Genomic DNA, 72,089 nt, shown 5'->3' with positions numbered 1-72,089 from the left:
TATTGAAGATATGGGTAGTACAAGAGTAGATCTACCACGAGATCAAAGAGGCTAAACCCTAGAAGCTAGCCTATGGTATGATTGTCATTTTTCCTATGGACAAAAACCCTCCGGTTTATATAGACACCGGAGAGGGCTAGGGTTACATAGAGTCGATTACAATGGTAGGAGATCTACATATACGTATTGCCAATCTTGCCTTCCACGCCAAGGAAAGTCCCATCCGGACATGGGATGGAGTCTTCAATCTTGTATCTTCATAGTCTAGGAGTCCGGCCAACGGTGATAGTCCGGCCATCCGGACACCCCCTAATCCAGGACTCCCTCAGGCCCCCCAACCAAGTTGCATGCATGCATGAGAATTTCAAGAGCATTACATAAGCATTTCATGAGCATTTGCATGTGCATATAGATAGGATCGCATCCTGCATCTTTCTCATCTGCATGAAGCTGCGGGTTCCTACCCTGAGCTTGTCTTCTACAAGGAGTTGGGAAGATGGACCAGCACTATGATCCCCGACAAGCCAAACAGATAAGTTCTGCCTCTTGTCCATAAGTGCTCTGTAAGCTGAAACTTGTTCATAAAAAAAACCCGTCGCTCTTTGAAGCTTAGGTGCTCCCACTTTTCACTCGAACGTTGCTTTAGCCTGGGTGGTCACAATGGCCTTTGGTGAAAAATAGTTGGTGGGGGCTGGTCCCTTTATTTTTTGCCCGGTAGACTCCGGTCCCCGGCAATAAAATAAAAAGGGTACAGGCAGGATAGCCTACCAAGGAACACTCATTTATTTAAACTAAAGAGGTATCCCACCTCTTCATGGACGTACACATGCATGATACGTCTCCAACGTATCTATAATTTTTGATTGTTCCATGCTATTATATTACCCGTTTTGGATGTTTATGGGCTTTACTTTACACATTTATATCATTTTTGTGACTAACCTACTAACCGGAGGCCCAACCCGTATTGCTGTTTTTTTGCCTATTTCAGTATTTCGAAGAAAAGGAATATCAAACGGAGTCCAAATGCAATGAAACCTTCGGGAGTGTGATTTTTGGAACGAACGTGACCCAGAGGACTTGGAGTGCAAGTCAAGAAGCAGCCGAGGCGGCCACGAGGGTGAAGGGCGCACCCACCCATGTAGGGCACGCCCCCTATCTCGTGGGCCCCTCGGGCGGCCACCGACCTACTTCTTCCTCCTATATATACCCACGTACCCCGAGAACATTAGAACAAGCCACGAAAACCTAGTTCCACCGCCGTAACCTTCTATATCCGCGAGATCCCATCTTGGAGCCTTCACCGGCGCTCCGCCGGAGGGGGAATCAACCATGGAGGGCTTCTACATCAACACCATAGCCCCTCCGATGAGTTGTGAGTAGTTTACAACAGAACTTCGGGTCCATAGTTTTTAGCTAGATGGCTTCTTCTCTCTTTGTGGATCTCAATACCATGTTCTCCTCGATCTTCTTGGAGATCTATTTGATGTAACTCTTTTTGCGGTGTGTTTGTCGAGATCCGATGAATTGTGGGTTTATGTTCAAGTTTATCTATGAGAAATATTTGAATCTCCTCTGAATTCTTTTATGTATGATTGAGTTATCTTTGCAAGTCTCTTCGAATTATCAGTTTGGTTTGTCCTACTAGATTGATATTTCTTGCAATGGGAGAAGTGCTTAGCTTTGGGTTCAATCTTGCGGTGTCCTTTCCCAGCGACAGCAGGGGCAGCAAGGCACATATTGTATTGTTGCCATTGAGGATAAAAATATGGGGTTTATATCATATTGCATGAGTTTATCCCTCTACATCATGTCATCTTTCTTAATGCGTTACTCTGTTCTTATGAACTTAATACTCTAGATGCATGCTGGATAGCGGTAGATGTGTGGAGTAATAGTAGTAGATGCAGGCAGGAGTCGGTCTACTTGTCGCGGACGTGATGCCTATATACATGATCATGCCTAAATAATCTCATAATTATTCTCTTTTCTATCAATTGCTCGAGAGTAATTTGTTTACCCATCGTAATAATTATGCTATCTTGAGAGAAGCCACTAGTGAAACCTATGGCCGCCCGGGTCTATCTTTTATCATCTAAGCTTTGAATGTACTTTTATTTGCATCTTTACTTTTCCAATCTATATTATAAAATACCAAAAATATATTTATCTTATCATACTATCTCTATCAGATCTCACTTTCGCAAGTGGCCGTGAAGCGATTGACAACCCCTTTATTGTGTTGGTTGCGAGTTCTTTGTTTGTTTGTGTAGGTGCGTGGGAATTTTGAGGATCCTCCTACTGGATTTATACCTTGGTTCTCAAAAACTGAGGGAAATACTTACGCTACTATTGTTGCATCACCCTTTCCTCTTCAAGGAAAACCAACGCAAGCTCAAGACGTAGCAAGAAGGATTTCTGGCACTGTTGCCGAGGAGGTCTTCCCTCAAGTCAAGACATACCAAGTACCCATCATAAACTCATCTCTCTCGCATTTATATTATTTTCCATTTGCCTCTCGTTTTCCTCTCCCCCACTTCACCCTTGCCGTTTTATTCGCCCTCTCTTTCCCAATCTCCTCTCTTTCGCTTGCCCTCTTCTTCTTCCTTGCTTTTGTTTGCCGTTAGGTCTGAAATTGGGGAGATTATCATCGATATGGACAATAATGATAACATGGAAAATTCCGATGCTCTTGCTGAAGAACCCCCTATCTTGCATACTAAAAAGTTTCGAATCGGTAGTGGAAACATTATTGGAAAAGGTGTTATTCAAGATTTCTTTACTTGTGTTGGTGCTTTACCTTCTATGGGTGGTTCTATTCTTCATAGAACTAGTAGTCTTGCGGATGCTGTCGCTATGCTTGTAGTTGAGCTTGAAAGACAATTTATGCATATGCATCCTTGCATACAAAGAATTTTTCTAGAATTTTCTAATTTTGAGCATTCTTCTGTTAAGCGCGCTGTTACCATCTTTTTGGCTCATGAGTTTAGATTTATAATAAGAGAGGTCAAAGAAATCTTTGCGCACTATAGGGTGGACGCCGGTCGTCCTCCCATAGAAGTGATCCTCTTTGATCAAGAGGAAATTAGGCGTTTTCAATCTTTGGACTATGTTGCTTTTAATGAAAACCTTAGAAAAAAGGTTCCTACCAATGTCCTAGTTGATAGAATTTCCAAACTTAATAATGATTTTGCTCTTCGAAACAATGAGCTAGGATACTCTCTTGAGTATAGGCTCACGAAATTCTGCCAAAAAATGCTTATAATGATGAATTACTTGTGCAAAATGAAGGGCCAATGGACGAACCCATTCCTCCCGTGATCGATCTTGGGGACTTTTGTCCCATTAAATTTATACCTTTTGATTACTTTTGCTTGCCTCAAAGAAAACTTGCTGCTGAACGTAGAGAATATGAGATGAGGTTTCAAGATCTATCTTATTATTATGGCACTACTTAGATCTATCCTCGCTTTTATGCCTAGCTAGGGGCGTTAAACGATAGCGCTAGTTGGGAGGCAACCCAACTTTATTTGTGTTTTTTATTTTTGTTCCTATTTAGTAATAAATTTTGCATCTAGCTTCTGTTTAGATGCGTTTTATGTTTTAATTAGTGTTTGTACCAAGTAGAACCTATAGGATAACCTATGGTGATAGTTAATTTGATTCTGCTGAAAAACAGAAACTTTGCATGCAAGAAATTAGTTTTGTTAAATCACAGAAACGTGCTTTTATGTTGAATCTTTCTGCTGTCGATCAATAGACAAATTTTCCAGGACTTCCTATTTTGGTAGGATTTTTCGAGTTCCAGGAGTATTCGTGTGTTACAGATTGCTACAGACTGTTCTGTTTTTGACAGATTCTGTTTTTTGTGTGTTGTTTGCTTATTTTGATGCATCTATGGCTAGTATTAAGTGGTATTAACCATAGAGAACTTGGAATACAGTAGTTTTAACACCAGTATAAATAAAGAATGATTTCATTACAGTACCTTATGTGGTGATTTTGCTTTCTTTCACTAACGGAGCTTATGAGATTTCCTGTTGAGTTTTGTGTTGTGAAGTTTTCAAGTTTTGGGTAAAGATTTGATGGACTATGGAATAGGTAGTGGCAAGAGCCTAAGCTTGGGGATGCCCATGGAACCCCAAGATATTCAAGAATAGCCAAAAGCCTAAGCTTGGGTATGCCCCCGGAAGGCATCCCCTCTTTCGTCTTCGTTCATTGGTAACTTTACTTGGAGCTATATTTTTATTCGCCACATGATATGTGTTTTTCTTGGAGCGTCGTGTATGATATTAGTTTTTGCTTTTTAGTTTACCACAATCATCTTTGCTTTACACACGTTTTGGGAGAAGCCCACTTGATCAGAATTTATTAGAATACTCTATGTGCTTCACTTATATCTTTTGAGCTTGATAGTTTTTGCTCTAGTGCTTCACTTATATCTTTTAGAGCACAACGGTGGCTTAATTTTGAAGAAATTGTTGATCTCTCATGCTTCACTTATATTATTTTGAGAGTCTCTTAGAACATCATGGTATTTGCTATGGTTATAAAATTCATCCTAGAATGGTAGGCATCCAAGTTGGGTATAATAAAAACTATCATAGAAAGTGAATTGGATGCTATGATCAATTTGATACTTGATAATTGTTTTGAGATATGGAGGTAGTGATATTAAAGTCATTCTAGTTGGGTGATTATGAATTTAAAGAATGCTTGTGTTGAAGTTTGTGATTGCCGTAGCATGCACGTATGGTGAACCGCTTTGTGATGAAGTTTGAGCACAATTTTATTTATTGATTGTCTTCCTTATGAGTGGCGTTCGGGGACGAGCGATGGTCTTTTCCTATGAATCTATCCCCCTAGGAGCATGCGCGTAATACTTTGTGTTTGATGACTTGTAGCTTTTTACAATAAGTATATGAGTTCTTTTGACTAATGTTGAGTCGATGGATTATACGCACTCTCACCCTTCCACCATTGCTAGCCTCTCTTCTGCCGCGCAACTTTTGCTGGTACCATACACCCACCATATACCTTCCTCAAAACAGCCACCATACCTACCTCTTATGGCATTTCTATAGCCATTCCGAGATATATTGCCATGCAACTTTCTACCATTCCGTTTATATGACACGCATCATCATTGTCATATTGCTCTTTGCATGATCATGTAGTTGACATCGTATTTCGGGCAAGTCCACCTTCATAATTTTCATACATGTCGCTCTTGATTCATTGCATATCCCGGTACACCGCTGGAGGCATTCATAGAGAGTCATATCCTGTTCTAAGTATTGAGTTGTAATCTTGAGTTGTAAGTAAATAAAAGTGTGACGATCTTCATTATTAGAGCATTGTCCCAGTGAGAAAAGGATGATGGAGACTATGATTCCCCCACAAGTCGGGATGAGACTTCGGACTAAAGAAAGGCCAAAAAAATGCCCAAACGAAAGAAAAGAAGAAGAAAAAAAGAAAATATATATATTTATATATATATGAGAGAAAATGAGAGAAGGGACAATGCTACTATCCTTTTTACCACACTTGTGCTTCAAAGTAGCACCATGATCTTCATGATAGAGAGTCTCCTATGTTGTCACTTTCATATACTAGTGGGAATTTTTCATTATAGAACTTGGCTTGTATATTCCGATGATGGGCTTCCTCAAAATTCCCTAGGTCTTCGTGAGCAAGCGAGTTGGATGCACACCCACTTAGTTTCTTTTGTTGAGCTTTCATACATTTATAGCTCTAGTGCATCCGTTGCATGGCAGTCCCTACTCACTCACATTGATATCTATTAATGGGCATCTCCATAGCCCGTTGATACGCCTAGTTGATGTGAGACTATCTTCTCCTTTCTTGTCTTCTCCACAACCACCATTCTATTCCACATATAGTGCTATGTCCATGGCTCACGCTCATGTATTGCGTGAAAGTTGAAAAAGTTTGAGATTGCTAAAGTACTCCCTCCGTTTTTATTTAGTTCACATATTAGCTTTGGTCAAAGTCAAGCTTTACAAACTTTGACCAAGTTTATAAACAAAAATATTAAGATATACAATAACAAATCAACAACATTAGATTTATTGTTGAATGTACTTTCACATCATATATATTTATTATGATAAATGTCTATATTGTTTTTTACAAACTTGGTCAAACTTTACAAAGTTTGACTTCAGTCAACTCTAATATGCAAAGTAAATAAAAATGGAGGGAGTATGAAACAATTGCTTGGCTTGTCATCGGGGTTGTGCATTATTAAATACTTTGTGTGCTGAAGATAGAGCAACAGCCAGACTATATGATTTTGTAGGGATAACTTTATTTAGCCATGTTATTTTGAGAAGACATGATTGCCTTGATTAGTATGCTTGAAGTATTACTATTTCTTATGTCAATATGAACTTTTATTTTGAATCATTTGGATCTGAACATTCATGCCACAATAAAGAAAATTACATTGAGAATTATGCTAGGTAGCATTCCACATAAAAAATTCTGGTTTTATCATTTACCTACTTGAGGACGAGCAGGAATTAAGCTTGGGGCTGCTTGATACGTCTCCAACGTATCTATAATTTTTGATTGTTCCATGCTATTATATTACTCGTTTTGGATGTTTATGGGCTTTACTTTACACATTTATATCATTTTTGGGACTAACCTACTGTTGGAAATATGCCCTAGAGGCAATAGTAAAAGGATTATTATTATATTTCCTTGTTCTTGATAATTGTCTTTTATTCATGCTATAACTGTATTATCCGAAAATCGTAATACAGGTGTGAATACATAGACCACAATATGTCCCTAGTAAGCCTCTAGTTGACTAGCTCGTTGGTCAACAGATAGTCATGGTTTCCTGACTATGGACATTAGATGTCGTTGATAACGGGATCACATCATTAGGAGAATGATGTGATGGACAAGACCCAACCATAAGCATAGCACAAGATCGTGTAGTTCGTTTTGCTAGAGCTTTTCCAATGTCAAGTATCTCTTCCTTAGACCATGAGATCGTGTAACTCCCGGATACCATAGGAGTGCTTTGGGTGTACCAAACGTCACAACGTAACTGGGTGACTATAAAGGTGCACTACAGGTATCTCCGAAAGTTTCTGTTTGGTTGACACGGATCGAGACTGGGATTTGTCACTCCGTATGACGGAGAGGTATCTTTGGGCCCACTCGGTAATGCATCATCATAATGAGCTCAAAGTGACCAAGTGTTTGGTCACGGGATCATGCATTACGGTACGAGTAAAGTGACTTGCCGGTAACGAGACTGAACGAGGTATTGGGATACCGACGATCGAGTCTCGGGCTTGTAACATACCGATTGACAAAGGGAATAGTATACGGGGTTGCTTGAATCCTCGACATCGTGGTTCATCCGATGACATCATCGAGGAGCATGTGGGCGCCAACATGGGTATCCAGATCCCGCTGTTGGTTATTGACCGGAGATTCGTCTCGGTCATGGCTGTGTGTCTCCCGAACCCGTAGGGTCTACACACTTAAGGTTCGGTGACGCTAGGGTTATTAGGAAGACTTGTATGTGATTACCGAATGTTGTTCGGAGTCCCGGATGAGATCCCGGACGTCACGAGGAGTTCCGGAAGGGTCCGGAGGTAAAGATTTATATATGGGAAGTTGTCATGCGGACACCGGAAAGTTTCGGGGGCATATCGGTATTGTACCGGGGCCACCGGAAGGGTTCCGGGGGTCCACCGGGAGGGGCCAGCCCTCTTAGTGGGCCACATGGGCCGCGTGGGGGCAGGGAACCAGCCCCTAGAGGGCTGGGCGCCCCCCCCCTTGGGCCCATGCGCCTAGGGTTGGGGGGAACCCTAGAGGGGGTGCCCCCCTTTGCTAGGAGGGCAAGTCCCCCCTCCCTGGCCGCCACCCCCCTCTAGATCCCATCTAGAGGGGCCGGCCCCCCTTGCCCCTTCCCCTATAAATAGAGGGGTGAGGGGAGGGCTGCAACACACAACCAAGGCGCAGCCCCTCCCCTCTCCAACACCTCTCCTCCTCTGTCACGAGCTTGGCGAAGCCCTGCCGGAGTACTGCTTCTCCACCAACACCACGCCGTCGTGCTGCCGTTGGAGCTGTCTTCCTCAACCTCTCCTTCCTCCTTGCTGGATCAAGATGGAGGAGACGTCGTCCGTACCGTACGTGTGTTGAACGCGGAGGTGCTATCCGTTCGGCACTTGGTCATCGGTGATCTGAATCACGTCGAGTACGACTCCATCATCACCCTTCCCTTGAACGCTTCCGCACGTGATCTACAAGTGGTATGTAGATGCAAACTCACTCCCTTGACTCGTTGCTTAGATGAACTCATAGATGGATCTTGGTGAAACCGTAGGAAAATTTTTAATTTTCTGCAACGTTACCCAACAGTGGCATCATGAGCTAGGTCTATGCGTAGTTCTCTATTGCACGAGTAGAACACAATTTTGTTGTGGGCGTAGATCTTGTCAACTTGCTTGCCGCTACTAGTCTTATCTCGCTTCAGCGGTATTGTGGGATGAAGTGGCCCGGACCAACCTTACACGTACGCTTACGTGAGACCGGTTCCACCGACTGACATGCACTAGTTGCATAAGGTGGTTGGCGGGTGTCTGTCTCTCCCACTTTAGTTGGAGCGGATTCGATGAAAAGGGTCCTTATGAAGGGTAAATAGAAGTTGACAAAATCACGTTGTGGTTATTCGTAGGTAAGAAAATATTCTTGCTAGAACCCAATTGCAGCCACGTAAAAGATGCAACAACAATTAGAGGACGTCTAACTTGTTTTTGCAGCAATTGTCATGTGATGTGATATGGCCAGAAGTTGTGATGAATGATGAATGATATATTGTGATGTATGAGATCATGTTCTTGTAATAGGAATCATGACTTGCATGTCGATGAGTATGACAACCGGCAGGGGCCATAGGAGTTGTCTTTATTTTTGTATGACCTGCGTGTCATTGATGAACGCCATGTAAATTACTTTACTTTATTGCTAAATGTGTTAGCCATAGAAGTAGAAGTAGTCGTTGGCGTGACAACTTCATGAAGACACGATGATGGAGATCATGATTATGGAGATCATGGTGTCATGCTGGTGACAAGATGATCATGGAGCCCCGAAGATGGAGATCAATGGAGCTATATGATATTGGCCATATCATGTCACTTCTATATGATTGCATGTGATGTTTATTATGTTTATGCATCTTGTTTACTTAGAACGACGGTAGTAAATAAGATGATCCCTTACAACAATTTCAAGAAGTGTTCCCCCCTAACTGTGCACCATTGCTAAAGTTCGTCGTTTCGAAGCACCACGTGATGATCGGGTGTGGTAGATCCTTGCGTTCACATACAACGGGTGTAAGACAGTTTTACACATGCAAAACACTTAGGGTTAACTTGACGAGCCTAGCATGTACAGACATGGCCTCGGAACACGTAGACCGAAAGGTCGAACACGAGTCGTATGGAAGATACGATCAACATGAAGATGTTCACCGACGATGACTAGTCCGTCTCACGTGATGATCGGGCACGGCCTAGTCGACTCGGATCGTGTAACACTTAGATGACTAGAGGGATGTCTAATCTGAGTGGGAGTTCATTACAATAATTTGATTAAGATGAACTTAATTATCATGAACTTAGTCTAAAACCTTTGCAAATATGTCTTGTAGATCAAATGGCCAACGCTCATGTCAACATGAACTTCAACGCGTTCCTAGAGAAAACCAAGCTGAAAGATGATGGCAGCAACTATACGGACTGGGTCCGGAACCTGAGGATCATCCTCATAGCTGCCAGGAAACAATATGTCCTAGAAGGACCGCTAGGTGACGCTCCCGTCCCAAAGAACCAAGACATTATGAATGCTTGGCAGTCTCGCGCTGATGATTACTCCCTCGTTCAGTGCGGCATGCTTTACAGCTTAGAGCCGAGGCTCCAAAAGCGTTTTGAGCAACACGGAGCATATGAGATGTTCGAGGAGCTAAAACTAGTTTTCCAAGCTCATGCCCGGGTCGAGAGATATGAAGTCTCCGACAAGTTCTATAGTTGTAAGATGGAGGAAAATAGTTCTGTCAGTGAGCATATACTCAAAATGTCTGGGTTGCACAACCGCCTGTCCCAGCTGAACATTAACCTCCCGGATGAGGCGGTCATTGACAGAATCCTTCAGTCGCTCCCACCCAGCTACAAGAGCTTTGTGATGAACTACAATATGCAGGGGATGGTGAAGACCATTCCTGAAGTATTTTCAATGCTGAAGTCAGCAGAGGTTGAGATCAAGAAAGAACATCAAGTGTTGATGGTCAATAAGACCACTAAGTTCAAGAAGGGCAAGGGCAAAAAGAACTTCAAGAAGGACGGCAAAGATGTTGCCGTGCCCGGTAAGCCAGTTGTCGGGAAGAAGTCAAAGAATGGACCCAAGCCTGAAACTGAGTGCTTTTATTGCAAGGGGAAGGGTCACTGGAAACGAAACTGCCCCAAATACTTAGCAGACAAGAAGGCTGGCAACACTAAAGGTATATTTGATATACATGTAATTGATGTGTACCTTACCAGTACTCGTAGTAACTCCTGGGTATTCGATACCGGTGCCGTTGCTCACATTTGTAACTCACAGCAGGAGCTGCGGAATAAGCGGAGACTGGCGAAGGACGAGGTGACGATGCGCGTCGGGAATGGTTCCAAGGTTGATGTGATCGCCGTCGGCACGCTACCTCTACATTTACCTACGGGATTAGTTATGAACCTCAATAATTGTTATTTAGTGCCAAGTTTGAGCATGAACATTGTATCTGGATCTCGTTTAATACGAGATGGCTACTCATTTAAATCCGAGAATAATGGTTGTTCTATTTATATGAGAGATATGTTTTATGGTCATGCCCCGATGGTCAATGGTTTATTCTTGATGAATCTCGAACGTAATGTTACACATATTCATAGCGTGAATACCAAAAGATGTAAAGTTGATAACGATAGTCCCACATACTTGTGGCACTGCCGCCTTGGTCACATTGGTGTCAAGCGCATGAAGAAGCTCCATGCTGATGGACTTTTAGAGTCTCTCGATTATGAATCATTTGACACATGCGAACGATGCCTCATGGGCAAAATGACCAAGACCCCATTCTCCGGAACAATGGAGCGAGCAACCAACTTGTTAGAAATCATACATACCGATGTGTGCGGTCCAATGAGCGTTGAGGGTCGTGGAGGATATCGTTATGTTCTCACTCTCACTGATGACCTGAGTAGATATGGGTATGTCTACTTAATGAAACACAAGTCTGAGACCTTTGAAAAGTTCAAGGAATTTCAGAATGAGGTAGAGAATCAACGTGACCGAAAGATAAAATTCCTATGATCAGATCGTGGAGGAGAATACTTAAGTCACGAATTTGGTACACACTTAAGGAAATGTGGAATCGTTTCACAACTCACGCCGCCTGGAACACCTCAGCGTAACGGTGTGTCCGAACGTCGTAATCGCACTCTATTGGATATGGTGCGATCTATGATGTCTCTTACCGATTTACCGCTATCATTTTGGGGATACGCTCTAGAGACAGCTACATTCACTTTAAACAGGGCACCGTCTAAATCCGTTGAGACGACACCGTATGAATTATGGTTTGGGAAGAAACCTAAGCTGTCGTTTCTAAAAGTTTGGGGATGCGATGCTTATGTCAAGAAACTTCAACCTGAAAAGCTCGAACCCAAGTCGGAAAAATGCGTCTTCATAGGATACCCTAAAGAAACCATTGGGTATACCTTCTACTTAAGATCTGAGGGCAAGATCTTTGTTGCCAAGAACGGATCCTTTCTGGAAAAGGAGTTTCTCTCGAAAGAAGTAAGTGGGAGGAAAGTAGAACTCGATGAAGTACTACCTCTTGAACGGGATAGTAGTGCAGCTCAGGAAGATGTTCCTGTGATGCCTACACCAACTGAAGAGGAAAATAATGATGATGATCAAGGTACTTCGGATCAAGTTGCTACTGAACTTCGTAGGTCCACAAGGACACGTTCCGCACCAGAGTGGTACGGCAACCCTGTCCTGGAAATCATGTTGTTAGACAACGGTGAACCTTCGAACTATGAAGAAGCAATGGCGGGCCCAGATTCCAACAAATGGCTAGAAGCCATGAAATCCGAGATAGAATCCATGTATGAAAACAAAGTATGGACTTTGACTGACTTGCCCGATGATCGGCGAGTGATAGAAAACAAATGGATCTTTAAGAAGAAGACGGACGCGGATGGTAATATTACCGTCTATAAAGCTCGACTTGTCGCTAAGGGTTATCGACAAGTTCAAGGGATTGACTACGATGAGACATTCTCTCCCGTAGCGAAGCTGAAGTCCGTCCGAATCATGTTAGCAATTGCCGCATACTATGATTATGAGATATGGCAGACGGACGTCAAAATGGCATTCCTTAATGGGCATCTTAAGGAAGAACTGTATATGATGCAGCCGGAGGGTTTTGTCGATCCTAAGAATGCTAACAAAGTATGCAAGCTCCAGCGATCCATTTATGGGCTGGTGCAAGCATCTCGGAGTTGGAACATTCGCTTTGATGAGATGATCAAAGCGTTTGGGTTTATGCAGACTTATGGAGAAGCCTGCGTTTACAAGAAAGTGGGTGGGAGCTCTGTAGCATTTCTCATATTATATGTAGATGACATACTTTTGATGGGAAATGATATAGAACTTTTGGACAGCATTAAGGCCTACTTGAATAAGTGTTTTTCAATGAAGGACCTTGGAGAAGCTGCTTATATATTAGGCATCAAGATCTATAGAGATAGATCAAGACGCCTCATAGGTCTTTCACAAAGCACATACCTTGATAAGATTTTGAAGAAGTTCAAAATGGATCAGTCCAAGAAGGGGTTCTTGCCTGTATTGCAAGGTGTGAGATTGAGCTCGGCTCAATGCCCGACCACGGCAAAAGATAAAGAAGAGATGAGTGTCATCCCCTATGCTTCAGCCATAGGATCTATTATGTACGCCATACTGTGTACCAGACCTGATGTAAACCTTGCCGTAAGTTTGGTAAGCAGGTACCAAAGTAATCCCGGCAAGGAACACTGGACAGCGGTCAAGAATATCCTAAAGTACCTGAAAAGGACAAAGGACATGTTTCTCGTTTATGGAGGTGACGAAGAGCTCGTCGTAAAGGGTTACGTCGACGCTAGCTTCGACACAGATCTGGATGACTCTAAGTCACAAACCGGATACGTGTATATGTTGAATGGTGGAGCAGTAAGCTGATGCAGCCGCAAGCAGAGCGTCGTGGCGGGATCTACATGTGAAGCGGAGTACATGGCAGCCTCGGAGGCAGCGCATGAAGCAATTTGGGTGAAGGAGTTCATCACCGACCTAGGAGTCATACCCAATGCGTCGGGGCCGATCAAACTCTTCTGTGACAACACTGGAGCTATTGCCCTTGCCAAGGAGCCCAGGTTTCACAAGAAGACCAGGCACATCAAGCGTCGTTTCAACTCAATTCGTGAAAATGTTCAAGATGGAGACATAGATATTTGCAAAGTACATACAGATCTGAATGTCGCAGATCCGTTGACTACACCTCTCTCGCGAGCAAAACATGATCAACACCAGAACTCTATGGGTGTTCAATTCATCACAATGTAACTAGATTATTGACTCTAGTGCAAGTGGGAGACTGTTGGAAATATGCCCTAGAGGCAATAATAAAAGGATTATTATTATATTTCCTTGTTCATGATAATTGTCTTTTATTCATGCTATAACTATATTATCCGGAAATCGTAATACACGTGTGAATACATAGACCACAATACGTCCCTAGTAAGCCTCTAGTTGACTAGCTCGTTGGTCAACAGATAGTCATGGTTTCCTGACTATGGACATTAGATGTCGTTGACAACGGGATCACATCATTAGGAGAATGATGTGATGGACAAGACCCAATCCTAAGCATAGCACAAGATCGTGTAGTTCGTTTTGCTACAGCTTTTCCAATGTCAAGTATCTCTTCCTTAGACCATGAGATCGTGTAACTCCCGGATACCGTAGGAGTGCTTTGGGTGTACCAAACGTCACAACGTAACTGGGTGACTATAAAGGTGCACTACAGGTATCTCCGAAAGTGTTTGTTGGGTAGACACGGATCGAGACTGGGATTTGTCACTCCGTATGATGGAGAGGTATCTTTGGGCCCACTCGGTAATGCATCATCATAATGAGCTCAAAGTGACCAAGTGTTTGGTCATGGGATCATGCATTACGGTACGAGTAAAGTGACTTGCCGGTAACGAGACTGAACGAGGTATTGGGATACCGACGATCGAGTCTCGAGCTTGTAACGTACCGATTGACAAAGGGAATAGTATACGGGGTTGCTTGAATCCTCGACATCGTGGTTCATCCGATGACATCATCGAGGAGCATGTGGGAGCCAGCATGGGTATCCAGATCCCGCTGTTGGTTATTGACCGGAGAGCCGTCTCGGTCATGTCTGCGTGTCTCCCGAACCCGTAGGGTCTACACACTTAAGGTTCGGTGACACTAGGGTTATTAGGAAGACTCGTATGTGATTACCGAATGTTGTTCGCAGTCCCGGATGAGATCCCAGACGTCACGAGGAGTTCCGGAAGGGTCCGGAGGTAAAGATTTATATATGGGAAGTTGTCATGCGGACACCGGAAAGTTTCGGGGGCATATCGGTATTGTACCGGGGCCACCAGAAGGGTTCCGGGGGTCCACCGGGAGGGGCCACCCTCTTAGTGGGCCACATGGGCCGCGTGGGGGCAGGGAACCAGCCACTGGAGGGCTGGGCGCCCCCCCCCCTCCTTGGTCCCATGCGCCTAGGGTTGGGGGGAACCTTAGAGGGGGCGCCCCCCTTTGCTTGGGGGGCAAGTCCCCCCTCCCTGGCCGCCGCCCCCCCTCTAGATCCCATCTAGAGGGGCCGGCCCCCCTTGCCCCTTCCCCTATAAATAGAGGGGTGAGGGGAGGGCTGCAACACACAACCAAGGTGCAGCCCCTCCCCTCCCCAACACCTCTCCTCCTCCGTCACGAGCTTGGCGAAGCCCTGCCGGAGTACTGCTTCTCCACCAACACCACGCCGTCGTGCTGCCGTTGGAGCTGTCTTCCTCAACCTCTCCTTCCTCCTTGCTGGATCAAGACGGACGAGACGTTGTCCGTACCGTACGTGTGTTGAACGCGGAGGTGCTGTCCGTTCGGCACTTGGTCATCGGTGATCTGAATCACGTCGAGTACGACTCCATCATCACCCTTCCCTTGAACGCTTCCGCACGTGATCTACAAGTGGTATGTAGATGCAAACTCACTCCCTTGACTCGTTGCTTAGATGAACTCATTGATGGATCTTGGTGAAACCGTAGGAAAAATTTTAATTTTCTGCAACGTTACCCAACACCTACTAACCGGAGGCCCAACCCGTATTGCTGTTTTTTTGCCTATTTCAGTATTTCGAAGAAAAGGAATATCAAACGGAGTCCAAATGCAATGAAACCTTCGGGAGCGTGATTTTTGGAACGAACGTGACCCGGAGGACTTGGAGTGCAAGTCAAGAAGCAGCCAAGGCGGCCACGAGGGTGGAGGGCGCGCCCACCCCTGTAGGGCGCGCCCCTATCTCGTGGGCCCCTCGGGCGGCCACCGACCTACTTCTTCCTCCTATATATACCCACGTACCCCGAGAACATCAGAACAAGACACGAAAACCTAGTTCCACTGCCGTAACCTTTTGTATCCGCGAGATCCCATCTTGGAGCCTTCGCCGATGCTCCGCCGAAGGGGGAATCGACCATGGAGGGCTTCTACATCAACACCATAGCCCCTCCGATGAGTTGTGAGTAGTTTACCACAAACCTTCGGGTCCATAGTTATTAGCTAGATGGCTTCTTCTCTCTTTTTGGATCTCAATACCATGTTCTCCTCGATCTTCTTGGAGATCTATTCGATGTAACTCTTTTTGCGGTGTATTTGTCGAGATCCGATGAATAGTGGGTTTATGATCAAGTTTATCTATGAGAAATATTTGAATCTCCTCTGAATTCTTTTATGTATGATTGAGTTATCTTTGCAAGTCTCTTCGAATTATCAGTTTGGTTTGGCCTACTAGATTGATCTTTCTTGCAATGGGAGAAAAGCTTAGCTTTGGGTTCAGTCTTGCGGTGTCCTTTCACAGTGACAGCAGGGGCAGCAAGGCACGTATTGTATTGTTGCCATTGAGGATAAAAAGATGGGGTTTATATCATATTGCATGAGTTTATCCTTCTACATCACGTCATCTTTCTTAATGCGTTACTTTGTTCTTATGAACTTAATACTCTAGATGCATGCTGGATAGTGGTCGATGTGTGGAGTAATAGTAGTAGATGCAGGCAGGAGTCGGTCTACTTGTCGCGGACGTGATGCCTATATACATGATCATGCCTAGATAATCTCATAATTATTCGCTTTTCTATCAATTGCTCGACAGTAATTTGTTCACCCACCGTAATACTTATGCTATCTTGAGAGAAGCCACTAGTGAAACCTATGGCCCCCGGGTCTATCTTTTATCTTATAAGCTTTCAATCTACTTTTATTTGCATCTTTACTTTTCCAATCTATATTATAAAATACCAAAAATATATTTATCTTATCATACTATCTCTATCAGATCTCACTTTCACAAGTGGTCATGAAGGGATTGACAACCCCTTTATTGCGTTGGTTGCGAGTTCTTTGTTTGTTTGTGTAGGTGCATGGGACTTTTGAGGAGCCTCCTACTGGATTGATACCTTGGTTCTCAAAAACTGAGGGAAATACTTATGCTACTATTGTTGCATCACCCTTTCCTCTTCAAGGAAAACCAACGCACGCTCAAGACGTAGCAAGAAGGATCTCTGGCACTGTTGCTGAGGAGGTCTTTGCTCAAGTCAAGACATACCAAGTACCCATCACAAACTCATCTCCCTCGCATTTACATTATTTGCCATTTGCCTCTCGTTTTCCTCTCCCCCACTTCACCCTTGTCGTTTTATTCGCCCTCTCTTTCCCAATCTCCTCTCTTTCGCTTGCCCTCTTCTACTTCCTTGCTTCTGTTTGCCGTTATGTCTGAAATTGGGGAGATTATCGTTGATATGGACAATAATGATAACATGGAAAATTCTGATGCTCCTGCTGAAGAACCCCCTATCTTGCATACTAAAAAGTTTCGAATCGGTAGTGGAAACATTATTTGAAAAGGTGTTATTCAAGATTTATTTACTTGTGCCGGTGCTTTACCTTCTATGGGTGGTTCTATTCTTCATAGAACTAGTAGTCTTGCGGATGTTGTCGCTATGCTTGTAGTTGATCTTGAAAGACAATTTATGCATATGCATCCTTGCATACAAAGAATTTTCCTAGAATTTTCTAATATTGAGCATTCTTCTATTAAGCGCGTTGTTACCATCATTTTGGCTCATGAGTTTAGATTTATAATAAGATAGGCCAAAGAAATCTCTGCGCACTATAGGGTGGACGTCGGTCGTCCTCCCATAGAAGCGATCCTCTTCGATCAAGAGGAAATTAGGCGTTTTCAATCTTTGGACTATGTTGCTTTTAATGAAAACCTTAGAAAAAAGTTCCTACCAATGTCCTAGTTGATAGAATTTCCAAACTTAATAATGATTTTGCTCTTCGAAACAATGAGCTAGGATACTCTCTTGAGTATAGGCTCACGAAATTCTGCCAAAAGAATGCTTATAATGATGAATTAGTTGTGCAATATGAAGGGCCAAAGGAGGAACCCATTCCTCCTGTGATTGATCTTGGGGAATTTTGTCCCATTAAATTTACCCCTTTTGATTACTTTTGCTTGCCTCAAAGAAAACTTTCTGTTGAATGTAGAGAATATGAGATGAGGTTTCAAGATCTATCTTATTATTATGGCACTACTTAGATCTATCCTCGCTTTTATGCCTAGCTAGGGGCGTTAAACGATAGCGCTAGTTGGGAGGCAACCCAACTTTATTTGTGTTTTTTGTTTTTGTTTCTATTTAGTAATAAATTTTGCATCTACCTTCTGTTTAGATGCTTTTTTATGTTTTAATTACTGTTTGTGCCAAGTAGAACCTATAGGATAACCTATGGTGATAGTTAATTTGATTCTGCTGAAAAACAGAAACTTTGCACGCACGAAATTAGTTTTGTTAAATCACAGAAACGTGCTTTTACGTTGATTCTTTTTGTTGTAGATCAATAGATAAATGTTACAGGACTTCCTATTTTGGTAGGATTTGTAGAGTTCCAGGAGTATTCGTGGGTTACAGATTGCTACAGACTGTTCTGTTTTTGATAGATTCTGTTTTTTGTGTGTTGTTTGCTTATTTTGATGCATCTATGGCTAGTATTAAGTGGTATGAACCATAGAGAACTTGGAATACAGTAGTTTTAACACCAATATAAATAAAGAATGATTTCATTACAGTACCTTATGTGCTGATTTTGCTTTCTTTCACTAACGGAGCTTATGAGATTTCCTGTTGAGTTTTGTGTTGTGAAGTTTTTAAGTTTTGGGTAAAGATTTGATGGACTACGGAATAAGGAGTGGCAAGAGCCTAAGCTTGGGGATGCCCATGGCACCCCAAGATATTCAAGAATAGCAAAAAGCCTAAGCTTGGGGATGCCCCCGGAGTGCATCCGCTCTTTCGTCTTCGTTCATTGGTAACATTACTTGGAGCTATATTTTTATTCGCCACATGATATGTGTTTTGCTTGGAGCGTCGTGTATGATATTAGTTTTTGCTTTTTAGTTTACCACAATCATCTTTTCTATACACACGTTTTGGGAGAAGCCCACTTGATTAGAATTTATTAGAATACTCTATGTGCTTCACTTATATCTTTTGAGCTTGATAGTTTTTGCTCTAGTGCTTCACTTATATCTTTTAGAGCACGGCGGTGGCTTAATTTTGAAGCAACTGTTGATCTCTCATGCTTCACTTATATTATTTTGAGAGTCTCTTAGAACAGCATGGTATTTGCTATGGTTATAAAATTGGTCCTAGAATGGTAGGCATCCAAGTTGGGTATAATAAAAACTATCATAGAAAGTGAATTGGATGCTATGATCAATTTGATACTTGATAATTGTTTTGAGATATGGAGGTAGTGATATTAAAGTCGTGCTAGTTGGGTGATTATGAATTTAAAGAATGCTTGTGTTGAAGTTTGTGATTCCCGTAGCATGCACATATGGGAACCGCTTTGTGATGAAGTTGGAGCACAATTTTATTTATTGATTGTCTTCCTTATGAGTGGCGGTCGGGGACGAGCGATGGTCTTTTCCTACCAATCTATCCCCCTAGGAGCATGCGCGTAATACTTTGTTTTTGATGACTTGTAGATTTTTACAATAAGTATATGAGTTCTTTTGACTAATGTTGAGTCCATGGATTATACGCACTCTCACCCTTCCACCATTGCTAACCTCTCTTGTGTCGTGCAACTTTCGCCGGTACCATACACCCACCATATACCTTCCTCAAAACAGCCACCATACCTACCTATTATGGCATTTCCATAGCCATTCCGAGATATATTGCCATGCAACTTTCTATCGTTCCGTTTATATGACTTGCATCATCATTGTCATATTGCTCTTTGCATGATCATGTAGTTGACATCGTATTTGGGGCAAGGCCACCTTCATAATTTTCATACATGTCGCTCTTGACTCATTGCATATCCCGGTACACCACCGGAGGCATTCATATAGAGTCATATCTTGTTCTAAGTATTGAGTTGTAATCTTGAGTTGTAAGTAAATAAAAGTGTGATGGTCTTCATTATTAGAGCATTGTCCCAGTGAGAAAAGGATGATGGAGACTATGATTCCCCCACAAGTCGGGATGAGACTTCGGACTAAAGAAAGGCCAAAAAAAGGCCCAAAAGAAAGAAAAGAAAAAGAAGAAAAAAGAAGAAATATATATATATATATATGAGAGAAAAAGAGAGAAGGGACAATGCTACTATCCTTTTTACCACACTTGTGCTTCAAAGTAGCACCATGATCTTCATGATAGAGAGTCTCCTATGTTGTCACTTTCATATACTAGTGGGAATGTTTCATTATAGAACTTGACTTGTATATTCCGATGATGGGCTTCCTCAAAATGCCCTAGGTCTTCGTGAGCAAGCGAGTTGGATGCACACCCACTTAGTTTCTTTTGTTGAGCTTTCATACATTTATAGCTCTAGTGCATCCGTTGCATGGCAGTCCCTACTCACTCACATTGATATCTATTAATGGGCATCTCCATAGCCCGTTGATACGCCTAGTTGATGTGAGACTATCTTCTCCTTTTTGTCTTCTCCACAACCACCATTCTATTCCACATATAGTGCTATCTCCATGGCTCACGCTCATGTATTGTGTGAAAGTTGAAAAAGTTTGAGATTGCTAAAGTATGAAACAATTGCTTGGCTTGTCATTGGGTTTGTGCATGATTAAATACTTTGTGTGATGAAGATAGAGCAACAGCCAGACTATATGATTTTGTAGGGATAACTTTCTTTAGCCATGTTATTTTGAGAAGACATGATTGCCTTGATTAGTATGCTTAAAGTATTACTATTTCTTATGTCAATATGAACTTTTATTTTGAATCATTTGGATCTAAACATTCATGCCACAATAAAGAAAATTGCATTGAGAATTATGCTAGGTAGCATTCCACATCAAAAATTCCGTTTTATCATTTACCTACTCGAGGACGAGCAGGAATTAAGCTTGGGGATGCTTGATACGTCTCCAACGTATCTATAATTTTTGATTGTTCCATGCTATTATATTACCCGTTTTGGATGTTTATGGGCTTTACTTTACACATTTATATCATTTTTGGGACTAACCTACTAACCGGAGGCCCAACCCGTATTGCTGTTTTTTTGCCTTTTTCAGTATTTCGAAGAAAAGGAATATCAAACGGAGTCCAAATGCAATGAAACCTTCGGGAGCGTGATTTTTGGAACGAACGTGACCCGGATGACTTGGAGTGCAAGTCAAGAAGCAGCCGAGGCGGCCACTGATGGGGTTGTGTACCTAGGGTAGGATCATGGACCTGATCCAAGTAACTTACCCTAGGACATCCTTAGAAGAGGTCGCCTTCCAGTCGACCAACGAGGATTCACTCGACTGGCCTGAAGGACTCGACCACGAAGACTCACTCGACCACCAGGAGGTCAAGAGGCACTCTGCACTGCAACGGCCTATAATCAAGTAGAGTTTATGATAGTAAAGGCACTTTATGTGGGGCGTTACCAGTAACGCCCCAGACTTAACTCACCTTAAACCCTCTCCTGCGTGGGCTGGCTAGGGTCCTGGCGCACTCTATATAAGCCACCCTCCTCCACAGGCAGAGGGGTTCGGCACCTTGTAATTCATACATTCATAATCCACTCGACCGCCTCCGGGCTCCGAGACGTAGGGCTGTTACTTCTTCTGAGAAGGGCCTGAACTCGTACATCCTTTGTGCTTACAACCTCTCCATAGCTAGGACCTTGCCTCTCCATACCTACCCGCCACTCTACTGTCAGGCTTAGAACCACGACAGTTGGCGCCGACCGTGGGGCCGGTGTTTTAGCGATTTTGTGGAGAAGTTGCGATTCTTCCGAGTACTCTCATCATGGTGTCTGCTGGAGTTTTGGTCAAGGGTCAAGAGATCCGTCTCGGCACTCTCACCTTCATCGCCGACGACTCCGCATGGCTCCAGGAGGCTCCACTCGACGTAGACGCGCTCCCCGTCCGCGGTGCGACGCATTTTCGCGCATGTGTCTGCGGCGTTCTGCTGCGGCAACCGTCGACCCAGTATCGGTCGGCTCCTCCATCGTCCACCCTCCCGGTCTCCCACCAGCGCAAGCGCTCAGGCCGGTCGAGGCTTCAGCGATGGGTGAGTCACGCGGTGGCTCGCCAATCGGCCACTACACAAGTTGCGGCAATCGAGCCCAACGAATCTCTCTACGGCTTGTTCGATCAGTCGACTGGCTCCGGAGAGACTGCATCCGAGTGCGGAAGCAGTGATCCAGCGGCAGAAATCTTGATGGTCGACGGGCCCCACAGCCCTCCTCGCTTCGCCCGTGGTGGTGGAGCAGGTGACGGCGGCGACCCTGCACGAGACTACGAAGAGTACCAGCCCGAGCCACTCGACTCTCTGCAAAGAGAAGAGCTTCGCCGCAGGAACGAGGATCCCCTGCGTATTCCCATCGCAGGAGAAACCCCCGAGGCTCGTGCCTTGGAGGAGGCGCGTCTGGCCAATTTGGCCGAGCGCACTCGACTGGAGAACCTTCAGCGAGCACTCGACGAGCGCGCGCGGCAACGAGTTCCCGACACCAGTCGACGTCAACTCTTCCCGCCGACTCAGGTATATCAAACCCCAATTCAGAATTTAGCAGCTGCGACCCGTATAGCAGAGTCCATTCAGCCTTCGCAGTCGGAAGCTGGCAGAGGTTTGCTGCAGATCAGGGATCTGCTCCGGGCAGCAGGAGATCAGAATTCAGCCGTGTCTCAGTCGCGCAACAGAATTCATAGTCGATCTGTCACTGTGAATACGGTTCAGTCGGCTCACAGCCCCAGATCGCCTCCGCGGCGCGAAGGGCGTGAGAATTGGCGAGATCAATATGGCGATAGACTCGACCGAGATGATAGGCGTCGAGTGCCCTATTCCCCTCCGAGGGGTGGGTCTTACGCTCCTCGGCAGCCAGATGATAGGCGTCAGTACAGTACAGGGCGTAGGGTTCCAGTTGACCCCAGAGAGCCAGGCTTCGACGCGCGATCCATTATCGTGCAAGGGTTGGTCGACCGGAACAGAGCCCATCGAGGCGCACTCGACAGAGATGTACCCACGAGCAGTCGAGTACATGTTTCTGGTCCTGAATGTTTCAGCAGAGCTATCAGAGCCGCAGTTATCCCCCCCAATTTTAGGTTGGCAACAGGAGTCAGCAAGTTCACTGGTGAGTCTAAGCCTGAAACTTGGCTTGAAGACTACCGAGTGGCAGTTCAGATCGGTGGTGGGAACGACGAGGTGGCCATGAAGCATTTGCCCCTCATGTTGGAAGGTTCTGCCAGGGCATGGTTGACTCAATTACCTCCTAGCAGCATTTACACTTGGGAAGATCTGTCCCGAGTGTTCGTCAGAACATTTGAAGGGACTTGCAAGCGACCAGCGGGATTGACAGAGTTGCAAGTCTGCGTGCAGAAAACTAATGAGACTCTCAAAGAGTATATTCAGAGGTGGATCACTTTGCACCACACTGTGGAAAATGTCTCTGATCATCAGGTAGTATGCGCCTTCAAAGACGGCGTCAAGAACAGAGAACTGAGTTTGAAATTCGGTCGAACCGGTGACATGACCTTGAGTCGGATGATGGAGATTGCTACCAAGTACGCCAACGGCGAAGAAGAAGACCGACTCCGAAGCGGCAAGCACAAGCCGAGTCAGTCGGAAAAAGGAAACACCAGTCGGAAACAGAAGCGGAAGGCTGAACCAGCAGCTCCTGGAGAGGCTCTGGCCGTGACTCAAGGAAAGTTTAAGGGGAAACCAAAAGGATCCTGGAACCCCAAGAAGGTAAAGGATAAAGAAGGGAACGACGTGATGGATATGCCGTGTCACATTCACACGAAGAAAGATGAAGAGGGGAATATCATTTACCCAAAGCACACCACTCGCCAATGTCGACTCCTGATCTAGCAGTTTCAGGGAAAACAGTCTAAGGACAAGGAGAAGGAGTCGGACAAGGCCGAAGACAAAGAGGACAGTGAGGGAGGATATCCGCATATCAACTCCACTCTGATGATCTTTGCAGATGTGGAAAGCAGAAGTCGACTGAAAGTGATTAACCGAGAGGTGAACATGGTTGCCCCAGCAAAGGCAAATTATCTGAAGTGGTCTCAAACACCCATCACATTCGACCAATCTGATCACCCGACTCATATTGCCACCCCCGGGAGGCAAGCTTTGGTGGTCGATCCAGTTGTCGAAGGCACTCGACTGACAAAGGTGCTGATGGATGGTGGAAGTGGGCTGAACTTATTGTATGCAGACACATTGAAAGGTATGGGCATTTCGATGTCCCGACTGAGCACTAGTAACATGAGCTTCCATGGAGTTATACCAGGGAAGAAGGCCGAGTCACTCGGCCAGATAGCTTTGGACGTAGTGTTTGGTGATTCGAAGCATTTTCGCAAAGAAAAGTTGACGTTTGAGGTCGTGGATTTTCAAAGTGCATATCATGCCATTTTGGGGAGACCAGCCTATGCACGGTTCATGGCTCGACCATGTTACGTGTACCTCAAATTGAAGATGCCCGGTCCCAAAGGTGTGATCACTGTCACCGGTGATAGGAAAAAGGCAGAGGAGTGCTTTCAGAAGGGCTCCAAGATTGCCGATTCCCAAGTGACAGCGGTCGAGTTCGAAGAATACAAGCAAAACGCAGATCCGAGTGACTTGCTGCGATCCAAGAAGCCCGCCACAGAGTCTGCATTCCAGTCGTCCGGTGAGACGAAGCCTGTTCACATTCACCCGACCGACCCCGAAGCAGCTCCGACCCGCATCTCCACAACACTCGACCCAAAATAGGAAGAAGCGCTCATCCAGTTCCTCCGTGAGAACTGGGACATTTTTGCATGGAAGCCCGCTGACATGCCAGGTGTTCCCAGGGGACTGGCTGAGCATCGCCTAAGAGTCGACTCGTCTGCAAAACCAGTCAAAGAGCATCTTCGGCGGTCCGCCGTCCAGAAGAGAAAGGCCATCGGTGAAGAAGTGGCTCGACTGTTGGCGGCAGGATTTATCCGAGAGATATACCACTCCGAGTGGCTCGCTAATGTCGTCATGGTTCCTAAGAAGGACAAGTCGCTCCGAATGTGCATTGATTTCAAGCACATCAACCGGGCCTGCCCGAAAGATCACTTTCCTCTCCCTTGCATAGATCAAATTGTTGACTCGACCGCGGGATGCGAGAGGTTGTCTTTTTTAGATGCTTACTCCGGGTACCACCAGATCCGTCTGTACGGGCCCGATGAGGTAAAAACAGCTTTCATCACTCCATTCGGGTGCTTCTGCTATATCACCATGCCATTCGGCCTCAAGAATGCCGGAGCCACATTTATGCGAATGATTCAGAAGTGTCTACTCACCCAAATCAGTCGGAATGTGGAAGCTTATATGGATGATATTGTTGTCAAGTCACGAAAAGGTTCCGACCTGCTCGCTGACCTCGCCGAAACATTTGCCAACCTCAGAAGGTATGATATCAAGCTCAATCCATCAAAGTTCACATTTGGAGTTCCTGGTGGCAAGTTACTCGGTTTTCTCGTTTCCGAACGGGGAATCGACGCTAACCCAGAGAAGATTGGCACTATTCTCCGAATGAAACGCCCTGTGCGAGTGCACGATGTCCAGAAGCTTACTGGATGCTTGGCCGCATTAAGTCGATTCATCTCACGACTCGGTGAAAAGGCACTGCCTCTTTACCGACTGATGAAGAAGGCTGACAAGTTCGAGTGGACTCCAGAAGCTGATGCAGCGTTTGCCGAGCTAAAAGCTCTGCTCTCCACCCAGCCGGTGCTTGCTGCTCCAATCAGCAAAGAGCCTCTGTTGCTCTACATCGCAGCCACAGGACAAGTCGTCAGTACTGTGCTAACGGTCGAGCAGGAAGAAGAAGGAAAAGCTCTCAAAGTTCAGCGCCCCCTACACCCAGCGGGTGCTTGCTGCTCCAATCAGCAAAGAGCCTCTGTTGCTCTACATCGCAGCCACAGGACAAGTCGTCAGTACTGTGCTAACGGTCGAGCGGGAAGAAGAAGGAAAAGCTCTCAAAGTTCAGCGCCCAGTGTATTATTTGTCTGAAGTCTTGACTCCATCCAAGCAGAGATATCCTCATTATCAGAAGCTTGTGTATGGAATATACATGACCACAAAGAAGGTTGCTCATTATTTCTCTGACCATTCCATCACAGTCGTCAGCGACGCTCCACTATCAGAGATTTTGCACAACAGAGATGCAACTGGTCGAGTGGCCAAATGGGCGATTGAACTTCTTCCCCTTGATATCAAGTTTTGAGGCAAAGAAAGCCATTAAGTCCCAGGCGATAGCAGATTTCCTCGCCGAGTGGATTGAACAACAGCAGCCGACTGAAGTTCACTCGGAGCATTGGACCATGTTTTTCGATGGCTCTAAGATGTTGAATGGTTCCGGTGCTGGGGTTGTCCTGGTTTCCCCCAGAGGAGATAAGCTCAGATATGTGCTCCAGATTCACTTTGATTCCTCCAACAATGAGGCAGAATATGAGGCCCTCCTATATGGGTTGCGCATGGCCATTTCACTCGGCGTCCGTCGCCTAATGGTCTATGGCGACTCGGATTTAGTGGTCAATCAGGTGATGAAAGAGTGGGACGTGAGAAGCCCAGCCATGACTGGATACTGCAGTGCAGTGAGGAAGCTGGAGAAGAAGTTCGAGGGGTTGGAGCTCCATCATATACCCCGACTGAAAAATCAAGCAGCTGATGATCTAGCAAAGATATGTTCCAAGAGAGAAGCCATTCCGAGTGGTGTGTTCTTGGAGCATATACACACTCCGTCAGTCAAAGAAGATCCTTTCACCGAAGAAACTCCGCAGCCCAAGAGCGCCACAGATCCGACTGAAGTTGAAGTCCCAGCGGTGGTCGACTTGATCATGGAGGTTTTGGTGGTCATTCCTGACTGGACGATTCCGTATGTCGCATATATCTTGAGGAAAGAGCTTCCGGAGGATGAGGATGAGGCTCGACAGATCGTCCGTCGATCTAAGGCCTTTACCATAATCAAAGGACAATTATACAGAGAAAGCGCGACTGGAGTCGGTCAGAAGTGCATAACACTAGAAGAAGGTCGACTCATCCTCAATGATATTCACTCGGGGACCTGTGGTCATCATGCGTCCTCTCGGACCATCGTGGCCAAAGCATACCGAGCCGGATTTTACTGGCCCAAGGCGAATGAGATGGCAAAAGAGATAGTAGATAAGTGCGAGGGATGTCAGTTCTACTCGAATATGTCGCACAAGCCTGCGTCAGCTTTGAAGACCATCCCACTCGTCTGGCCTTTTGCAGTTTGGGGGCTGGACATGATCGGTCCTTTGAGAACAGGACGAAGTGGCTTCACGCATGTACTGGTGGCAGTCGACAAGTTCACCAAGTGGATCGAGGCTAAACCAATCAAGAGCCTTGACACCGGTACTGCTGTTAGCTTCATCAGGGAACTAATATTCAGATATGGAGTCCCGCACAGCATCATTACGGATAATGGGTCGAACTTTGACTCAGAGGAATTCAGAGCTTTCTGCGACTCCCAGGGCACACGGGTCGACTACGCATCAGTCGCCCATCCGTAGTCGAATGGACAAGCAGAGCGAGCTAATGGACTGATTCTCAAGGGACTGAAGCCTCGACTGATGCGTGATCTCAAACACGCGGCTGGAGCTTGGGTCGACGAACTTCCATCTGTACTCTGGGGACTGCGGACCACGCCTAATCGGTCGACCGGAAGAACTCCATTCTTCTTGGTCTATGGAGCTGAAGCAGTCTTGCCGAGTGATCTTCTCCACAATGCTCCTCGAGTTGAAATCTACAACGAAGCAGAAGCTGAACAAGCGCGGCAGGACGCAGTCGACCTTTTGGAGGAAGAAAGGGAGATGGCTCTGATCCGATCGACCATCTACCAACAAGTTCTGTGCCGTTTCCACGCCCGAAATGTGAGAGGTCGAGCCTTCCAGGAAGGGGATTTGGTTCTCTGAGTGGATCAGCACAAACCACACAAGCTTGCTCCTTCTTGGGAAGGCCCCTTCATCGTCACCAAGGTTCTCCACAACGGGGCGTACCATCTTTACAACGTTGAGCATAATATCGACGAGCCCCGAGCTTGGAACGCGGAGCTACTCCGCCCATTTTACACTTAAGTTTTATCACTCGGATGAGTTGCAATAAAGTGTCATAGTTCCTCCACAATATCTGTCACTTTTTATTTTTATTTTCCAATAAAATTCCCCTCAGTGGGTGACTTAGTTGCGAATCCGTTTCGCCTAAGTTTGTAAAAATCCTACCGAGTGGTGAGCCAGACTCCCACTCAGAGGCTTAGCTGCGAATCCGTTTCGCCTAAGTTATCAAAATCCTGCCGAGTGAAGAGCAATCCTCTCACTCGGGGGCTTAGCTGCAGCCATGTGCTCGTCTAAGTTATCAAAATCCTACCGAGTGGTAAGCCAGCCTTCCACTCAGAGGCTTAGCTGCAGCCTCGTGCTCGCCTAAGTTATAAAAATCCTACCGAGTGAAGAGCAACCCTCTCACTCGGGGGCTTAGCTGTAGTCCAAGCACTCGCCTAAGTTATAAAAATCCTACCGAGTGAAGAGCAACCCTCTCACTCGGGGGCTTAGCTGCAGTCCAAGCACTCGCCTAAGTTGTAAAAATCCTACCGAGTGGTGAGCCAGGCTCCCACTCGGAGGCTTAGCTGCGAATCCGTTTCGCCTAAGTTATCAAAATCCTACCGAGTGGTAAGCCAGCCTTCCACTCGGAGGCTTAGCTGCAGCCTCGTGCTCGCCTAAGTTATAAAAATCCTACCGAGTGAAGAGCAATCCTCTCACTCGGAGGCTTAGCTGCAGCCTCGTGCTCGCCTAAGTTATCAAAATCCTACCGAGTGGTAAGCCAGCCTTCCACTCGGAGGCTTAGCTGCAGCCTCGTGCTCGCCTAAGTTATAAAAATCCTACCGAGTGAAGAGCAACCCTCTCACTCGGGGGCTTAGCTACAGTCCAAGCACTCGCCTAAGTTGTGAAAATCCTACCGAGTGAAGAGCAACCCTCTCACTCGGGGGCTTAGCTGCAGCCCTGTGCTCGCCTAAGTTACAAAAATCCTACCGAGTGAAGAGCAACCCTCTCACTCGGGGGCTTAGCTGCAGTCCAAGCGCTCGCCTAAGGTATAAAAACCCTGCCAAGTGGAGAGCAACCCTCTCATTCGGAGGGCTTAGCTGCAGCCCAGTGCTCGTCTAAGTGGACTAAAGAATAAGTCGATTGCAGCACAGGCACCTTGCTTTGAACCTGCAAAAGACATTCCGAGCCGAAGGCAATCGTATTCAAGCACCAAATCCAAGTTTGAATCGACATCTAAAGGAACCGAAAGTGCTCAGGCGTCAAGCCTGTTAAGGTTTGTCGGTTACAATTTCACTCGGCATACCGAGGCAAATTTAAAGCGTCGAGCCAGAAGAAGTTTTTTACCCCTCCTGTGGAGGGCTAGAAGGTGCAACACATTCATCAAGGTCAATCCCGTCGGCGATCCGAGTGGCAGCTGCAAGGAAAGTTTCCATAAAGGATCTGAAGTCGTGCTTCTTGGTATTGGCCACCCGAAGGGCCGCCAGCTTCTCTTCTCGCGCATCTTTGCAGTGGACTCGGGCCAGACACAGAGCGACATCTGCACCACACCGAGCCGAGGACTTCTTCCACTCCTGCACTCGACCAGGGATCGTGTTCAAGCGGGCCATCAGCGACTCAAGGTCATTCTGAAGTGTCTCCTCAGGCTAGAGCGTCGAGTCGATGCGAGATGTGGCGGCCTTCAGCCTTGCGAGATAGTCCACGACAGCTGCAACACGAGACTCCAGTCGGAAAACATCCATGGCAACTTCGTCGTTCACCGGAGAATTGACGGGGTCAAGGTTTGGCTCCAGTCGGCTGGTTTCTTCTTCAAAGTTTTGACAAAATTCTGCAAGGGTGATCACTAAGTCAAGGAGATAGTCGAATGGAAAAAGCCACAATTGGAAATATTTGCCAAACATGGAGGTCTACCTTCAAGCATAAGGAACAACTTCTTGGCAAGGCCACTCAGGAAGGCCTCCAGTTCAGTTTTCTTCTCAGTCAATTTGCTGACTTGGTCGGTCAGGGCAGCTTTGTCAGTTTTCAGTCGACTGACCTCCTTGTTGGCAATCCCAAGAGCAGCTTTCAGATTGGTATTGTCTTGTTCGAGCTTGGTGACTGAAGCTAACTTCTCGTCAGCAAGCTTGATCTTCTCAGCTAGCTCAAGGTCTTTCTTCTGCTGGGCCTCCCTTACCTTACCTGCAAGTTACAGCAAGATCAGATGCTGAAACAAGCAAGGGGAAAAGCAGTCGTCAGGGTCTCACCAAACATACCTTCGATCTCCTCCTTTGCCTTTGTCAGCTTCTCCTGAACCAGCTTCAAGCTCAGCTCGACTTGAGTATGTTTTTGTTCCAGCTCTGAGTAGCGAGCCACAAGATCACAGGAGTTCTGTGAAGAACCAATCGACTAAATGTCAAATATAATTCACTTCCGAGTGAAAAAGGGATAAACACACGTTTCTAAGACTACAGCCAAATACAAGCATTCGACCGTAGTCTCGGGGACTACACCCAGTGGGTGCACTCAGCGTGCCCCCACTAATCCTGTTGAAGACAAAGTCGACCAGTCGACCTCAAAAAAAAAGAGAGATGCATTCTCTAAGACTGTGATCAACTGCAAGCAGTCGACCACAGTCTCGGGGACTACACCCAGTGGGTGCACTCAGCGTGCCCCCACCGGTTTGTGAAATCCAGTCGACATAGTCGACTGAAAGAAAAATTGACGTCATAAAGCCTAAAGCCGACTGCCAGCAGTCGACCTTAGCCTTGGGGACTACACCCAGTGGGTGCACTCAGCGTGCCCCCACCGGTTTGTGAAGTCCAGTCGACCAGTCGACTGACAGAAAGATTGACATCATAAAGCCTAAGGCCGACTACCAGCAGTCGACCTTAGCCTTGGGGACTACACCCAGCGGGTGCACTCAGCGTGCCCCCGCTAACACGGAGTTTATTCGACACACCCAGTGGGTGACTAATATAAATTCCGGAAAAGAAAAGTTTTTGGTAGCATATCCAACAGAACAAACAGCGGTCGATTGACCTGGACATTGCTTTGGAGGGCAGAACTGGCGTCATAAGCTGCCTGGCTCGCGTCCCGGATGGTCTTCAGCTGCTCCATCATGAGTCCCGCCTGGCGTATTGCCTGCTTCGCTGCGCCAGCTTGGTCCTCTGGGACGTGGTGCGTCGTAAAGAGGGAGGGCTGCTGAGCACTCGTCAGTGGATTTGCGAAGGACACCGTGTGTCGAGTGGTGTTCCCTTCCTCCACAGTCAGAATCTCAGGCGCCGTCACATCCTGAGGTACCTTACTGGCGGACGCTTTCCGACTCCTCCTGCGTGTCAGTGGTTCTTCATCCTCGTCGTCGTCAGGGAGATTGATAACAGTGTTGGGTGGAGCTGCGGAGAAGGATCAGGATCAGAGATCGCGAGTCAGTCGACTAAGAACGGTGTTAAGAACACAGTACCTGGATTCGAAGTTGCTGCATCCTCCATCTCGTGGTCATCAGCCCGGGCCGAGGTCTCAGAAGTAGCAGCACTGCAACTCCAAAGGATCAGTCGACTAACTTCAGCGTCGACCAGAGATAAAGTTCGCACAGAATAAGAAAATATGAGCAGCACAATTACCCTGATATGGTGGGGATGGACACCTTCATCTCCGGCAGGAGCTTGGTCGGCTTTGGCGGAGCCCCCCTAGGCTGCTTCGGCGCCTTTTCCGTCGGCGCTGGAGAAGTGGTCCTAGGGCGCTTGGTCGACTGCGTCGCAACCCCCTTGCCACGTTCAGTCGAAGGGTCGTGGACGAGCTTCGACCGCCTTTCCGAGTGCGGTGGCACGACCTCCTCCTCTTCCTCCTCGTCTTCGACGTCATCATCATCGCCGTCGTCATCATCATCGTCGTCGTCGTCCCCTGCAACGTCCGAGTCCCATTCCTCCTCGTCCTGGCTCTCGCCCCCACTCGCCTCACCCTCCTCAGTCGGAGTTTGTGCCCTATTGGGCATCGAGTACAGCTCGGTGAGGGCCTAGCAGATATCAAGACAATGATCAGTCGACCAGTCGGCAGAGTAAACAGAGATGAATGCGACAAGAATGCAGTGGAGAGCAGGGCAAGTGTACCTTATTTGGATCACTGTTGTGGTCGAGTGGAGGAATCCTTCTGGCTCCGCGTGGGTTGTCCTTGTTTCCGGTGACAGCTACCATCCATCTTTCCAGAGTGACATCGTCGACTGCTTCTGGATGGACTCTAGTCTCGTCTTCGGTCCCACAGTACAACCACATGCAGTGGCTCCGGAACTGGAGAGGCTGGATGCGACGCCTGAGGAAAACCTCCAGGAGGTCCATGCCCGTCACTCCCTCCCGAACCAACTGCACCACGCGCTCCATCAACATCTTCACGTCAGCTTTCTCCTCCAGAATCAGCTTCAGAGGGGAAGGCTTGCTCACTCGGTCCATGGTGAACGGAGGGAGTCCACTCGACTGCCCTGGCGTCGACTGGACCTGGCAGTAGAACCAAGTCGACTGCCAGCCTCTGACGGACTCGGGAAAGGTCATGGGCGGGAAGGTGCTCTTATTCCTCACCTGAATCCCCAGGCCTCCGCACATTTGGACGACTCGGGTTCTCTCATCACCTGGGCTCGCCTTCTTCACGGTCTGAGATCGACACGTGAATATATGTTTGAACAAACCCCAGTGCGGTCGACAGCCCAAGAAACCCTCACACATGGACACGAACGCGGCAAGATAGGCAATGGAGTTTGGGGTAAAGTGGTGGAGCTGCGCTCCGAAGAAGTTCAAAAAGCCACGAAAGAAAACACTCGGTGGCAAGGAAAACCCGCGATCAACATGGGTGGCCAAAAGCACACACTCACCCTCTTCTGGCTGGGGCTGCCACTCCTTCCCCGGAAGCCTCGCAGCTCCGTGGGGGATCAAGCCCTCGTTGGCCATGTCGAGGAGGTCATTCTCCGTGATGGTCGACTGGATCCAGTCTCCTTGGACCCAGCCCTTCGGCAGGCGGGATCTGGACGAGGACCCTCCGCGGCTGGTGGATCTTCCTTTCGCCTTCTCCGATGCTGACGCCTTCTTTGCGCGCTCCAGCGCCGCCGTCTTCTCCTTGGCCATGGTCGCCGGCGAGATGCGCAAAGGGAAGTGGTGCGGGAGCGAGAGCGAGCATGCTGAGCAGGGTGGAAGGAAGCAGAGAGAGGGGAAGAATGCTAAGGCGCAGCACAGAAATCCTCGCCGGGCACATTTATAAGGTCCCTTCCGAGTGGATGACAGGTGGGCCCGGGCAATCTAATCATATCTGGAACAGTTATGCAGGCGGGATACGTGGCGAAAAAGGCGGCGCGGAGATCGAGGCGTCCATGCCCCGTCCCATCCGAACGCCGCGGTCCGCCCCGCTTCGCGCGCGCCCCAAAATTTCGCATCCCGCGGAATCCGCGAGCAACAAATCAGTTTGTCAGGCGCGGTGTTTCCGGCGATCCGTCGCTCGGAGATCGTCGAAGCCTGAAAGATCACTCGACGCAAAAACAGAATGGATCAAGTTGACTGAAGGCAATTTGTTTCCTGTCGACAAAGGGATTCTTTGGTCCAGAACAGCGCACAACCGGAGCACAAAGGTTAATCGGAAACGACATCAACTCCTTCTTCACTCGAAGCCTCGATCCATTCGGGGGCTAATGATGGGGTTGTGTACCTAGGGTAGGATCATGGACCTGATCCAAGTAACTTACCCTAGGACATCCTTAGAAGAGGTCGCCTTCCAGTCGACCAACGAGGATTCACTCGACTGGCCTGAAGGACTCGACCACGAAGACTCACTCGACCACCAGGAGGTCAAGAGGCACTCTGCACTGCAACGGCCTGTAATCAAGTAGACTTTATGATAGTAAAGGCACTTTATATGGGGCGTTACCAGTAACGCCCCAGACTTAACTCACCTTAAACCCTCTCCTGCGTGGGCTGGCTAGGGTCCTGGCGCACTCTATATAAGCCACCCTCCTCCACAGGCAGAGGGGTTCGGCACCTTGTAATTCATACATTCATAATCCACTCGACTGCCTCCGGGCTCCGAGACGTAGGGCTGTTACTTCTTCTGAGAAGGGCCTGAACTCGTACATCCTTTGTGCTTACAACCTCTCCATAGCTAGGACCTTGCCTCTCCATACCTACCCCCACTCTACTGTCAGGCTTAGAACCACGATAGCCACGAGGGTGGAGGGCGCGCCCACCCCTGTAGGGCGCGCCCCCTATCTCGTGGGCCCCTCGGGCAGCCACCGACCTACTTCTTCCTCCTATATATACCCACGTACCCCGAGAATATCAGAACAAGCCACAAAAACCTAGTTCCACCGCCATAACCTTTTGTATCCGCGAGATCCCATCTGGGAGCCTTCGCCGGCGCTCCGCCGAAGGGCGAATCGACCATGGAGGGCTTCTACATCAACACCATAGCCCCTCCGATGAGTTGTGAGTAGTTTACCGCAGACCTTTGGGTCCATAGTTATTAGCTAGATGGCTTCTTCTCTCTTTTTGGATCTCAATACCATGTTCCCCTCGATCTTCTTGGAGATATATTCGATGTAACTCTTTTTGCAGTGTGTTTGTCAAGATCCGATGAATTGTGGGTTTATGATCAAGTTTATCTATGAGAAATATTTGAATCTCCTCTGAATTCTTTTATGTATGATTGAGTTATCTTTGCAAGTCTCTTCGAATTATCAGTTTGGTTTGGCCTACTAGATTGATCTTTCTTGCAATGGGAGAAATGCTTAGCTTTGGGTTCAATCTTGCGGTGTCCTTTCCGAGTGACAGCAGGGGCAGCAAGGCACGTATTGTATTGTTGCCATCGAGGATAAAAAGATGGGGTTTATATCATATTGCATGAGTTTATCCCTCCACATCATGTCATCTTTCTTAATGCGTCACTCTGTTCTTATGAACTTAATACTCTAGATGCATGCTGGATAGCGGTCGATGTGTGGAGTAATAGTAGTAGATGCAGGCAGGAGTCGGTCTACTTGTCGCAGACGTGATGCCTATATACATGATCATGCCTAGATAATCTCATAATTATTCCTTTTCTATCAATTGCTCGACAGTAATTTGTTCAAACACCGTAATACTTATGCTATCTTGAGAGAAGCCACTAGTGAAATCTATGGCCCCCAGGTCTATCTTTTATCATATAAGCTTTCAATCTACTTTTATTTGCATCTTTACTTTTCCAATCCATATTATAAAATACCAAAAATATATTTATCTTATCACACTATCTCTATCAGATCTCACTTTCGCAAGTGGCCGTGAAGGGATTGACAACCCCTTTATTGTGTTGGTTGCGAGTTCTTTGTTTGTTTGTGTAGGTGCGTGGGACTTTTGAGGAGCCTCCTACTGGATTGATACCTTGGTTCTCAAAAACTGAGGGAAATACTTACGCTACTATTGCTGCATCACCCTTTCCTCTTCAAGGAAAACGAACGTAAGCTCAAGACGTAGCAATGCACGAGTTCCCGACAAGGCTCATATTTTTCATTAATATGCTGATCATACAAGTATAAGCCTTATAGAAAACAAACATAGACTCGAGAGATTACATTATTTGAATTAAATTTTGGCAAGTGCCTATAGGTTTAAGATTCAAAAAAGATAAGTGCCCCATGATGCCTTTCGCCTTGTCCATATCCTTTAGGAAGAGGTCGAGGAGGCCGGTGGCGGACCCAACTGGCATTCGGCGCCTCCCCAGGAAGAAACGAGAGGGAAGGCGCGGATGGTGACACTGCTGGAGTACCAGATGGAGGATGCGGAGTCACCAGCAAACACGGCTCATCAAAACGATCGTCCCCGAACTTTACGCGTCGTGGGTTGCCATCGCCATCCGCATCACTGCCACCTAAAGACCTTAGCATGATAGCCGCACCTGACACCATGCTCTCTGGTTTACCCCACAGAGAGCATGGTCATCCCCAATGGCCCTGACGTCAGAAACCACTACACGTCCCGAAGACGTGTATGGAAGCAAGAAGCCCTCCGACACGTCCAGAGGGTGATGCCCAGGGGGAGTCGGGTTCGCCTTTGTCAGAGTTGAACCCTTCCCGCGACTCCTCCTCAGTATCATGAAGGAATGAACAATGGGGAGCGACCGACTACCACGCTCCGCACCCACTACCGGCCTTGGCATGGTGTCGTTCACATCCCCTCCCACTAAAATCAAGGCTACAGGCGACCCGGCGACGAGCACACCAGAGTCGCCACCTCCAACATTGTCACCGCACCGTACGAACACCCCCCTTTGGATCCGTGAGAAGCTCTAAACTAAAGCCAGGGGCCTAGCCCCAGGCTCTTTTCTTCAACATAACCAGCAAGTGGTAGAGGACAGGAAGAAGGGGTGCAGAGATGGATGGCTCAGATCCCCCTTCTCTCCTCCTTTTATAGGCAGGCCAAGGAGGGGAGCCGCTCCCTCAACGAGCGACCGCCGTCCTCCTCCGCCAATTCAAGAAGGTCGGGCCCTCGCCCTAATGCTCTCCCACGCCATGCACCTTCGTTACTTATCCTACGCGATGCATGCAGCATACGTGGCTGAGGATAAGGGCGTGGTGGGAAGAGTGAATTGGCAGTTTCCACCCCGTGCGTTAAAGTCATTCACGGGCCATTACAAGAGTAGCCCCACCACCATTAGATTTACACGACCCACTGGAAAACGGGAACTGGCCTGGACTCGAGATTAATGAAGAAGCAAAGAAGACCTCAAGAGACCAGCCTCTTCAGCGCCCCTACCTGTGCACTTATGAGGGCCTACCCCAACGACGCTCGGCGGCACGATCAGGGCAGGCCCGGGGGTTCTGTCGGTGCAACAAACCCAGGGTCTGTTGCCCAGAATGTGCATAGGCATGGGAACAAGATTATGGCACTAGGCCATGCCAAAGTACGGGAGACCAAGATCTTCGAAGGACCAACAAGCAGAACAAGAGGACCAAGGCCAAGCCAGAGAAGTAAGATACCATTAGGAGAAAAGCCTCCGTTGCCTGGCAGATGAGCTCGACGAGGGCGGAGCCACCACCGGAAGAGAACATCCAAGACGTCCCGGCAGGGCCTGCCGGGACACACAGAGGGAAAAACAACCTCACCAACCACTCCGCCACGCCCCACGTCGTCAATCAATGCGGTGTCAAGCCGCAAAGTGATTAAGTGGCAGCCATTCGCCACATGACAGCCTCTTTCTACAGAAATACCTACAGATGACACCCTTCCTGCGAAGTGTCAAGCAAGCAGGCGTGAAGCTGCAAAATAGCCTTGCAAGGCTTGCCGGGCAAGCAACGATGTGACGTTGAGCAGTGCATTTAATGCGCCCTGTCATCATGCAGAGTTAGGTTGATAGCACTGTTTGCTATCTTATTAGTGCATAATGACTGATTTTGCCATTGTGGTGGCCCCTTAATCTATAAAAGGAGGCCCATGGCAACCCTAGAAAGGGGTTAGAAAGTTGAATACCCACACGCTCATACGCACGTAGCCACTATCGCCCCTGCCGGGCAAGTGTACTACGCTCCACCACCATTCTTCCACCATCAATCCACCAAAGCATAAGTAGGGTTTTTACGCCTCACAGCGGCCCGAACCTGGGTAAAATTGCCTATGTGATTTCTGCCGCGCTGCCCCACGCTCCTCTGCTCTTTGTGCAACGTGATATCCCCCCTGCCGAACCAGCAACGGACCCTTGGTCCCATATGTGGTCATGGTTTCCCGTGATAGGGACTCCCTCAATAGCCCCCGAACTTGCCTCCAATGCTGGTGCTTCACCATGTCTTGATATCTTGATGAACACGATGTCTCTGGCTTACGGGGTGAGTTCCTGTCCTTCTTTATATTTGACACAGTTTCCTTCAATCAGGTTCCAAGAGCTGCCTAGCATGAGTTCGCCCGTGTGATAATTGGGCAATGTTCAGAATCCAAACTTTCAGTGTTGCTTAGTCCCGAAGGCCAACTGTCCAAACGTACACAATGGCCCCGCTTGACAACTTTTCGGCGAAGCATCACGCCCGGTCATAAACATCGAAACATAGTGAAGGCCCGATCCATGGTTCAAGGCAGCTTCTCCATTGGCACTCTCCAAACGTAGGGATATGGTCAATGATTTGAATTCCCCCACTCGCGCATAACGCTATGAGCATATCGGGAAATGACGAGACCCGTGGCACAACTAAAGGACCGTTGGCCTTACTGTGGTTTATAAAATGGGAGCAGCTGTCCACATCAGTGTACGCCTTCTTCCTCCTCTCGCCCTTGCCTTCCCAATCTGTAGAGCTCCAGTGCCCCAAACCACCTCTTCGCGAACACTTCCTTCCTAGCCATCCCCTCAATTCTGTGATGGTCGGATCTAGCGCCAAGGGCAAGTGGGAGGCCTCGATCATCACCAACAACGATATTGAGGACCTGAAACATGTCGGCTGCTTGCCGGTCGATGTCGCACTCCGAGCCCCGGAGGAAGGTCAGGTTATAGCCACACCGCGGCCAGACAAGAGGGTGGTGTTCATCCCCCACTTCATTCAGGGACTGGGCTTCCCGCTCCACCCCTTTGTCACGGGGCTGATGATCTTCTACGGGCTGGATTTTCAAGATCTGGCTCCAGACTCTTTCCTGCACATCTCGGCCTTCATCGTCATCTGCGAGGCCTTCTTGCGAGTCTAGCTGCACTTCAGCCTATGGATAAAAGTCTTCAACATCAAGTCAAAGATAGTCTATAGCCAACAGGGGGACTGCGGCGAGGCGATGATCAACAAGCTTGCCCTGCTCAAGTGGCCGGAGGGCACATTCATAGAGACCGTTAAGGTCTGGCAGAAGGAGTGGTTCTACATTACTGAACCACGAGATGCGGCATCAACGGCGGCTCCCAAATTCAGATTCGGACCCCAGCGAGGCTAACTTCATGGACCAGGAAGGGTCTGGATTGGGGGTCTACTGTGGAGGTGGAGGCGCTGCAGAAGCGCATCTCCAACATGATAAAGGCAGGCGCCAAGCTGGCCAACGTGGTTCAGGTGATGCTCTGCCACCGCCTCCTCCCTTGTCAACAGAGGGCCACCCTGATGTGGTCTTACCAGCTTACATATCCGGTCACCGTACAATACTTCTACGGCACCACCCATGCTAAGCTATGTAAGGTGTTGTTTAAGCCTCAAAAGACGTGACGGCCAAGAAGGAGGACATCGGCCTCGACGCCGAACACCCCCCAAAGGAGGTAACGAAGTTCTATCCTCTCCGTGTTCATATGTTTGCACTTCTCCATATATTTAACTCTCTCTTTTGTCCCTTCTCAGGGATGGCTCAAGCAGGCCAAGAAGATCGACAGCCCAGCCCCACTGCCCAAAGACCCCCAGTCAACCCTGCTAGAGGAGATGCTGACCGTCCCACCATAGAAGGAAAAGATGAAGAAGAAGGTGTCGGGGCCAAGGAAGGCCTCCGCCCCAAAAGGCATCCGGACAACAAATCTGAAGACACCCAGACTCCCTCCGCCCAACAGGGGAGGAGGAAGAAGACGAGGAGGAGAGCGACCCCTCCCGTTCGAATAAGAGGGCAGCGTCTGACAACATAGAGGGGGAGGAGCCTCCTCATGCCCCCAAAGAAGTAGTGCAGGCCCAAGCTGGTCCTGCTCGACGATAGTTGGGACTTCGATGAGGAGTCCGTGGCATTCGAGAAGGTTCCAGAGAGGAACCCAAGGGTCAAGCCCCACGCCGAGAGGTATAAACCCGAATATACCTCAAATATTCATTTTTGTTAGTCCATTATTGGTCGAGTGAATGCGTTTTGTGTCGTAGCCACCGTGCGACCTCCCTACTGACCAAGTCTCAAAGGGGACCTCTCCGCCCCCTTCGGTCATTGGGGAGGCCGGGGAGGTGCTTTCCCAAAGGATCCCTCCCGTCTCGGACAAGGGAGGTGGTGGTGACAAGATCATGGCTGAGGTCAACACCTCGGTCACCAAAGACCAGGAGGAGGGATCCCTCCTGGTGAACAAAGAGGGAGAGCCCTGTCAATCCGAGCCACCCGAAAGACGGCTTCGGAGCCCCCAAGCCCCCTATAGGCGTCAATTCCGCCTTCCGCCGAAGGATGAGTCGGGGCCCCACCGCCAGCGCCGAACACCGGCAACCGAGTTGCGGCTGGGTAGCCGGAAGTGATGGAGGAGGCCTTGAACAAATCCTCTATCATCGCGGAGCACCGCACCCTAATGGTGTGTTGTTGCAAAGTATTCGATCCGTTAACAGCGGACTGAAGGAAGCTTTCGGTGGCCTCCTGACGGGGTTTGAGGTAAGCCATGTAATGTTTTTTCCACAAAGCGGATGTGTGAACAAAGTTATGTACCCCTTGTATATAGCAGCCCCCGAGACTCTATCAGGATTGAAAATCTTGGCAGAGGAATTTGAACTATGTGAGTTTGTTTTTATTATTGCAGGCCTTATCACTGGCGGCGGCCGTTAATGTTGTGATGCTGGAAGAGATGAATCGGAAGCTCAAAAGCTCCGATGAGGAGCCCGACCTTGTCAACAAGCGGTTCCACGAGGCACAAGGTTAGCCCAGTCGAGACTTTACCTTTTATCTTGTCGATCAAAGTATTCGGGATTATCCCTAAGCAAGAAGGTTCTTTAATCATGTTTGCTACCGCTAGTGCGGAGGTCGAGGGCCACTGGGCCAAATTGAAGAAGGCCGAGGAGGCGGCCGAACAGAAGGCTACGGCCGAGCATGCGGCCGCCAAACTCAAGACAGTGAAAACCATGAGTGGGAAGCACGATGCCAGAGTGGCTGAAGTGCAGCAAGAGCTCAAGGATGTCATCACTAAATGTGAGGACCTTGAGCAGAAGAATAAAGATCAGGCCTCTGAGTTGTCCAAGGTGAAGCAGGAGGTCCAAGAGGCAAGGACAGAGACACGGGGTGCCCGCGAAGAGCTTCGTCAAGTGAAGCAAATCGCTGATGGTAAGCCATACTTATGCAGAGTGTCTTTGGCGGCCACAGGTTCGCATTGCTCACATGAGTTTGGCATTCCTTAGGCGCGTTTGCGGAGCTCCCGGGGAGTGCAGCGGATGCGGCGACGCATTATGCAGCTCGGGAGGGTGATACCAAACACAAGTTGTTCTAGGCGCAGTTTTAGGCGCCCGAACACCCTCCCCTTCTGAGCAACCAGATGAAGCAACTGATGGTGCTGCATCGGATGGCTGAGCCCGCCATGAAGGACCTCTGTGTCCGGCTGTGGCCCATAGAGCCAATACCGAGAAGTTACTTTGGCCTGGTGTAGAAGCTGTGTGACGCGTCCTCTCGGGTTGATGCTGTGAAGTGCTCATGTTCATCGAGGAAGCTCGGATGACCTTCGTGAGGGCCATGGTGCACTGGCCTAAGATCAAGCCAGTTGATATGGCCACTGGTCCCCCGCCTATTGGAAAGGAGCATCGTCGTCCTGAGCAGTATTTCCCCGTTGTTACGGATGGTGCTTGGGCGATAGAGGATCAGTGTCCTAAATATGTAATCCTTGAGTGAACTATTATGTACTGGATAACAATTAGGCATTTAGCTTTATAATGCAGCCCTTTGTATGGTTTATCATGCTTGAATCTGTTTGTTATTTATTTTGACTCCTGTGCAACCGTTTGGATCTGAAAGTTGCCAGTTGTCGGCTTCAGCCCCCATGTAGATACTATGAGGGGTGTTTCGCCCCCCGCACTGTGAGCCTTAGCCGACGTTTCGTTGCCCGGAGGCGGTAGTGCATGAGGGGAACAAGGCAATCACACTATGCAGCTTTATTACCTTCACTTAGCCATAGGAGCTTGACTGCGGGGGCTAGCCCCCGATTTGTTGTGATGTTCGTTAGAGCCGAGGCGTATGCCTTTATTACGTGGTCTGTGTAAGGACAAACCCTTTGCATAACACGGGGTAATCGCTATCAATTTTTAGTTTAACACTTGTCATCGGATGCCGACCAGTTCTCGCTTATTATGATAGTCAGTTTTTGGTTTTCTCCACTGAGGTTCTTAATCAGGCTACCCGGAAGTACAATCGCAGTAGTTCTCCCTTTACCTTCTTAGCTGAACATGCGAAACGTAAGAAGGTAAACACAGGAGTCGGGCAATGCAACTATTGACCCAAGACATAATCGGAACCAGTGCATATAATGCAATATCCAAGACGCCGAACACAAAGAGAAAAGATAGTGTCGGGCTTGAAGCGTAGGGCGAGTATTATGGTCAAGCCCCCGGTCTATTACCCGATTGCTTCTTTAGGAAAAATTGTACCAAACTAGTTTATAGTGGCATCGAAGAGCTGAAAAAGGTGCCATATAGAAGATTGCAAGAGGACCGTAAAAATTGGTTTTTATTTCCAAGAAGCTCATGAAATCTATCCGTCTAATTCGAACTGCCAAATCATCTGTTACAGTTACTTTATAATATATATATATATATGATAAATGTTTCCTACAAGCAGTGGTAGTTACCACCACTTGTGTTTTGTATATTGTATATAGTATCTGTCGAAATCGAGGGTAGGATGGATTTTTCCAATATATATATATACACACACACGACACAATATCGCGAGAACCAGCCCACCAGCCCGAACCTGTACGAACCGAAACAAAAAACACTGCGCACGACCCACTGACCTCGAACCCATGCTCCCACACCCTCCCACCTCCCTCCCGATCCCAACATCCCCGCCGGTGCTCCTCCTCCTTCCTCCCCTGCCCGTGCGCCGACCGGCCGCCCCACCCTACTCACGCGCCGCTGCCGACCGGCCACCCCACCCTACTCACGCGCCGCTGCCGACGGCCGCCCGCCCCACCCTACCCACGCGCTGCTGCCGTCGACCGACCGCCCCTCCCTACCCTTGCGCTGCCGCCGCCGGCCGCCCGTCCATCCCTATCCACGCGCTGTTGCCGCCAGCCTCCCGCCCCACCTTACCCACGCGTCGTCGCCAATCTCCCCTTCTTACCACGCGCTGTCGTGATGCTGCCGCGTCCGTCGCCGTCCTCTACCGCCCAGCCAGCCTCCTTCTTTCGCGCCGCAGGCAACCTTCCTCCGCCCCGCAGCCGCCCGCCATCCCACGCCCCGCCGCCGCCCGGCCATCCCGCGTCCCGCCGCCGCCCGGCCATCCCGCGTCCCGCCGCCGCCCGGCCATCCCGCGTCCCGCCGCCGCCCGAGCCTCCTGCCGGCTATGCGCCCCGCCACTTCAGCGCGTAGGCCAAGAAGAGAAGCCGCCGCCCGAACCTAAACTGTACATACCCAGGCCGTTCACATCCGCCACGAGTGCCGGTTCAACGCCGCCCCGACAACCCACCGCACGTGGAGAACTACAAAAGAGGTTAAATTTCTGAACTTTTGAACGCCAAGAAGTTCAGTTCGAAAATTGGTATGGTGGGTGTACTACTGATAATCTCAAACTTGTTGCTCTCAACTTCAGTAAAAGAATTTCTGGGAATAGATAATGTGCGTATGCAAAGTGTTGTGTGATGGGATGTGTCTTGTGGCTGGGTTAATTAGCTAGAGATCTCAATTAGCTATGCCGGGGCAGATCCTTTGTGTATGTACAGTTTAGGCCAAGAAGAGAAGCAAACGTGTTGCTCATCATTTGCCATCATCCATCTACTCAAATTATGTTCATATTTTTCAGTTCATCTTTGAAATTTTGGTCCATTTTCTTTTGGCAAGATGCGTAAAAAACTCAAAGGCAGCAACTAAAAAATAGATGAATATTGGTAGGAAGATGTATAAGGCTCATAGGAAGTGGCATCTTGAGGTCGGTTACCCTTCAACTTATAGACATATATATTCAGTTATTGTTGTGTAACATAGAGTTACCCTGGATGTAAATGCTCCTTCTCGTGTATTTCAGTTCAACAATTGGTGGTTCTTCAGGTCACTATAGCGTGCATTTTCAGTACATCTTCCAGGTTAAGGAGCTTCCCTTCAGTTAATTTTGTTTATGTAGAAAAAAGATTGTGTCAAAAAATTGAAGGCATCAGTTCAAAAGGGTATAAGGCTGAGAGGAAGTGGTCTCAGATCACAAAATTTCCTCTAAGAAAAAATAGCCACAAACAGGTTGAGTTCACTACACAGAATCTGTGAGTTCAAATCAGAAACAAGCTCATTGTTACAACTGGAGGAATTCACAAAGGAAAAAAAATCGAGAATTAAAAGAAAACTTGTAGAAGTTTGTTGTATGCAATTCTGAAAGTTCGAAGTCAGGAAACCGATAAGTTCAGATAAAAGTAAAACTGTCAAAAAACATGAGAGTTTTGTGCTTTGAAGTTGTAGTCGTAGATGCTTTGAAGACCGTCGTCTCCGTGCTGCCGCTTCTCAGCATCGGCCCCACGAGCTGCTAACTATCCCTAGTGCACCATCCTCAGTCCAATCCCATGGCATTAGGGTGGCCGAGTTCGTCGCTGGCAGCAGTTCGGATCCGTTTGCCGCCGCCCGCCTGGACTTGCGCACGCGTTGCCGCCCATCAGCTCCCCTTCTCGCCTCCCCGCCACTGAACGCCACCAGCTCCCCACGCGCCCCCCATCCCCTGGCTGCACGAGCCGATGCGCCACAGCCATTGCGCATGCTGCCTCGCGCAGATGGGCTGGCTCCGGTGCCCACGCCCGGGATGCTTCCGCCGTCAGGACCCAACGGCCACACAACACCTCTGGAACCCCACTGTTTCTAGCTCACCGCGGCCACCTCAGGCCGTTCACCGCTGCAACATGAGGCCGTTCAACGACGTAGCACTCAGGTCGTCCACCTCTGCCACTCCCGTGTACTCCCTCCCATCCTGTCTCTTATCTCAATACTACTCTTTCTCTGTTCCATCTTTTTTAAGAAGTGCTCTGTACCAACACTTGAACTGCTGATGATGCATCCTCTCTCACGATGTGATGTTGCTCCTCTCTCCCTCATAGCTACAACATGGACAAAAACAAGCTGATGGATGAAAAAAATGATTTTATCAATAATTGCTGCTGTGACCTCGTACCTACGACATGGACAAAGCCTAGTTGATGGACAAACTCTTGAACTGATAGCTGATGGTTTGTGAATGGTCTCGGGTGCCCGTGGTGAACGTAATACACATTGAAAAACATGGATTAAAACCTGCAGCGGCATGTCCAAGAATTGGTTTCTGATACTGATACTGTGGGTTTTCCAAGGCAAAAACTTTAGTTTCCTTCAATTTCTAATTGTAGTTCAGTTCAATTTCTAATTTAGTTCAGTTCAATATTCTAATTTTAGTTCAGTTAAATTCTTATTTTAGTCTATATTTTTTTGCTTCCATCTAGTCTGTATCAAAGTTTTTCTTGTGCCATGCATCACTCTTCAAATCAAACATTTGCTGTTGCTAGATAACAAAAAAGAGTATTGTTAAATTTAGTAACAACTTACTGGTGGAGTTGTTTCTACCAAGAAACTCATGGAATTTATACTAGAGTTGCCGATACTACAAATGCTACTACATATTACTGCAAACTGACTATCTCACCTTTGCTATATTTGTGCAGACTCTTGGACTTTCACATGCTCTGCCTTCATTCATGTAGATCTGCAACCCTAATGTTGGTTTAGTGGTGAGTGCCAACCTAAACATAGTTCTTGTGATGAAAAATGCCCTGCAACAGCATAAGATCCATTTCATCATAGTATTGGTGCTAGATACTTTTACACATAATTCATACTAAACTGTAAGTAATCTCTGAAGCACTCTGTGCAGGAAATTGTCTCATGAGTTGTGTGTAGCGTTTGTGCCTGGTGGGTGTTCATATAAATCCCTAGGTGGCCACTGTTGGCCAGTTTTGTGTGCTGCAAATTATTAGTATGGCAGAGGATTTTTTTTTCTTATTTTGCTGCACAACCATGGAAGTTTAGAATACATTAGCAGTCTATGTGCGTCCAACAGAGGTGATTTTTTGTGCTAGATTAATGCAAGCCTTTTTTTGTGCTACTTAGTAGTTTATGTAAATGCTAGTGAGATGAATAGCTATAGAAGTGGTTTGTGCTGATAATACACGGCTCATATTTTTCTTAACGGATACTTATGCAGAACGCTCGAGCCACAACAGCTCCTAGGCCGTTCACCGTCAGCACCATAGTCCGTTCACCGCCGACACCCAAGGCCGTTCACCGACGCAACGATGAGGTCTGGCCATCGTCACCCACGACCGTGCACTCACATCTCTCCAGCTTAAAGTAGTGTCCTCTAGCTGCAGGACGCGTTCTCCTCCAGCTGCAGGCCAATGCTATGGTGCACATTCAAGGCAGCATGCAGACCACAGGTCGCAGCGCCGCCGTCGACCACATGTGCGCATGCGTGCGATTATTGCATGTGTGCGTTAGGTATGCATCTCAATGCCTCCGCCCTTCCTCTTTCCACGTAGCATATTCTGAAGAAAAAAAATAGATGCTTTCAACTAAATAAAAAAATGCGTCGCACAAGTTCAGGTACAACCGCTGCAGGACTTCAGAAATCTGAACAAACAAAGCTCAAACCAAAAGCTAATGTGCGTGTCATGTCCAAACAAAGCTCAAGCTACATGCACCAGGTTGCCCTTTTTTTTATACAGTTCAATATCTAAAATCCGTTCAGTTTAATTATTATGCATCGCCCTGGCAACACATTGCGCAGCCACCGACCTCCTCTTGTTGGGTCACACCACCACCGGCCGGTCCACAATGGTTGCTGGTAGCCGTCCAAGTTCAGAGCTGATGGTAGTCCCCTGCATGCGTCAACGACACTCTCACGGTAGTCTTTCTCTCGCACTTTGCTCCTGCTATTAAAATGCGTACATGTGTTCTGCTAATTGAGTAGTTGGGAAGATGTGAAAAAGAACAAGCTCTTTAGGTGTTCAGTACAATTTATTATTTTAATTCAGTTCAAAAAACCTTATTTTATAACCCTGTAATATACATGGTTGGCAAAAAGATGGCTATAGTTGTTATAGCAAAAACAGTACAACTTTCTAAAAGTTTATTTTTTGAACTTCTCCCAATTAATATACTGAACTTGATTATCTTTTTAACAGTACTTGCATGAGCTCGTTGGAATTTGTGCGTGTGCTTGTAACACAATCAGTTCAGATCTCGAGAGACCATAAGTTTGTTGACAAATATGTATATTAGTTCAGATCTTGAGAGACCATAATTTTGTAAGGTCAGAAAAAGCAATGGCTCAGTACATCAAAATTTTGTATAATTGCTGCTTTTGATGTCTTGTAGTGCAGAGAAGGCTTAAAAAATCATGTTTCTCTAGCTGAAATGTTTGATGCTATGTAGGTTCTTGTTAGGACTCAGGGCATGAGCTCGTCCAGCAGGGGTGCTGGCAGCCGTCCAAGTGGAGCGTTGACACCAGTACAAGTAGAATCGCGGGTCATGGCCACCAACTTCATCAAGTGCTGCACATCCGTCCAAGTCGAGCACGCTCTGGGAGAACACCAGCGCCTTTGCTTTGCACATTGCTTGGTCATGCATGATTGCTGATGGATGTAGCAAGCGTTTTATTAGTTTGATCTTCTGTATTTTGTCTCAGTTTTCGTGGATGCTAGCCGGCAAGTGACATGATTTTGGTTGCTTCTCTCTGTAGCAGATTCCATCCGCACAAAAAATGCTACTTCGGTTTGTTCTATGTAAAAAATGAATAAGGTTCAATTCACAAAAAATGTGGATGTTTGCTTGGGAAATTCTGCAGTACATTTGATTACACCAAGATGTACAGAATGACTAATTCTTTATTGTGTGCCTTCAGCACAATTTAAAATTACTAGTTGACCATATGTATAATGGGTTTTCTTTGTCTACAGAAAAACTAATATGTGAGGATATCTCAGGTTTCTGTGTGAACTTGTAGTGTGTTACTATACATGTACTTGTATGTAAGGAATATATGCTCAAAGAAAAACAAAGAAAAAACAAGCACATTTATTGCGGAAAAGGTTTATTTTAGTTCAGCTATATAAACCATGCAGATTCGATGATGAAAGTTCGACTGCTCAACCCAAAATGTTTTCGGACCGTGAAAAATATCTCGGTACAAACACACAGACATATTAGTACAAGTACTCTGTTTTTCGGACAAGAAAAACACACGAAAAATTTTCTTTTTGAAAAAATATCATTCAGTTCAACGATATAACCTATGCAACTTCGGATAGTATGATATGGTGTACCATTGAAAAGTTACGAGGAAAATTATACCAAAAACAGAATAATGTCTAGTATATAAAAACACGCTCAATACAAATCCATACGGACATCCGTTCAAGTACTCTCTTTTTGGAACCTTTCAAAATTACTATATGAAAAATAAATCGGTACGGACGCATACATAGTTCAGTACAAGTACTCTAATTTTTTTTATGGAAAACATCACGACGTGTCTCACCGTATTCAAAAGTACTCATCAACGATTGCGAATTTGAGAAAATATTCAACAGGGCTAAGTTTCATTTTCGATAGCTTTTCAATGGTATATTATTTGCCTCATTTCGACAAACTTTTAAAAAAATATCGTTCGAAATCAAATTTGACAGTATTGAAATTCATTTTTAAACCGTAACAAATTAGAAAAACACTTCAATACGAAAAACTTGCACATTTTCCATAGCTTTCCAACGCCGTATCATTTGCGTCAATTCGATAAACCGTTTGCAAAAAACACGAAAATACGGTTCATCCAGAATTTCACCATTTTTCAAATTATTTTTAAATGGTATAGAATTTGAAAAAACAATAGATATATGGTAGATGCGGGTTTTTACCTGCTTTCCAACGCCATCTTATTTGCTCAATTCCGACAAACCATTTGAAAATTGAGTCCAAAGTACCAACCACGTTTTCAGTTTTGAAGAAAACAACTTTTTTTAAACTGCTCTTATACCATGATGATTTCGCAAAAACGTATGTGCATTGCAACGGGAAAAATTGATTTTTTGTGCAAGCATAATGTCTCGTAGCACTGAATTCACTGAATTCACTACATGGTGCAATGCAGCAGCCATAAAAAATAGAATGCAATTTATCTGCATCCATATTTTCTTTGCGGGCATAATCTCCCACTAATTTTGTTGAAGTATAATCCTTCCTTTAATTACCATGACATCCTCACCCGTTTTAGTCGGGAATCAATTCCTTCCTTTTCTAATTTAGTAGCCCCACCACAATGAAGCCTATGGATCCTTCCTTTTAGTTATCCTACCTTTTTACCTTAAATTCTTCCTTTAATTAGCCCCATATATATTCAAATATTCTATTTATTAAGCCCACGATCATTCTTTAATTATTCCACCAGTTTACCCACAATCCTTTCTTTAATTAGCCACATCCATTTAAACATCATATTTAAGCCCATAGTCCTTCCTGAGGCCGCTTCTTTAACTTTATGTTGGTTGATTCCTAAGGCCACTTGTATATTTACTAGTGGGAACCATTGTAAAAGAGTGTGGCAGGATTAGTAAACATGAAAGATGCATAGCTCGTTGGTTGTTACATCAAAGAGCCAGACATGAGGTACATCGTTCAATTCCCACTATGTTGATTTACTTTGACCCAATTATTTTTCGCGGTCTCAATGAAATCCCATCAACTACAAGTACCAAACCAAACCAAGAATACCTATTCCGTTTAATAGTAGGTATATATATATATATGTGTGTGTGTGTGTGTGTGTGTGTGTGTGTGTGCGCGCGCGTGTGTGTGTGTGTGTGTGTGTGTGTGTTATAGATGAAAGGTTTACACACGGCCTTGAAGAGTGGGTTGATGTCCCTACTATGGCCTGCTGCACGTCTGCGCCTTTTCTTCTATTGGTAATTAGGACCCCAAGGAGGGGGGGGGGTGGATCAGCTGACGGGCCCTTGAAAAGGAGCCTTGAGAGGTTGCTGGATTGGTCCTTAATGCTACCTGTTCGACGTTCGAGGACGTATCTGACCATAGTTCGGTTGAGCCAATCACTTGGTGTTTAGTTTTAATTATGCCACACAACTGCCCATGGTATTTTGAGTGCGAAATTGTGCTGACGAGGCACGTAGTGTTCAACTAGGGTTGGCATGTTGTGTGTGTGTGTGGGGGGGGTGTCCCTGTTTATGTAGGGCGCAGGGATGTTTCCTCAAACGGGGATAGAGCTCGGGCCCGTTTCCTTGCTTCCCGTGCCTTGGCAGCGGCTTGATAATGGGGCCCCTCGATATTAGTTTGAATTTCGACTGCCAGCGCCGCTGTGTGTTCCTTGGTCCAGAGTGAGTGCTCCGTATTGCCATTGACTGTAATGACGCCCTTAGGTCCGGGCATCTTTAGCTTTAAGTATGCATAATGGGGAACAACGTTGAAACGAGTGAACATTGTCCGACCCCAGAGTGCGTGTTAACCACTGCAAAAAGGGACAATGTCAAAGATCAAGTCCTCGCTGCGGAAGTTGTCCGGCAAACCGAATACCACTTGCAAAGTAAGGGTACCCGAACAGCGGGCTTCCACACCAGGGATAACCCCTTTGAAGGTAGTGTTACTGGGTTTAATCCTTCATAGGTCGATACCCAGTTTGAAAGTGCAACTAATCCCTGGGTGATTTTGATAATTCTTAACAATATATAGTTCATTGAACTGATGCTCTTTCAAGATGATCATTTCAGAAAGTTCAACGATTGGCATGGCATGGACTAGAGATGTGGATCCCTCAAAATGCTAAGGACACATATTGGCAACAATCTCAAGAATCTACATTTTTCATTTAAGTGATCCAAGATCACAATGAGTCAATAGGAAAGCCAATAATATTAAAAGGGGATGAGGTGTTGCTTAATGGCTTACTTGCTCAAAATGCTTAGTGATATGCTCCAAAACCCTCAACCACTTTCTCATTTCCACATATGTCCTAAACCCAAAAGTCAAATTTGGCCCCACCGATTTGATCTATCCGGCGCCACCGAGTTTCATTTGACACAACCACTGCCACAAACCCTAGTCACTTCGGTTTCACCGATAGGGATCTCGGTCTAACCGAGATGGGATTGCAAACTCACTATTTCCTTTTTGTAAAATTTCAGTCCCACCGAAATGAGCGAATCGGTCCCACCGAGTCTGCAATGCAAATTTACTGTTTTCCTTACGTAACACTTCAGTCCCACCGAGTTTGCCTGACCAACTCTCTATGTGTCTATTACTGAAATCAGTCCCACCGAGTTTATGTAATCGGTCACACCGAGATTACGTTATGCCCTAACCCTAGCATATTGGTCCCACCGAGATGACTGTGTCAGCCCCATCGAAAAAGCCAAACGTTCATATTTTGACCTGAATCGGTCTGACCGAGTTTCACCATTCGGTCTCACCGAGTTTAGGAATCTGTGTGTAACGGTTAGATTTTGTGTGGAGGCTATATATACCCCTCCACCCACTCTTCATTCATGGAGAGAGCCATCAGAATGTGCCTACACTTCCAACATTCATTTTCTGAGAGAGAACCACCTACACATGTGTTGAGACTAAGATATTCCATTCCAACCACAAGAATGTTGATCTCTAGTCTTCCCCAAGTTGCTTTCCACTGAATCATCTTTCCACCATAGCCAAATCTATGAGAGATAGTTGAGTTTTGGGGAGACTATCATTTGAAGCACAAGAGCAAGGAGTTCATCATCACCACACCATCTATTACCTTTTAGAGAGTGATGTCTCCTAGATTGGTTAGGTCTCACTTGGGATCCTCCGTCAAGATTGTGGAGTTGAACCAAGGAGTTTGTAAGGGCAAGGAGATCGCCTACTTCATGAAGATATACCCTAGTGAGGCAAGTCCTTCGTGGGAGATGGCCATGGTGGGATAGACAAGGTTGCTTCTTCATGGACCCTTCATGGATGGAGCCCTCCATGGACTCGCGCAACCGTTACCCTTTGTGGGTTGAAGTCTCCATCAACGTGGATGTATGATAGCACCACATATCGAAACCACGCCAAAAATCTCCATGTCAACATTGCGTTTGCTCCCTCCAAACTCCTCCCATTTACTTTCTTGCAAGTTGCATGCTTTACTTTCTGCTGCACATATACTCTTTGCATGCTTGCTTGAATTGTGTTGAGATTGCTTGACTTGTGCTAAGTTGCTAAAATCTGCCAAGAATTAAAAATGGGAAAAGGTTAAGTTTTTATTTGGTCAAGTAGTCTAATCACCCCCCCTCTAAACATACTTTCGATCCTACAAGTGGTATCAGAGCTTTGGTCTCCATTTGCCTTGATTTCCATAGCTTTGGTGATCATAACCTTGGTTTCACAACCTAGGAGAGTATGGTGTCTAGCGAGGGAAATTACCACCATAGAGGTCCTTAATTTGATGGTACTAATTTTGCTAGTTGGAAACATAAGATGAAAATGAATATTCTTGGACATAACCCCACCGTTTGGGCTATTGTGTTTATTGGTTTGCAAGGTGAATTCTTCGATGGAAGAGAACCAAATCATGAAGCTACCGCAGAAGAATTGAAGATGTTGCAATACAATGCTCAAGCTTGCGATATCCTCTTCAACGGATTGTGCCCCGAAGAATTCAACAAAATCAGCCGTCTTGAGAACGCAAAGGAAATTTGGGATACTTTGATTGATATGCACGAAGGTATCGACTCCATCAAGGAATCCAAGTTGGATGTGCTTCAAAGTCAACTTGAGAAGTTCAAAATGAAGGATGGTGAAGGTGTCGCTGAAATATACTGTAGGCTTACTCTCATCACAAATGAGATTGCCGGCTTAGGAAGTGAAGAGATGACCGACAAATTCATCATCAAAAAGATCTTGAGAGCCTTGGATGAAAAATATGATACCGTGTGCACTTTAATCCAAATGATGCCAAACTACAAAGATCTCAAGCCAACCGAAGTCATTGGAAGAATTGTTGCTCATGAGATGTCACTCAAGGATAAATAAGAGCTTCACAACAAGTCTACTGGTGCTTATAAAGCCTCATGTGATGCTCCTACATCATCAAATGAGAAACAAGCCTTCAATGAAGAATTGAGCTTAATGGTGAAGAACTTCAACAAATTCTACAAGAGTAGAAGCAAGGAAAGAAGTTCCATGTCAAGGTCCTACAATGACAAAAGATCTTCTAGTCGTGAGGGAAATTGCTACAATTATGGAATACCTGAACACTACTCCAATGAGTGTACGGCTCCCTACAAAAGAAGAGAAGACTCACCTAAAAGGAGAAGCAAAAGGGAAGAATCACCTCCAAGAGAGAGAAGGAGTAGAGATGATCCCTATGAACGAAGAAACTCTCAAAGAAGCAAGGATTTGGAAAGGAAGGACAAGTCATCAAGGAGCTACACAAAACAAAAACATCAAGCTCATGTTGGTGAATGGGTATCTGGCTCCGATTCCGACCACCACTCCGAGAGAAGTTATCACTCTGACTCCGAATATACTCAAGATGAAGGTGTTGCCGGTCTAGCACTTGTGTCAACCAACTCGTATGACATATTTGATTCACCAAATGAAGGGATTGGGAGATGCTTCATGGCTAAAGGCCCCAAGGTAACACACCCCAAGTATGTTGATTTCAATAGTGATGAAGATGACTTGCTAGGTGATGATGATTTACTTGTTGACAACTCTAGTGATGAATACTATGATGAAAATTCTATTAATCATGCTAAGCAAGATGAAATGAATGACAATGATAAGAAGGAAGTTGATCGTCTAACTAAAGAACTAAACACTCTTAAGTTGGCTCATGAAACTACTTTAGAATATCATCGAGAACTTTTAAAAACTCATGAGAACTTATGCTTCGAGAAGCTCAATCTTGAGCAAGAACATGGGTTCTTAAAGGCCATCAATGATGATCTTCGAAAGAAAAGTTCTTCTTACATTGCCAAGAGTTTACTCTTGTCTACTTACATGCCACAAGTAAAATCTAGCAACAAGAACAAGAAAGATCCTGCTTCTAGTAGTAACAATAATCATACCAAATTCAATATTGTTGCTTCTAGTAGTTCTCTTGATTCCACTAATGATTCTCTTAGCTAAGTTACACTTGAGCAAGAAAATAGCTTATTGAAGGGAATTATAGATAAAAGTGTTTACAAGAGCCTTGCCGGAAGTAAGCAATTTTAAGAAATTGTACGCAAGCAAGGAAGGCACCGGAAGAATCAAGGTGTTGGTTTTGAACGAAAGTTCAATGCCAATGGACTTGAGTGGGAAGAAGATCAATACCCCAAGACAAAGTTTGTTCCTCAACAAGAGAAGTATGATCCTACTTCCTTCAAGGGGACACAAGCTCAAGATGATCTTCCACCACAAGACCACAAGCTAAAAGGCAAGGACAAGCTTCAAGAGGAGATTGATGCATTTGAAGATCCTCCAAAGGCCTTGGTCAAACCGGTTCCCAAGACTACATCAAGTTCTACTTCATCAAGTACATCTACAACTCCAAGGATTCCCATCAAGATGATGTGGATTCCAAAGAAGAAGAATTAGAGAGTTCTTGAGGGTGACTCCGCCAAACATACTTCACTCATATTCATTTTGGCAAGGACAAGTGCAAACAACTTCCACATCTTGCACTAGTTCAAGGAGTCACAAAACCTCTTGTTGGTAAGATAAGGGACAAGGTAACTAATGATTTCATGGACATCATCATGTGTGTGCTTCACTTTATGTCTATGGATATCCTTGTTTGTTCCTTGTGGTACTAACCCATGTAGGTATTGAAAGTGCAATTCACTCCAATGGGTTGCTTCAAATGATCTACATCAACAATGAGCATCCACATCTTCAACATCTACATGAAGTCATCATCGACAAAACCCAAGGTTAGTTCATCCCTCTTAGGGGGATATCACATCTAGGGGAGCTTTACTCTAAGAATTGAGCTAAAGCAACTCTAATGGCGTGAACACAACAATGCTTTATGTAAAAGTGGTAACCCCACTTGTGCTTAAACGATGAGTATGAGCTCTGATCAAATGTTCTCATTTGACTCCTAAGTCAATATACTGATATATATATAGATGACCTAGTCATCGCCAATTGCTCGATAGATGCTAGAATGATTGTGCATGCTTTGCCACATATTTCATTTGCCATTCTATTGTGTGAGCATGCTGGTTGCATACTTTTATCATTCAAGGACATCCATTTGTTGGTTTGATTGTTTGGATCTTCTTATTTTGCCAAATGGATGGACAAGAATGCCTAAGAACTCCCTCTAGCTATCTATGCTTTTCTCTTCTCAAACTCTATTCATGCTATATCACAAAGTTGATCTAAGTCAAATTCAAACCCTCTGGGTGAGAAGCACTCGGAGTCCCAAATTGTCATAGACTTAAAACTTCCAAAACCTCTCTGTGTATTTCGGTCTGACCGATCCATCCATTTCGGTCGCACCGAGTTCACTGGGTTGATCAAGTTTTCAATCTCGGTGCAACCGATTAGAACTTTTCGATGTCACCGAGTTGCAGTAACCGCTTGCGATTTTGGATCTTGGTGCCACAAAGTTGTTCCACTCAGTCACACCGACAGTGCCAGGATATAAATATTGACGGGTCAAATTTTGCAAATTTCTCCAAAACCTCTTTGCCTGCGTGTGTCCTGCTCTGCCGCCTTGGGTCTCTGGATCGTCTTCACATCGTCAGTGACCTCCCGCCGTTGGTCTTCGCTGCCGTTAATGGAAATCCTCCCCTCCGTTGCCGCCGTAGCGAGCTCATAGCCAAGCTAGTGTATGAGCTCAACAGTTTGTGCTTTCTTTTAACTCCGATTCCTAGCACAAAGGCAATGCCATGTTTCTTTCCAAGTATGAGATTGATCCATCCATAGAAATCATCCTTTAGATTAGTTTTGATTTGAAAATTTAGGGTTAGGTTTCCGCCAGACTCATCTCAGACCGACCGAATTGTAGAAATCGGTCTCAACGATTCGGCTTAGGCCAGTGCACATGTGATTTTCAGTCTGACCGAAAGTTGCAAATCGGTGTGACCGATATCAGGACTTGTGAAACCCTAGCAAACTCGGAGTCACCGAACTATGTCTCGGTCTGATCGATTTCACTAGTTTATACTCCAAAGTTGCTTCGGTGTCACCGAGTTTTACAAATCGGTAGCTCCGAAATGCTTCCTATAGAAAACTAACTAAGTTTTTGACTCATTCTTTTTGCAAAAACTCTGCACTTTGTGATGCTCATCTACTCTATCTCATCTACAACTATTCACAGGGTCAGCTCTTAGTTTGCTGTGCAGAATGTCTGATCAAAGTGATAGTCAAAACAAGTCAGAGGAGCAGATGGACTTGAGTGAGGGCACTAGTCCCTCTGGAGGCTATGATGAAGGCAGCAGGAGCACACCAAGTAACCTACCTAAGGCTCAGACTAGGCAGAGGAAGAAGAAATCATCAGACTCTGAGGATGAAGACTTTGAGATTGAAGAAGTCAGCTCAAAGAAGAAGGTGCTAAAGAAGGAATATGCTGATGCTACTTCCACCATGCCAGGACAGCACAAGAAAGCACCTGCTAGGAGAGTTCCAATGTCTAAGGCCAGAGGATCAACTCAAGAGACCATGGTATTCACACTTGAGAAAAAGAAAGGTGAAGAGGGCAAGAAAAGGGTCAGGAAAACCACTGCTAGAGTGCTTGGAAATCCATCCATGAGGAGAGACTCTGCTAGTGAGGAGGAAGAGGAAGAAGAGGTTGCTGCACAAGCACCTCCTGCTAAGTCACATAAGCTGATGGGGGATGCCATCAAGTCTGGGGCTGCTCCTTCAAATCCCAAGATATCCCCCAAAGCTCCAACTCAAGCCTCCAAGACAGCTCCAAAGAGAAGCACCAAGAATGCCCCAGCAGTAGAGAAATGAACAAGGCCCCAGTGCCTGAAGTTGAGGAAGAAGATGTTGAAGCCCAAGTGCTTAGGAAGCTCAAGCCAAAAATTCCAGACCATGATGACAATCATCCAGTGGCTGAGAATATGAAGGAAAGGAAAGATGCAGGTCTCAGATTATGGAGACAAGCTGATCCATATGCAGTGAGGAGAAGGATAGCTGTGGACTACAGATTCCACACCAAAGAACAACATGATTTTTATGAAACAGTTCTGCTTGACAAGAAGCCCATTGTCAGTGACATTTAAGTGGGTTAATTGGAAATATATTGATGCTAATGAAGACCATTTCCCAAGAGTGCATGAGAGCTTCAAGCTCAATGGAGTTGACAAATTTATGGGTCAAAAGCTGACCAAATGGAATGATGAGCTCATAATGCAGTTTTACTCCATAGCTTATTTCTATCCAGATGGTAAGATTGTGTGGATGACTGAAGGGACAAGGTACCAGTGTACTGTGGATGAGTGGGCAAAGCTCATCAAAGCACCCAAGGAGCATGAGAAAGACACTGATGTCTATGCTGAGAAAAAGAAAGACCACAACTCCATGGCAAACATGTACAAGGAAATACCTGACAAAGATTTGGAGACTCACAAGTTAGGGTCAGTGTACTACTTGATGTCTGGTCTGTCCACTATGAACAAAATACTGAGGCACACTTTGTTGCCCAAATCAGGAGATCACAGGATGATCAGAGGCCATTCCACAAATCTGCTTCAGATGTTTGATTTGCCACAGAAGTTCGAAGTCATGAGCCTGATTGTTAAGACAATCAAGAGGACAGTTGCTGACCAGAATAGGTCATGTGGGTATGCTCCACATATTTAAATGTTGATCAACTCCAAGATTCCCAAGGGAGTGTACTTGTTGGACAAAGAGCATCTGCCTTTGCAGCCAGACTTTGTGGACAACATTGTTGTCATGACGGCTGAGGATCCAACATCCCTAGAAGCTCAAGAGAAAAGACAGAAAGCCAAAGCAGAGAACGCAACAAAGATGCCTAGTGTTGAAGAAGCTTCATAAGTATTCCTCAAGTCAAAGCAAGACCATCTTGAATATCTGATTCAAGCAACCTTGAGAACTGAGAAAGGACTAGCCACCCTGACTCAGAACCAGGAGAGCTTCGAAAGGATCATCGAAACCAAATTCTATGATCTTGACTTGAAGATGACTGAAATTCATATAGCAGTTGAAGAGCTCCAGGAAGAAGTAGAAGAGAGGATGAGAAAAGTAACTACACGGGTGTTTCACAGAGTGCGAGGACGGAGGTCTACAGCAGTGCCAGTGCTAGATACAAGAGCAACAACTTCAGCACCTGCAACCACAACTCTAGTTTCCCCTCCAGTGGCAATTCCTCCAGCACCAACATTTTCCACTGATGCTTTTGTCCTTGGAGTCATCTAAACCCCTCCTCCTGAAGATCAAGCCTAGATAAACGCATGGCACTATGCATTTTCAAGTTTTTGGTAACTTGTTGCAAAAGGAGGAAAAAGTGTATAGATCATACACTACTGGAATCAGGGATTTTGCCGTCTGCCAGTTCTTTGCCGTCTGCTTGCGGACAACAAAGAAGGTCTTTGCCATCAGCTACCAAACAACAGACGGCAAAGAACTGACAGATGACAAAGAAGGTATTTGCCATCTGTCATTTCTTTGCCGTCTGCTGGCAGATGGCAAAAAATCTTTACCATCTGCCAGCGGATGGCAAAGAGGTGCCACCGGATGCCATGGTCTACCCCCTCTTTGCCGTCTGCTGGCAGATGGCAAAGAGGGGGCTATCTTTTTTTTGCGGGTAAAAAAAAAACCGTTGCCCCCACCTCCTCTATCTCTATACCCCCTCTCTCCGCCCCACCCCTCTCTCTCTCCCGCTCGTCTCTCCCTCGCGTGAGCAGCTACAGCTGCCGATTCCGGCGAGCTCCGGTGGGATTCGACGGCGCCCAGCACACCCACGTGACCCCCTCCCCCCGCTCCTCCATCTCCTCCGACCAGATCCGACGCGCGCGTGGGATCAGATGTTGCTAGTGGTAGTTCGGGGCGTGCGGGCGGACCAGATCGACCTCAAGACCCTCGACGAGCAGCTCGACCGCCACCTCGCGCGCGCCAGGACTGGGAGGCCGACCCCGCTAGGCTCGTCGTCCGAGGCTTCGTCGCGCGCGGCACCTTCGACACCGTCCACCGCGGCATCTTCGACGGCCTCGACGTCGCAGGTCCGTCCCGCCACCATCTCCTCTGCTCCACTCCCCTCCCCTCCCTCCCCGTTCACTGCACGCTTGTTCATTGCCAACATGGACACTCGGCACGCGGGTACGTACGCAGCCAGCCCAGCCCAGCTGTGACCCCGCGCGCGCCCGTATGCTGTTCGACGGAATGCCTGCTGGTGCGGCGGCGCCGTTCGTTGCGGCGAGACTTGTTGGAATTTAACACAACATAACCTCCCGTATACGTGTGCGTATAGGTTTCTTGTTCTTGCATGTATCCATGTAGGATTTAGTCTCGGAGTAGTATTGCCTAGGCAGCTAGCTTCTACTATATATATGCGTGAACCCTGTAACTTGTACCACCAAACCGTGAGTTGAAGCAATAAACAAGAGACGTACCTGTGGCAATCCAATTGATTCTAGCGTTTTGTATATGTGCGTTTGCAAGTCAGCCCGCTAGTAGCTCGACTTGATCGGCCGAGGCTGCTATCTTCTACGTACGTGTACTAGTACCACAATTCTGGCATGATGACCTTGTTAGACCTTTGGTGATGCTTCCTCCAAAAGAAATACCACCATTCTGGCATGCTATATTTTTCATTGCGGTGAATGGCATTCTCTTTTCCCACACAACATGATTTCCTCCAAAAGAAAATTATTTATCTTGAAGTCTACTTCCTGCCCCTTGCCCTGTTTTACGTCGAATATCTCAAGCGACAAAATTTGCTCTTAATGTACTGCCTCAGGATCTGGATATCTCTCAAAATTTAGTACTTTCTGGTGTTGATCTCAAGTACGAAGGTCAACGCTCCTCGGATAAACCTATTTCCGAAAAGAAAATCTTGCTACTGAAATAATGCTACATTTTGGAGGCCTTTTCTTTCCAGACATTATTGGCATAGTCTCGGGCTCTCATCACTATGAATAATAGAACACATACTACTAGGAGGAATCACATTTAACTATGCTATTCATAGGATAGTTTTCTTGCTGTTAAACATGTCCACCGGCATACATTGTATCTTATTGTGCCCTTACTTTTTTGTCTAGGTACTTGATGCCTCTTGGTCAGAAGATGATGGCGAGTTCCTCATTCCAATTGTGTTTATATTGTGTAGGTTTCTTCGTCATGATCTGGATTGCCGCAGTCATGTTCAAGTCCAATGATATCTTGCGCAAGCAGACCGCTCTCAAGGTTGGTTCTTCATAATAACTTGTCTATCAACGTGCTTCTTCTGCTTCTAGAGGTTAATTAATTTTTCTGCCAAGCAGACTGCTCTCAAGGGCTTGTGCTTATCTTGTGTATCAACGTTCTTGTTCTGCTTCTAGCACTGGGTCTGTCCCTTCTATTGAGGAAGCCGGCTGGCAGACTGCTACCGTCACTAAATCCCTAACGCTGGGGCCCGTGTTAACTCCATTTGATTGTCAAATTGCTTAGATAACTCAATTTGATTGTCCTCATAGTGTTCTCACATGCTTAGAAGAGTTGGAAACACTATAAATGTTTTGGTATGGATATGTGCTCTAGAATAGTGATTCTGGCATGCTATATTTTTCATTGCGGTGAATGGTATTCTCTTTTCCCACACAACATGATTTCGCCTTTTGGGGCCTCTTTGCTTCAAATTATTCCATATGATTGTAATATGCGGCCTTGAAAAACTCCTATGGTTTTCTATGATGCACTCAAACATCCTGTCGATCATATTGTATCAAGAGAGGGCATGACATTGCAACCCAGTGATTTTCCTATTTATGAGTTTTTAGGTCATGTGAACCAATTAGACCCTTGGTCATTTCTTGAACTCGATCAGTAACTCATTTGTGGAAAAAACTTGACGATGTGTGTACCTGTGTGTTATGTTATGTTTTGAAGTGGATAACATTGCCACGTGTTTCACTTGGAAATAACTAATGTTTGTTGAATAATAGGAATTTATGCACCATTTATATCAGTTCATAACTCTTAAACTAGAACTGCTCTCCTTAAAATTTCTAATCAGGCTGACTGTTGTTTTGTGCTCCACAGATACAACGGTCCTGCATGCTGCTATGGTGGTCAAGTGTGTGCTGCCTAGGAAAATAGATATTTAGTTTTAGGTCATTTCTTGTATTTCAGATATGGAGTGCTTGTCTTTAGTTTTTGTTTTTACTTCGTGAAACTTGTTACCTATGGATGAAACTGTGTAATATTGGTGAAACCATGTATATGTATTGATGAAACTTGCTACTATTGGTAACATGTGTTGGATATCCTATATTGGTCATATATATATGTGTGTGTAATATTGGTGAAACTATGTATATGTATTGGTGAAACTATGTGTGTGTGTGTGTGTGTGTGTGTGTGTGTGTGTGTGATTTTCTATGAAAATGAATGGATATAAGAAGAATTAGAATTAATGCCTATTTGGTCTCTTTGCCATCTGCCAGCAGATGGCAAAGAGCCTGCCGGCAGATGGCAAAGAGGCCTCTTTGCCATCTACTGGCAGACGACAAAGAGCCTGTGCCATGACCTTTGCTGTCCGTCAGTAGACGGCAAAGTGTCCTTTGCCGTCGCTCGTTCAGCCGGACGTTTTGCCATCTGCTGGCTGATGGCAAAGGCATTTGCCGTCCGCCATGGCAGACGGCAAAGAAGCTGATTCCAGTAGTGATAGGCTTCGGAGAGGGAGAGAGAGAGAGAGGGAGAGAGAGAGAGAGAGAGGGAGGGAGGGAGGGAGGGAGGGAGGGAGGGAGAGAGAGAGAGAGAGAGAGAGAGAGAGAGAGATTTACTTCTTTTGCTACTCATTTGCTTTGTTTGCTTGTGTGAGATATTTTATGTCTGTGTGTGAGATACTTTGTATGATCATGTGCTTGATCATATTATGCTTAATGCTTGTGTTTGAATGATGAATCTATCTCTTGTATGATCATTCACTTTGCCTTGGTGATGGGTGCTTGTACTGTTGGAAATATGCCTTAGAGGCAATAATAAATTAGTTATTATTATATTTCCTTGTTCATGATAATCGTTTATTATCCATGCTATAATTGTATTGATAGGAAACTCAGATACATGTGTGGGTACATAGACAACACTATGTCCCTAGTAAGTCTCTAGTTGACTAGCTTGTTGATCAATAGATGGTTACTGTTTCCTGACCATGGACATTGGATCTCGTTGATAACGGGATCACATCATTAGAAGAATGATGTGATGGACAAGACCCAATCCTAAGCCTAGCACAAAGATCGTAGTTTGTATGCTAAAGCTTTTCTAATGTCAAGTATCATTTCCTTAGACCATGAGATTGTGCAACTCCCGGATACCGTAGGAATGCTTTGGGTGTACCAAACGTCACAACGTAACTGGGTGGCTATAAAGGTGCACTACAGGTATCTCCGAAAGTGTATGTTGGGTTGGCACGAATCGAGACTAGGATTTGTCACTCCGTGTGACGGAGAGGTATCTCTGGGCCCACTCGGTAGGACATCATCATAATGTGCACAATGTGATCAAAGAGTTGATCGCGGGATGATGTGTTACGGAACGAGTAAAGAGACTTGCCGGTAACGAGATTGAACAAGGTATCGGTATACCGACGATCGAATCTCGGGCAAGTACAATACCGCTAGACAAAGGGAATTGTATACGGGATTGATAGAGTCCTTGACATCGTGGTTCATCTGATGAGATCATCGTGGAACATGTGGGAGCCAACATGGGTATCCAGATCCCGCTGTTGGTTATTGACCGGAGAACGTCTCGGTCATGTCTACATGTCTCCCGAACCCGTATGGTCTACACACTTAAGGTACGATGATGCTAGGGTTATAAAGGAAGTTTGTATGTGGTTACCGAATGTTGTTCGGAGTCCCGGATGAGATCCCGGATGTCACGAGGAGTTCCGGAATGGTCCGGAGGTAAAGATTTATATATGGAAAGTTGTTGTTCGGGTTCCGGGAAAAGTTCGGGTTTTTTCGGTATTGTACCGGGAAGCTTCCAGAAGGTCCCGGAGGATTCCGGAGGGGTCCGGAGGTCCGGAAATTGTTCCAACACGTCCAATATAGTAGCATGGGCTGTAAGGGGGCGCCCTAGCCTTAATGGGCCAGGGGCACCAGCCCCCCAAGGCCCATGCGCATGGGAGGGGGGAAACCCTAAGGGGGAGGGCCTCCACTTGACTTGGGAGGCACTCCTCCCCCCTTGACCGCCGCCCCCAACCCTAGATGGGATCTAGGGGGCCGGCCCCCTCTTCCTCCCACCTATAAATAGTGGAGGGGTGGGAGGGCAGCCGCACCCCAAGTTCTGGTGCAGCCCTCCCCCTCTCCCAAGTACTGCTCTCTCGCGGTGCTTGGCGAAGCCCTGCAGGATTGCCACGCTCCTCCATCACCACCACGCCGTTGTGCTGCTGCTGGACGGAGTCTTCCTCAACCTCTCCCTCTCTCCTTGCTAGATCAAGGCATGGGAGACGTCACCGGGCTGTACGTGTGTTGAACGCGGAGGCGCCGTCCGTTCGGCGCTAGATCGGATCTTCCGCGATTTGAATCGCCGCGAGTACGACTCCTTCAACCCCGTTCTCTTGAACGCTTCCGCTTAGCGATCTACAAGGGTATGTAGATGCACTCTCCTTCACCTCGTTGCTGGTTTCTCCATAGATAGATCTTGGTGACACGTAGGAAAATTTTGAATTTCTGCTACGTTCCCCAACAGTGGTATCAGAGCCAGGTTTATTGCGTAGATTCTTTGCACGACTAGAACACAAAGTAGTTGTGGGTGTTGATGTTGTTCAATATGCTTACCCTTACTAGTCCAATCTTGATTCGGCGGCATCGTGGGATGAAGCGGCCCGGACCGACCTTACACGTACTCTTACGTGAGACAGGTTCCACCGATTGACATGCACTTGTTGCATAAGGTGTCTAGCGGGTGCCAGTCTCTCCCACTTTAGTCGGATCGGATTCGATGAAAAGGGTCCTTATGAAGGGTAAATAGCAATTGACATATCACGTTGTGGTTTTTGCGTAGGTAAGAAACGTTCTTGCTAGAAACCCATAGCAGCCACGTAAAACATGCAAACAACAATTAGAGGACGTCTAACTTGTTTTTGCAGGGTATGCTATGTGATGTGATATGGCCAAGAAGAATGTGATGAATGATATGTGATGTATGAGATTGATCATGTTCTTGTAATAGGAATCACGACTTGCATGTCGATGAGTATGACAACCGGCAGGAGCCATAGGAGTTGTCTTTATTTATTGTATGACCTGCGTGTCATTGAACAACGCCATGTAATTACTTTACTTTATTGCTAACCGGTAGCCATAGTAGTAGAAGTAATAAGTTGGCGAGACAACTTCATGGAGACACGATGATGGAGATCATGATGATGGAGATCATGGTGTCATGCCGGTGACGATGATGATCATGGAGCCTCGAAGATGGAGATCAAAAGGAGCAATATGATATTGGCCATATCATGTCACTTTTTGATTGCATGTGATGTTTATCATGTTTATGCATCTTATTTGCTTAGAACGACGGTAGTAAATAAGATGATCCCTCATTAAAATTTCAAGAAAGTGTTCCCCCTAACTGTGCACCGTTGCGAAAGTTCGTCGTTTCGAAGCACCACGTGATGATCGGGTGTGATAGATTCTTACATTCACATACAACGGGTGTAAGCCATATTTACACACGCAAAACACTTAGGTTGACTTGACGAGCCTAGCATGTACAGACATGGCCTCGGAACACAAGAGACCGAAAGGTCGAGCATGAGTCGTATAGTAGATACGATCAACATGAAGATGTTCACCGATGATGACTAGTCCGTCTCACGTGATGATCGGACACGGCCTAGTTGACTCGGATCATGTAATCACTTAGATGACTAGAGGGATGTCTATATGAGTGGGAGTTCATAAGATGAACTTAATTATCCTGAACATAGTCAAAAGATCTTTGCAAATTATGTCGTAAGCTCGCGCTTTAGTTCCACTGTTTAGATATGTTCCTAGAGAAAATATAGTTGAAAGTTGACAGTAGCGATTATGCAGACAATAGAAAGCTTATGTTCTTAATGCACCGCTCAGTGTGCTGAACCCCAAACGTTGTCTGTGGATGTTGCGAACATCGGACATACACGTTTTGATAACTACGTGATAGTTCAGTTAACGGTTTAGAGTTGAGGCACCAAAGACGTTTTCGAAACGTCGCGGAACATATGAGATGTTTCGAGGGCTGAAATTGGGATTTCAGGCTCGTGCCCACGTCAAGAGGTATGAGACCTCCGACGATTTTCTTAGCCTGCAAACTAAGGGAGAAAAGCTCAGTCGTTGAGCTTGTGCTCAGATTGTCTGAGTGCGACAATCACTTGAATCGAGTGGGAGTTGATCTTCCAGAGATAGTGATGTTTCTCCAAAGTAATTGCCACCAAGCTGCTAGAGCTTCGTGATGAACTATAACATATCAGGGATAGATATGATGATCCTTGAGGTATTCACGATGTTTGACACCGCGAAAATAGAAATCAAGAAGGAGCATCAATTGTTGATGGTTGGTGAAACCACTAGTTTCAAGAAGGGCAAGGGCAAGAAGGGATACTTCATGAAACGGCAAATCAGCTACTGCTCCAGTGAAGAAACCCAAGGTTGAACCCAAACCCGAGACTAAGTGCTTCTGTGATAAGAGGAATAGTCACTAGAGCGGAATTACCCTAGATACTTGGTAGATGATAAGGCTGGCAAGGTCGATAGAAGTATATTGGATATACATTATGTTAATATGTACTTTACTAGTACTCCTAGTAGCACCAGGGTATTAGATACCGGTTCGGTTGCTAAGTGTTAGTAACTCGAAATAAAAGAGCTACGGAATAAACGGAGACTAGCTAAAGGTGAGCTGACGATATGTGTTGGAAGTATTTCCAAGTTTGATGTGATCAAACATCGCACGCTCCCTCTACCATCAAGATTAGTATTAAATCTGAATAATTGTCATTTGGTGTTTGCATTGAGCATAGACATGATTGGATTATGTCTATCGCAATACGGTTATTCATTTAAGAAGAATAATGGTTACTCTGTTTATTTGAATAATACCTTCAATGGTCTTGCACCTGAAACGAATGGTTTATTGAATCTCGATCGTAGTGATACACATGTTCATGCTAAAATATATAAGATAGTAATGATAGTACCACTTACTTGTGGCACTGCCATGTAAGTCATATTGGTATAAAACGCATGAAGAAGCTCCATGTTGATGGATCTTTGGACTCGCTCGTTTTTGAAAAGTTTGAGACATGCGAACCATGTCTATTGGTGTATATGCATGAAGAAACTCCATGCAAATGGACCGTTTGGACTCACTTGATTTTGAATCACTTGAGACATGCAAATCATACCACATGGGCAAGATGACTGAAAGCCTCGTTTTCAGTAAAATGGAACAAGAAAGCAACTTGTTGGAAGTAATACATTTTGATGTGTGCAGTCCAATGAGTGCTGAGGCATGCAGTGGATATCGTTATGTTCTTACTTCATGGATGATTTGAGTAGATACTGAGTATATTTACTTGATGAAACACAAGTCTGAATTATTGAATGGTTCAAGTAATTTCAGAGTGAAGTTGAAGATCCTCGTGACAACAGGATAAAATGTCTATGATATGATCATAGAGATGAATATCTGAGTTACGAGTTTGGAACACAATTAAGACATTGTGGAAATTGTTTCACAATTAATACCGCCTGGAACACCATAGTGTGATGGTGTGTCCGAACATCATAGTTGCACCCTATTGGATATGGTGCGTACCATGATGTCTCTTATCGAATTACCACTATCGTTTATGGGTTAGGCATTAGAGACAACCACATTCACTTTAAATAGGGCACCACGTAATTCCGTTGAGACGACACCGTTTGAACTATGGTTTGAGAAACCTAAGTTTTCATTTCTTAAAAGTTTGGGGCTGCGACGCTTATGTGAAAAGGTTTCAGGTTGATAAGCTCGAACCCAAAGCGGATAAAATGCATCCTCATAGGACACCCAAAACAGTTGGGTATACCTCCTAATTCAGATCCGAAAGCAATAGGGATTGTTTCTTTAATCGGGTCCTTTCTCGAGGAAAAGTTTGTCTCGAAAAGTTGAGTGGGAGGATGGTGGAGACTTGATATGGTTATTGAACCGTCACTACAACTAGTGTGTAGCAGGGCACAGGAAGTTGTTCCTGTGGCACCTACACCAATTGAAGTAGAAGCTTATGATAGTGATCATGAAACTTCGGATCAAGTCACTACCGTACCTCGTAGGGTGACAAGGATTCGTACTGCTTCAGAGTGGTATAGTAATCCTGTCTTGAAGGTCATGTTGCTAGACAACAATGAACCTACGAGCTATGGAGAAGCAATGGTGGGCCCAAATTCCGATAAATGGTTAGAAGCCATGAAATCCGAGATAGGATCCATGTATCAGACCAAAGCATGGACTTTGGTGGACTTGCCCGATGATCGGCAAGCCATTGAGATAAATGGATCTTTAAGAAGACGGACGTGGACTGTAATGTCACCGTCTATGAAGCTCGACTTGTGGCGAAGAGTTTTTCACAAGTTCAAGGAGTTGGCTACAATGAGATTTTCTCATCCGTAGCGATGCTTAAGTCCGTCGAAGTCATGTTAGCATTAGCTACATTTATGAAATCTGGCAGATGGATGTCAAAACGAGTTTCCTTACCAGTCTTAATAAGGAAAGGTTGTATGTGATACAATCAGAAAGGTTTTGTCGATCCTAAGGATGCTAAAAGGTATGTTGGCTCCAGCGATCCTTCTAAGGACTAGAGTAAGCATCTCGGAGTTGGAATGTACACTTTGATGAGATGATCAAAGATTTTGGGTTTATACAAAGTTTATGAGAAACTTGTATTTCCAAAGAAGTGAGTGGGAGCACTATAGAATTTCTGGTGAGTATATGTTGTTGACATATTGTTGATCAGAAATGATGTAGAATATCTAGAAAGCATAAAGGGTTGATTGAAAGGAGTTTTCAAGGGAAAACCTGGATTAAGTTACTTGAACATTGAGCATCAAGATCCGTGAGGATAGATCAAAAATGCTTAATGGTACTTTCAAATGAGCACATATCTTGACATGATCTTGAAGGTGTTCAAGATGGATCAGTCAAAGAAGGAGTTCTTGCCTGCGTTGTAAGGTATGAAGTTAAAACTTAAAGCTCGACCACGGCAGAAGAAAGAGGAAGGACGAAGGTCGTCCCCTATGCTTTTGTCATAGGCTCTATACGGTAAGCCATGCTGAGTACCGCACCTGATGTGTGCCTTGCCACATGTCTGGCAAGAGGGTACAAAGGTGATCAAGGAGTGGATCACCGGACAGCGGTCAAAAATTGTCCTTGGAGTAATAAGGACATATTTCTCGATTATGGAGGTGATAAAGAGTTCGGCGTAAAGGGTTACGTCGATGCAAGCTTTAACACCTATCCGAATGACTCTGAGTAGCAAACCGAATACGTATAGTGGAGCGACCATTTGGAATAGCTCCAAGTGGAGCGTGGAAGCAGCATTTACAATATGACCTAGAGATTTGCGAAGTACATACGGATCTGAATGTAGCAGACCCGTTGACTAAAACCTCTCTCACAAGCAAAACATGATCAAACCACATAACTCATTGAGTCTTAATCACATGATGATGTGAACTAGTTTAATGACACTAGTAAACTCTTTGGATGTTGGTCACAAGGCGATGTGACCTGTGAGTGTTAATCACATGGCGATGTGAACTAGATTATTGACTCTAGTGCAAGTGGGAGACTGTTGGAAATATGCCCTAGAGGCAATAATAAATTAGTTATTATTATATTTCCTTGTTCATGATAATCGTTTATTATCCATGCTATAATTGTATTGATAGGAAACTCAGATACATGTGTGGGTACATAGACAACACCATGTCCCTAGTAAGCCTCTAGTTGACTAGCTCGTTGATCAATAGATGGTTACGGTTTCCTGACCATGGACATTGGATGTCGTTCATAACGGGATCACATCATTAGAAGAATGATGTGATGGACAAGACCCAATCCTAAGCCTAGCACAAAGATCGTAGTTTGTATGCTAAAGCTTTTCTAATGTCAAGTATCATTTCCTTAGACCATGAGATTGTGCAACTCCCGGATACCGCAGGAATGCTTGGGTGTACCAAACGTCACAACGTAACTGGGTGGCTATAAAGGTGCACTACAGGTATCTCCGAAAGTGTCTGTTGGGTTGGCACGAATCGAGACTAGGATTTGTCACTCCGTGTGACGGACAGGTATCTCTGGGCCCACTCGGTAGGACATCATCATAATGTGCACAATGTGATCAAAGAGTTGATCGCGGGATGATGTGTTACGGAACGAGTAAGGAGACTTGCCGGTAACGAGATTGAACAAGGTATCGGTATACCGACGATCGAATCTCGGGCAAGTACAATACCGCTAGACAAAGGGAACTGTATACGGGATTGATAGAGTCCTTGACATCGTGGTTCATCCGATGAGATCATCGTGGAACATGTGGGAGCCAACATGGGTATCCAGATCCCGCTGTTGGTTATTGACCGGAGAACGTCTCGGTCATGTCTACATGTCTCCCGAACCCGTAGGGTCTACACACTTAAGGTTCGATGATGCTAGGGTTATAAAGGAAGTTTGTATGTGGTTACCGAATGTTGTTCGGAGTCCCGGATGAGATCCCGGACGTCACAAGGAGTTCCGTAATGGTCCGGAGGTAAAGATTTATATATGAAAAGTTGTTGTTCGGGTTCCGGGAAAAGTTTGGGTTTTTCCGGTATTGTACCGGGAAGCTTCTAGAAGGTTCCGGAGGATTCCGGAGGGGTCCGGAGGTCCGGAAATTGTTCCACCACGTCCAATACAGTAGCATGGGATTTAAGGGGGCGCCCTAGCCTTAATGGGCCAGGGGCACCAGCCCCCCCAAGGCCCATGCGCATGGGAGGGGGGAAACCCTAAGGGGGAGGGGCCTCCACTTGACTTGGGAGGCACTCCTCCCCCCTTGGCCGCCGCCCCCAACCCTAGATGGGATCTAGGGGGGCCGGCCCCCTCTTCCCCCCACCTATAAATAGTGGAGGGGTGGGAGGGCAGCCGCACCCCAAGTTCTGGCGCAGCCCTCCCCCTCTCCCAAGTACTCCTCCTCTCTCGCGGTGCTTGGCGAAGCCCTGCAGGATTGCCACGCTCCTCCATCACCACCACGCCGTTGTGCTGCTGCTGGACGGAGTCTTCCTCAACCTCTCCCTCTCTCCTTGCTAGATCAAGGCATGGGAGACGTCACCGGGCTGTACGTGTGTTGAACACGGAGGCGCCGTCCGTTCGGCGCTAGATCGGATCTTCCGCGATTTGAATCGCCGCGAGTATGACTCCTTCAACCCCGTTCTCTTGAACGCTTCCGCTTAGCGATCTACAAGGGTATGTAGATGCACTCTCCTTCCCCTCGTTGCTGGTTTCTCCATAGATAGATCTTGGTGACACGTAGGAAAATTTTGAATTTCTGCTACGTTCCCCAACATGTACTTATTTTCTATCATTTTGAGCGCTCCACCAAGACGTATGTGACATGAAAGAGTAACCCATGATCCTATTTATTTGTGCATTTTCATTCAAACGCAATTTTTAAATAATGCACAAATTTAGGGGGAGCTTTTTCTTATCACATACTTCTCAGAGCGACATTGTATTTCATTCTTATTATCATTTGTCGAAGCTTTGGTCTATATGTTGTCATCAATTACCAAAATGGGGGAGATTGAAAGTACAACTAATCCCTGGGTGGTTTTGGTAATTCTTAACAACATATAGTTCATTGAACTAATGCTCTTTCAAGATGATCATTTCAGAGAGTTCAATGATTGGCATGGCATGGACTAGAGATGTGGACCCCTCAAAATGCTAAGGACACATATTGGCAACAAGATCAAGACTCTACATTTTTCGTTTACATGATCCAAGATCACATTGAGTCAATAGGAAAGCCAATACTATTAAAAGGGGATGAGGTGTTGCTTAGTGGCTTACTTGCTCAAAATGTTTAGTGATATGCTCCAAAACCCTCAACCACTTTCTCATTTCCACATATGTCCTAAACACAAAAGTCAAATTCGGCGCCACCGATTTGATCTATCTGGCGCCACCGAGTTTCATTTGACACAACCACTGCCACAAACCATAGTCACTTCGGTTTCACCGATAGGGATCTCGGTCTCACCGAGATGGGATTGCAAACTCACTGTTTCCTTTTTGTAACATTTCTGTCCAATCGAAATGAGTGAATCGGTCCCATTGAGTCTGCAATGCAAATTCATTGTTTCCCTTTCGTAACACTTCGATCCCACCAAAGTGAGCGGATTGGTCCCACCGAGTTTGCCTGACCAACTCTCTATGTGCCTATTACTGAAATCGGTCCCACCGAGTTTATGTAATTGGTCACACCGAGATTACGTTATGCCCTAACCCTAGCATATCGGTCCCACCGAGATGACTGTGTCGGTCCCACGGAAAAGCCTAACGTTCATATTTTGACCTGAATTGGCCTGACCGAGTATCACCATTCGGTCTCACCGAGTTTGGGAATCTGTGTGTAACGGTTAGATTTGTGTGTAGGCTATATATACCCCTCCACCCACTCTTCATTCGTGGAGAGAGCCATCAGAACATGCCTACACTTCCAGCATTCATTTTCTGAGAGAGAACCACCTACTCATGTGTTGAGACCAAGATATTCCATTCCAACCACAAGAATCTTGATCTCTAGCCTTCCCCAAGTTGCTTTCCACTCAAATCATGTTTACAGCATAGCCAAATCTGTGAGAGAGAGTTGAGTGTTGGGGAGACTATCATTTGAAGCACAAGAGCAAGGAGTTCATCATCAACACACCATCTATTACCTTTTGGAGAGTGGTGTCTCCTAGATTGGTTAGGTGTCTCTTGGGAGCCTCCATCAAGATTGTGGAGCTGAACCAAGGATTTTGTAAGGGCAAGGAGATCGCCTACTTCGTGAAGATCTACCCTAGTGAGGCAAGTCCTTCGTGGGAGATGGCCATGGTGGGATAGACAAGGTTGCTTCTTCAT

At 46.1% G+C, this 72,089-nt stretch overlaps 1 protein-coding gene and 1 long non-coding RNA gene across 11 annotated transcripts; both read left to right on the top strand.

Annotated features, from left to right (window-relative positions):
- The first annotated feature begins 42,507 nt into the window (after positions 1-42,507).
- On the top strand, positions 42,508-47,685 carry LOC123137141 (extensin). Of its 10 annotated transcripts, none has more exons than XR_006467791.1 (7): positions 42,508-43,260; positions 43,792-43,849; positions 45,437-45,502; positions 45,976-46,071; positions 46,142-46,268; positions 46,374-46,674; positions 47,205-47,685. XR_006467791.1 is itself a non-coding variant. In XM_044556750.1 (5 exons), exons 1-3 carry the CDS (start codon positions 42,572-42,574, stop codon positions 45,473-45,475), a joined length of 786 nt encoding a protein of 261 aa, XP_044412685.1. In that variant the 5' UTR covers positions 42,508-42,571; the 3' UTR covers positions 45,476-45,502; positions 45,976-46,674; positions 47,205-47,685. The 10 variants fall into 10 exon arrangements, 1 of the variants encoding a protein (XP_044412685.1); XR_006467793.1 differs by lacking the exon at positions 42,508-43,260 and adding an exon at positions 43,267-43,695; XR_006467788.1 differs by lacking the exon at positions 43,792-43,849.
- Positions 47,686-58,586: 10,901 nt separating this feature from the next.
- On the top strand, positions 58,587-61,263 carry LOC123137140 (uncharacterized). The gene is made up of 3 exons (XR_006467785.1): positions 58,587-58,975; positions 60,085-60,161; positions 60,996-61,263. It is a non-coding gene; the product is annotated as an uncharacterized lncRNA (long non-coding RNA).
- The last annotated feature ends 10,826 nt before the right edge of the window (positions 61,264-72,089 follow it).

This window comes from Triticum aestivum, chromosome 6B (assembly GCF_018294505.1).
Source record: "Triticum aestivum cultivar Chinese Spring chromosome 6B, IWGSC CS RefSeq v2.1, whole genome shotgun sequence".
Classification (NCBI taxonomy): domain Eukaryota; kingdom Viridiplantae; phylum Streptophyta; class Magnoliopsida; order Poales; family Poaceae; genus Triticum; species Triticum aestivum.
The sequence above is the reverse complement of the archived record's forward strand: the minus strand, read 5'-3'. Positions and strand labels throughout refer to the sequence as shown.

Excerpts from the sequence above, each read along its gene's own strand:
- LOC123137141 (XM_044556750.1), top strand. The coding sequence starts at position 42,572 with ATGCTCCCACACCCTCCCACCTCCCTCCCGATCCCAACATCCCCGCCG. Across the intron at positions 43,261-43,791 it reads CGTGGAGAACTACAAAAGAG|TTCAACAATTGGTGGTTCTT; the intron begins GTTAAATTTCTG and ends CGTGTATTTCAG. Across the intron at positions 43,850-45,436 it reads ATTTTCAGTACATCTTCCAG|ACTCTTGGACTTTCACATGC; the intron begins GTTAAGGAGCTT and ends ATATTTGTGCAG.